This window comes from Uloborus diversus, chromosome 1 (assembly GCF_026930045.1).
Source record: "Uloborus diversus isolate 005 chromosome 1, Udiv.v.3.1, whole genome shotgun sequence".
Classification (NCBI taxonomy): Eukaryota; Metazoa; Arthropoda; class Arachnida; order Araneae; family Uloboridae; genus Uloborus; species Uloborus diversus.
Window position 1 is genome coordinate 17,665,044 of NC_072731.1, and position 72,089 is coordinate 17,737,132.

General features: G+C 31.6%; 2 protein-coding genes across 2 annotated transcripts in view; both read left to right on the forward strand.

Moving 5' to 3' along the window:
• The first annotated feature begins 4,255 nt into the window (after positions 1-4,255).
• On the forward strand, positions 4,256-50,849 carry LOC129234459 (probable ATP-dependent RNA helicase DDX10). Its single transcript, XM_054868461.1, has 19 exons — positions 4,256-4,425; positions 10,473-10,533; positions 12,198-12,328; positions 13,489-13,647; positions 20,874-20,994; positions 21,849-21,963; positions 23,027-23,123; positions 25,342-25,446; positions 29,160-29,322; positions 32,484-32,568; positions 36,611-36,712; positions 37,305-37,392; positions 38,996-39,084; positions 40,230-40,404; positions 41,245-41,370; positions 41,816-41,980; positions 44,889-44,963; positions 48,354-48,457; positions 49,622-50,849. Exons 1-19 carry the CDS (start codon positions 4,279-4,281, stop codon positions 49,731-49,733), a joined length of 2,220 nt encoding a protein of 739 aa, XP_054724436.1. The 5' UTR covers positions 4,256-4,278; the 3' UTR covers positions 49,734-50,849.
• A 16,089-nt stretch (positions 50,850-66,938) lies between these two features.
• The window catches only part of LOC129234460 (histone deacetylase complex subunit SAP18-like), a 15,531-nt gene continuing 10,380 nt past the window's right edge, over positions 66,939-72,089 (forward strand). The window contains exons 1-2 of the mRNA XM_054868462.1: positions 66,939-67,111; positions 71,502-71,608. Coding sequence (XP_054724437.1) covers positions 67,055-67,111; positions 71,502-71,608 — 164 coding nt within the window. The 5' untranslated portion in view covers positions 66,939-67,054. The remainder of the gene's footprint in view (positions 67,112-71,501; positions 71,609-72,089) is intronic.

Consider the following 72,089-nt stretch of genomic DNA (forward strand, 5'->3'; position numbering starts at 1 on the left):
TGGAAAATAAACAAAATCTGGAAAACTAAGAAATTACAACAGAGAAAGCGAAAAGGAGTGAGCTCTATTTACAATTCATGTATTGATTTAAAAAAGGGAAAAGCATATCCTCTAATATATATAAATAAACATGTCCTTGATGAACATTGCCTGACTGAGACAATTTCTCCCACTCATCAATTAGTCAGAAACTAATGCTTAGTTTCTCTAATTAATATTTCATTATACCTTTTATTAGTGTTCATTTTCAAAAGAGAAACATATCCTCTGTAATATATAAATATACAAACAATTGATGAACTGTATGTCTGAGACAATTTCTTCTACTCATATTTAATCAAACATAACTGAACTAATGCTTATCTGCTACATTAGCAACCAGACTTCACCTGATTAAAATGGTCCCTCCCCTTTCTGGCTTCTTTATGGCAAAAATAAAGTTTATAAATTGATGTAACTTTATCACACTTGTAAGATATCACACAGAAGTAGCAAATTTGAGGGTTTGCAAAAATATAACTATTTAGTCGAAAAAACTAAATATACAGACACATAGACTTGGATATAAGAATTTTATTTATAGCTACAAAAAATATAGGCACCATTTCAAAATATGTAATCTTTACTTTGTGATTAATGAAACAGAAATTTGATACATGGTTATAAACAAAACTCTTTTAATAAAGTTGATTTAATCTTGCTAAGCAGGTGGTGCAGTTGATGCCATTATTTTTTTCAAAAGCATCTTTACTTTTAACATGAAGCCTTAGGATAACCATAATATAGCAATACAAAAATCTTCGGTTTTCCCTTTGGCCCAGATCAGGGATTATGTGGGTTAATGACATCAGCTTTGATTACTAGACTACATGGAATGCAGTTGAGTCCCTTACCCTAGAGGCACCCTTGGGTAAGATATCAGGACATGAAAAAAATAGCAATGAGGTATCAAGGAAAAGGGATTACTTGTGATGATGACTCACTGAGCAAAGCATGGGATGTTCAAAGAAGCTCCCACACCTGGAGTAAAATTGCTTTATACATTTCTATAAAGGTTGTGTAAAGTGAGAGAGAGAGGTTTTTAAAGCAGTGATATGAGGAAAAAAAAAAACCTTTATTTATAAAAAACACACACACACACATACAAAAAAAGTTTAGTTGCGCCAGTTATTGGAAATTAAGGGGTTCAATGACACTAATTCCCCACACTTTTGGTTACACTTCATTATGTTTAGTGAAAATATATAATACATTCAAATCTCAGACTGGTTCAAACTTCAAGTTATGGGAAGTTACCACAGCCCCTCAAGGAATATTTGAGATATTGAGAGTTGATTGCATAACACAAATAAAAAAATGTGTTCCAGAATTTATTCCAGACGATTGAAGACCTCAGTTATCGTTAGTGGTGACCAGGGCTTGTTAAATATATCCATGGTTAAAGTACAAGTTCCCATGCCAAACTGATACTTTTGGGACTGCTGGATCAGGGGTTGCTTGGCTCCTGGTCTGAATCAAAAAACCAAAACTGTCTTCAAGGCCTCATCCAACTGGTTAATCTCCATGTTGTAGTAAGTATGGGGACCCTGGAATGTTGAGAGAGAGAGAGAATCCCATTCTTCAGTTGATTCAGTAGCTACTCTTCAGACTCGGAAAAAACCGAAAAGCACAAGCAGAGTTAATGGCAGCAAATCAAGCCAATTCCCTCTACAATGTGCCATTCAGTCGGGAATTTCCAGCCTCTGCAACTGGACACCTGAAATAGTTCTTGGACTCTGGGAAGAAAAAACAATTTAATTTAAAAGCAACAATATTATACAATGCTAATGGACACAATACTGTTTTTCATCCTGTTCAGAAAAATAATATATTTTATTTCTCAACATGTTTGTAATTAAAATATTTTGTCAATAGGTACAATAGTAAAATAGCTGTTATCAATAGCTTATTTGCTATTACTTTTTTTGTCATCTATTACACCAAGGTGTAACCATGTATTATATAAAAAATTTACTTAGCTATGATTGCTTCATAATAGAGATTATATCAAGAATAGAAGCAAGACACATTCATACGAAAGATTATTCAAGAATTAAATGCATTGCCTGTGTATTATAAGAAAATTCTCTAAATATAGTATGGCACAAAACCAATTCAAGTTGAGAATCAAGTTTCATAACAGTCTGGGAGTAACCCAAGTTTCCAATTACACAGATTAACAACAGAGAATAGCATTCATAAGAAAGTAACAATTTTAAAGATCAAACATACCCACACTTCCGTTGATTCAGTAATTACTCTTCAAGCTCAGAAAAAACCGAAAAGCATAAGCAGAGGAAACGGCAGCAAATGAAACCAATTCCCTCTACTATGTGCCATTCAGTCAGGAATTTTCAGCCTCTGCAACTGGACATCAGAAACAGTTTTTAGACTCTGGGGAGGAAAAACATAATTTAAAATTTGAATGTAACACTATAACAATGCTATTGGAATGGCATACAATAGTTCTAAATAGGTATCCATCCTATTCAGAAAATAATTAGTATATTTTGCTTCTCAACATGTTATTAATTAAAATATTCTTCAACAGGTACAATAGTAAACTAGCTGTTATCAATAGCTTATTCTCTTTAATTCTTTTTTTGTTGTATATTACACTAAGGTGTGACCATCTATTATAAAAAAAAATACTTCAACTATGATTGCTTCATAATATTACATCAAGAATAGAAGTAAGACAAATTCATAAAAAGTATTATTCAAGAATTGAATGCACGACCTGCTTATTACAGGAAAATTCTCAAATTATAGTATGATACAAAACCAATTCAAGTTGAGGATCAAGTTTCATAACAGCCTAGGAATAATTACACAGATAAACAATATAGAATAGTTTCAAAAAGTAGAACTGTAATAAATTAAAATAGATTGGATATCTTTCTGCGAATGGAGAAAAAATCTCAAGAATAAAAACAAATATCAAGCAGTAACAATCCTCAACATATAAGCACTTTAACCTGGAGCGTTTGTTGCTGCTCACAGCTACTGCACCCCACATGATACTTTGATTTAAATACTTCAGTATTTATCCTTAAGCATGTGACAATATCTGGAACTGGCAAGAAAATCAAATCTGCATGTTATTTTTCTGAAAGTCATGAAGCAATTCAGCAATAAAAGCATGATTGACAGATCTTTTAAAGGATGATGAGTGAATTATTTAATTTGAGATTTCCGTTACACAGAATTCTATTAAATAGCAGAAGCTAGAAGGAAAAAAATGATTGTTTGATAACTGTTTTATAATTCAAAAAGGTAAGAATCTGCATCAGATGAATATACTCCTGTTTAAAAACATAATTTGGTCAATAGGTACCTGCATTTTGAAAAAGAAAAATGCATAAATTATTTTTCTTCTAGAAAATACCATATTTTGCTCCTGTCTGTAACTTTGCAATTTTACTCAAATGAAACAGATACACTATATAGGAAGCTAAATATAATAACTATTGCAGAAATAGTTATTAGTTAACAGAGAAATCACATTTCGTCTAACGAGCAAAGTATTAAGTTCATAGCAAGAAATTATTGAAATCAAATCCTTATTACTTCATATCCATAATAACGACGTTCATCATTGAGCGAAACCGTTTTGTAAGATACTATTAAGATGCATTTCTTTAGAAATTAGTTGATTTAATATGAAATCTACACTGAATTACAAGCCGTTATCTAAGTTTACTTATGCTTTAATTAAAATATGAATAAAATTGTACCATTGTTTGTTTCCTTTATGAATCAAAGCAAAATCCTCTTTGTTCTCATGTTCACGAGCACCAAACCATTACGAGATCACTTTGAAGAAAGAGAAATACATAAATTAATCATTTCATCTCAATAGCTCAATATTAAATACATTGTAACATGTTATTGACATCAAATCACATTTATGACATTTAAGATCGAGCGAAACCATTTTGCAAGTCATTAGGCAGTTTTTGAATAAATATTCGTTGAAATAACAAATAAAACTTGCAACATTACTAATTTCAAGAGTTAATTTGTGTTTTTGTGAAATATAAATTCAAATTAATCATTAAAACGTACCTCACAATCACCTAAATCCTCAGGCCCCCTCGTGTATCTACCGTTTGTTCGCCAAACCATTGCGTCGCCAAACGTCAAGGTTGCCGTAAATTTCCCTGTAAAAATCGCCAGGATTTAGCTGTAATTAATGTCCGCCATGTTGTTTATGTTTATTTTCGTAAAAAATTGAAGATGGGTTCGACACAAATTCCGAGGCGGAGAAAATATGACAAAAAGTTTTTGAGCAAAAACAAATCTATCAAAATTTACAAGGAAAAGAAGAGTAAAATAGAATGCTTTCAAAAGGAAGTCGCAGAATTAAAGGCAAAATATGAAGAGGTGAGACGAAATTTTTTACCATGGTATAACCACGTGTGTACACAATTTTTCTGGGATAACTTATGTCTTCTAACTTTAGTTTTTATTTTCACAATTATTGTAATGAGAAATAATACCTGAAAATTCTTATTAGCTTATTGTTGGTGTGATCTTGTTTTGCAATAAAAATCTCTTTAATCTTCTGAATTGCTTTGATTTTAGTGATCTGTTATTTAAAGCTGTTCAGTGCACTTAAATTTGCGTTTACAATATCATCCCACAGGTTTAAAAAAAACTTTTAAACTGATGGAACATTTTTTTTTCTTGCAGCGCACTCATTTCCAGTTAATCAGTAAAATGAAAAAAAAAAAAAAAAAGAAAACATCCAGCATTCATTTGATTTTTGACGTCTTAAATTCAAATTATGTTTTTCGCAACCACGAATTGGGATAGGACCTGGATTGCTCGACTCATTGGAGCTCTTATTTCTTCAACTGGAATAGAAGGGAAATTGCCTAAAGAAATTTGCACCCCTCATATTATGACTGTTGATTGTCTAGGATAGGTTTGTGAAGCATATACATTTTTAAAAAAAATGTTGATTAAGATGCAGTAATAAAGCTAAAGATTTTAGGGCCAATATTCACCAGTATGCCTATCATAAAAATTATTTACAGTACATAACGTTGTGTAATTTTTTTTCTTATCAATCTTTAATGACGGGGAATTAGTAATCTGCAAATTTTGTATCAAGATGAAGTTTTTACTTTTTAAATTCAGCTATGTTGCAGGGTTTCCGCCAGGGTCGTGTATTTTTCAAAATGCAGAAATATTATCAAAATTACGAAAATGAAGCAAGGTTTTTTCGCTGAAAAAAGAGGGGGGGGGGGGGGGGAATAAAAACAATGATCTGAGAGCATGGGGATGGTGATATTTAACCTAACTGTACTATAAATCTTAGCTAACTTGTTTAAACTACTGTTAAGTTCAACAATACTTTGTCCTAGTGATAAGTACAATACTTCTAAATTTTTTTATTAAAAAAAAAATACTGTGTTTTTATTTCTTTAAAAATGTGGTGGCTGAATTTTGAATTTTGCTTTCAACTAAAAAGATGAAACACATTGAAGCAGTGACAATTACATATTCATTAACCAGGGTTCGAAAATATTATGACTTTTTCGAAAATATCCGATATTTTGATATATTTTGGATATTTTGATATCTATCCGATATTTTCAATTAGCACAAACTAAAGTCTTCAAAATGGTAAATGCATCCTCAAACCACTTTATTTTCTTATTTTATAATTACAATATGTAGATTTAAAATTAATGTTTCTTTCATTATTCATATCTAATATTTCAGTTTACATTTCTATCAATTTTAATGATGTTAATTTAGCCTTAGCTGTTTTACTCATTGTTCTTCTGTTAGCTACTCAGAAATAAATAATATGCATTAGTCGGTGACAGTCACAAGACATTTTCTTTTTTTTCTGAGCAATGTTTAAAATTTAATTAAGCACTTTTAATATGAATTAAGATTGTTAAATTACTAATAATTTTATCCATATAAAACACAAGTAAAAAAGGAATATTACATTACTTTGTTATATTAGTGATTTATTATACATTATAAAAATACAGTAAATAACTTTTTGGTTATTTTTAATAATAACTGAACAATATTACTATGATTAACATACTTTTTTTTGAAAATACCATAGTGATATATATCATGATATATATCAGCGAACCCTGTCATTAACCTTCAACGTTTTAGCATTTCGCTAAAGACCCTCCCCCCCCCCCCCCCCCAGTTTTAGCTTTTTTGCTAAAGAACATTTTAGCTCAGCTTAAACCCTGCTGTATTGAAGTTTTTTTCTGAAAAAGCCTAATTTTATACCTTCTAACTCTTTCCTTTTTTATTAAAAAGTAAAATTTGCTTGAACTGCTATTAAGCCTGGAATAAACGAAAACGATTTGTTACCATGATGACGAAAATTTGTCCAAGTATTTTTTAAAACAACAGTTTAACTTATTCTTGTTGTCATTCAGCTGAAAATCGAAGTCAACAACAATTTTAGTCAAATGAGTAAAATAAGCAGTTCATGGTTGTTCAATAGGAACAAAAAAAACTGAAAAAAGTACAATGGTTCTGCAGACAATTTGAGCTTTAATGTTATTTCAATTTAATAACTGCTATAAGTAATTTTATAAATAAAATTTGTATTTGACGTTTTTGACAAAGAGGTTTTTGATGTGAGAATCCAAAATCACGGTTTACACTGTCACCTTAGTTATGTTGTGTTCTCACAACCTCTTGTGTTGTGTTCTGAGTTATCTTACTTTCATTTACTCTCACAACATAAACAGTCACATGACAACACCAGGGTTCGAAAATATCCGATATTTTGATATATATAGGATATTTTGATATCTATCCAATACTTTCAATTAGCACAAACTATTATCTTCAAAATAGTAAACACTAAACACATCCTCAAATCCCTTTTTAATTATTATTGTAATACATAGACTTAAAATCAAGGTTTCTTTCATAGATATGAAAAATATGTAATATATCATTTTCTATTTGTGTCAACTTTAATAGAGTTAATTTAGCATTAGCTGTTTTACTCATTTGTCCTCTGTTAGTTACTTTTACACAGTTATATGATTCAAAAATAGAAAATATGCATTAGTCGGTGCACAATAAGTCATAAGACATTTTCTTTTTTTCAGACCAACCTTTAATATTTAAAAAAGCACTTTTAATATGAATTAAATTTCTAATAATTTTATGCATAAAAGATTTAAAAAAAAAAAAAAAAAAAGAGGACAGAGCTTTTTCAAAATGATTAAATTAGAAATTTGGCTTGAAAATTACAGCACAGGAAGAAAAACATTGTGTTTTATAATAAAAGTTTCATTGAAATAGCAGGGGTCTGTCCAGGATTTTTCACAGGGTCCGTTTTTTGTGAAAAATAAAATAATTTTGTGAAAAGTGAATTAATTTTGTAAAAAATCAAATAATTTCGCAAAAAAAAAAAAAAAACATTTGTTTAATCGAAATTTTAGAATTTAGAGCAGGAACAAACTGCATCATTTAAACTTAAAGTAGAGTATTTTCCTCTTCTATGTTGAGAATATCATTCTGGGATGTTTTTCTAGTATTTGGCGGGGGAGGGGGGGGGTCATCGCTCCCTCAAGTAGCAATATCTATCTGCCATTCTACATTATGTTGGATTATACTAGAAATATTTCTGTACAGCATTTACAATAATTGTAGCAAAATAAATAAGTAAATAAATAAATAAAATTCAGACGAGGGTTCTGCATTTAACTTTTTGACCCAAGACACTCTTAAACACAGAATTTTGTTTACAACTTATGAATTCCGTGATTTTAACAAAAATAAAAAGAGATTTTATTTGTTTACTTCTTAACAAAGCGTATTAAACATCGAAATTTCAAAAAATCGTGTTCCCGTAAAGGATGCAAAGAGATGGTAATTCTCAAAGTGAAGGCATCAAAGGTATAAAAACGGCTTGTAAAAGAAAAAATTTAGATAAAATTATTTTTAAATTGCATTTTAGAGTCCTATGATAAACATATCATTAATATCTGTGGACACAGTTGAAGCAAAAATAAAATTAAACCATCGATTCAGAATTTTAATTTTTGACTCATAAAAAAAATGGAATTTTGCTTTAAAAATTTGAAATGCGTGTTCTAACAAAAATAGACTTTTCATTTATTTGCATATTAATAAACCGAAATTAGCTTGAGAAAAAGAACAAAATATAATTCTTATATCGGATGTTTAAAAGATTGTATTTTTCAAAATGTAGACATCTAAAGAAAAAAAACGGCAAGTAAAACAGTTTATTTAAAGTTAATCATTCTTGTTAGCATCGAAAAATCAAACCCATATAATTTTCTCCCAAATCAACAGTTAAATATCGCGCAGTACCATAAAAACACAAATATTGGCAAGCTGGTAAAATGAGAATATTTTCTAATCAAGTCATTATAAAGGTTTAACCCCAGACACTAAATGGGGATAGTTTTGAAGTTGGTAACCCTATCTGAAGCAATCATATTTTTTCCCCACCCTTACTATCCCTTTGCAGTTCTAAGTTCATTTTGCTGATATATATTATTATTGTTTATTAAACCATCAGCGGGGAGAAAAGTGCTTACCAACATCCTTTCAGAAAAGTTTACAACAACACTGCTGCTAATTAGCTTTGATAAAACAAACAAAATTATTTAAAACCAAACTTTTTTCAGCTGTTAATTTCTTTCCAAGAAACAAACAAGCAGTATATTTATTTGACAGTAGCAATTTATTGTTTGCAGGAGCATCACAAGAGTGTCCATTTTTTTTTTCTTTGTAAAATTAGCAGATTTTGTATAGCTGATCCCTCTAATTTGACTTCAAAAAAGGTTTCAAAAATTATTGGTTTAATATGCTATGCGGTTTAATATGCTATGCGTTATTTTCTTTCAGATTTGCTCTTTCAATAAACAATTTGTGAAAGATCCGTTCTTGTTTATCAGAATTTTGTGAAGGGTCCGTTTTGGTTGATTGGGATTTTGTGAAAGGTCTGTTTTGTTTGTTCAGGATTTTGTGAAAGGTCCGTTTTGGTTGATCGGATTTTTGTGAAGGGTCCGTCAACAGACCCAAATATTCTCTGGCCAGACCCCTGAATAGTATTTTTTATTTTTGGTAGTAAATTTTTCTTTGCCTTAAAAAAAAAAAAAAAAAATGGAAAATTTTCACTTTTTGTTTTTATGGGGCAAAGAGAAAAATAAAATATTTTTATAGTTAAATTTTTTCTATTCAATTATTAAAGGTATTTTTGATTAAATGAATCATTAAATAAAAGGTTAATTAAAAAATAAAATTACACTAAAAAAATTAATGAATAATTAAGTAAATTAACTAATTAATGTATGAGGAACAAATAAGTGAGTAAGAGTGTGAATGCATAAAAAAATAAGTGAATGAATGAATAAATAAGTGAATTGCTAAATCAAGGCATGTTAATAAAGTAATTAATAAGAAATACGTAAGTGATTTATTTTAAATGACTGAACAATTAAACGAAATTAACTATTTCACTTTGCCCCATCCACTTTGCTTCGCATGTACTTGTCTAATTGTACAAAATATTTAAAATGCAAATAAGCTTAATATTAACTAAATAAATACTACACAAAATATTGAAAGATCTAAATTGATATTTTAACTGTTAATTATAAGAATTTTATCATTTAATAATGCCAAAAATAATTTTCGACTTAGGAGGAGTAGTAAGATAAAGTGTGACACTTCGTGACAAATGGAAAGGGGGTCAAACATGTTGAAAAAAAAGTGCAACATCATTTAAGGACAGCCCATTAGTATTCCTTCAAAATCTCATTTTACTCCTTCAAAAGTCTTCCAAAACTCCTTCATTTTATTTCTGAAATTGAGTACGAACCCTGAATGTGTATTGATTTGTAAAAATTGCTTGTATTATCATATTCTATAATTTCCAGAGGTAATTTTTTATTGTCTGGAATAGACTACATGTGTTACTTCATAATAGGTAAAATATTACCAGATAGGTTGAACTAAAAGCAAAGTAAATATTTCACTATTTCACTTTGCCCCATATTCCCCTTCATAACTGTTTGGTTATTTTTAATAAAATATGAGCAATATTACTATGATTAATATAATTTTTACATTGAAAATACTGTAGTAGAAAAAAAAATCTAAATATGATATTTTCAATCATGATATATATTGCGATATATATCGGTGAACCATGGGGGACACAGAAAGATTGCTGCATTTGATAGTAAGTTAATGATTTTTATGGTAAATTAATTTGAAGAGGAAAATATTTTCAAACTCATGGGAATTAATGTTAATGGTGCCAACATAGCAACTATTTGCTCTGTTTCTTCATAAATTAAAGCTTTTTTCTGTTGACAAGCAATTGAAAATTTATTTAAATGTATCCTATTCTATATAATTAATTCATGTATTTTTACTTTCTGATTTTATAGCTAAATTCTGAGAAGATAGAGAAGTTTGACGACTTTCCTTTAAGTTTTAGAACCAAAAAAGGTATATTATCGACTTAGGAGATAAGTTTTCCGGTATTTTAGTGCTTCAATATCTGCATTTTAATTTTTTTCTGATTAACAGCTTTCAAAATTTGCATCAATGCATTTTATGTTAATAGATGTTCTAGATTTATATCTTTCAGTTCTTTCATGTTTGAAATTTTAATATTAGAGTGTTAAAAAAATATGCATTATATTATTATATTATTACTTTTGAACCTGTAAAGTAATATAAATGTTACGCTGTGAGCTACCAAAACCAGGTAAATGTCGAACATTTTCCCGTTAATGGATTTCATTCAGTGTGTATTACCATTCTCCAGTTTCTGTATTTCACAGTAACACGCACACCACACGTATGAGGCTGTGAGAAGCAGTGCTGGATCTAGGAATTTTTCGAGGTGGAGCAAAGCCTCAAAATGCCCCCAGGAAAAAGGCCAAGTATTTATATTAGAGACATACCGAGTAGCACCTTGGCCGAGTACCGAGTACTTGACCTTTCACTACTCGGCCGAGTTACCAAGTTCCGATTATGTTTTAAGAAGAACCACCGACACACATGTGATGAATTTTGAACTTATTAGAATAGTAGTATAGACCTCCTTGTCCATATAATATTTTTTAAAACTAAATTCCTGCTGAAATTCAATTAAGCATTGTATAAACAATTTTGTGTCAAAAATTTTACAAAAAAATTATTTTAAAAATTAAAAATAAATAAATAAAAGGTATGATTAATCAAGTTGGAATTAAAACAAATTTATAACAATCATAGTTTTAGTCCGCCAAACATAAATAATTTTAATAGAACAAATGTGCAGGAACACTGCAGACACGTGTTCTCCCCCCCCCCCCCCATTTCAAGGAACGTCTTTTTTAGTGCATAACATGTGAGCTAAAGAATGTAAAGACATTCGACAAAAAAACCCGACTTTTGTCAGATGCCTTTAAATCTACGAGCTCCCATTTTGTACATTGAAAAAGGAATTCCCTGTAACGCCAAAACATGTGTCTGCAGTGTTCCTGCACTGTGCTTTTAACGTTGTTTTATTTCCTTTTATTTTTTTAAGCAAAGGTATTTTTATATTTTTTATTACTAATTTTTGTTTGTAGCAAAAATCCATTTTTAATATAAAAATTCCATATTTTCTATACTTACCTTTTTTGCATAATTTTTAATAAATAAGTTTTATTAACTTTGGGGACATTAAAATAAAGATTTATTCCATTGAAGCATTACAAACTTCATTATTCTCAAAATTTAAATTTGACTTATAAATTTTAATTGTAAATGATTGCAGAATATAATGCTTGCTCTTTTTTTATAAATTTTAGTATCTGCCTTGGACAATATTCAATTTTTTGCAACTACTCGGTATTGGCGGAGTATCTGATCAGAATACGGCCGAGTGCCGAGTACTTGGCAAATTGGCTGAGTACCGAGTAGTTATCGAGTACTCGGTACGTCTCTAATTTATATATTGATTGTATGTAAAACTTCAAGTATTTGTCATTGTCCACTGTTATGGATTGAATGAAATTATTGAATGAAACAGTTTATTCTTTCTTCATACCATCGTTTTGATGCCTCTTTGCAAGTAACTGCAAATTTTGTACATTTATCAATTTGAATATTTTTTAATTTTTTCACTTTTTGTTCCACAGGTTTAAAGGTGTGTGGATATGAATTACCTACTGAAATTCAGAAAGAATCCATAGTTCTTGGACTAAAGGGGCATGACGTACTTGGTGCTGCTAAGACCGGCTCAGGCAAAACACTTGCTTTCGTGATACCCGTAATTATAATATTCTTTTCTGTCTGTGACTAAGAGTTTTGTTATCCAAAATTTTTACTCAGATAATTTTTTGTTTACCAAATTCTCTAATGTTTGTGGGGTTTATTCCTCTCTTTAAAATTTTCACTTTTACTGGCCCCTTTTGGAACATTCATATTGCTTCTTTAAAAACTTATCTAGGCCTTGGTATTTAAAAAGGAAATTTCGCAAATATATGTTGTTTTGTAATTATAGTTTGCATCGAAGTCATAATATAAATTATTAGCCAACAAATAGCTGTTTAAAGTATGTAGAATGGTGATGCATTCAAAAGGCACATGCAAAAAAATAAATAAATAAATAAAACATAAATGCTATCAGCCAAAATTTTGGAATTATATTATTAATTAGGCTATACAATGTTAAATAATTAAAATAACTGTCATGACTGCCAAAAATTTCAAGCAAGTAATGAAAGAAATTTTTTTATTGTTCATTTTTTATTGTTTGATTTTTGAATTTGTTAGAGTTTTCTGATTTATTTATTCAATTGCTATTACTAAGCATCCTTAACCAACATTAATTTCTAAAATCATCAGGAAATTAAAATGAACATTGATAAAAATTTATATTATCTGCTATGAGTGGCTTGAACTTCGGGGCAACTGGATTAAAAAATTTTGAGTAGGTGTGGCAAAACGACAATCATACAAGCCCACTACTATAATATAAAATGTATTAAACATTGAAAAATATTGGTAAATATAAAATTAGTGATATCTAATTGATAGAATTATATTAAACAAAAGCAGGGGTCTTTTACATGAACGTATGCCAACAGATTTCAAAATGGGAAAAATCAGGACAAAATCGTAAAAAACAGCCAAAATGCATAAATTTTGCGTGTAATCCTTAAAAGTTGGCAAGTGTGCAAGCATATCGTTTTATTGGCAAGAAAAGTTTTTAATCACAGAGAATTGATTGTTAAGATCAAATCCACAAGATTTCCCCCCGATGGGATGAAATTTTCTTTGATCCCATATCTCCCGATTGAACATATTCTGCACCTGTGGTTCTCTATATTTGTGTGAATAAGATGTTATTTTTCAACAAACCCATAATGTTACCAATACAGATGTTCTTTTAACAATTGTAATCATATTTTTTCAAATTTCTTTCAGCTGCTGGAGTGTTTGTACACCTCAGGCTGGACAATCTTGGATGGGCTGGGTGCCCTGGTGATCACACCTACCAGAGAGTTGGCATACCAGATCTATGAAGTACTCAACAAGGTGGGACAGAATCATCAATTCTCCGTTGCTCTAGTCATTGGAGGCAAGGTGAGGTTTTTTATTTTCCCCTTAAAATCAGGTTGCAGCAGTGAAAGATCTGATACTTTTTCGGTTCTATTTTAATTTTTTTTTTCTTTCAACTTGCTAAGGTCTTATTCTTAAAGCTGTTGGCATAGTTTTGGGGCTTAAAAAGAAGATCATTTGTAAAATAAATGCAATATTCTGCCATCTATCAATTTTTTTTTTTTTTTGATAAGATTTTTTTTTTTGCTAAAAATGCATAAAAACCTATAAAATCCTGGCATATAATTGAAAGGAACCACATACAGTATCTTTACAACCTCCACTTTTTAAACAAATATAACTGTTTTTAGGATTATGGTGTTAAGTAGGTCATTTAACGAAGTAATTTGAAACCTATTTACACATAAGAAAAATTTTAAGTAAATAAATTGAAAGCACATTTTACGAACATGGGAGTAGATAGTTTTAAGAGGGCTATTGATCTTCACTGGAAAATGATAAATTGACTGGTTCCAAACTGGGGTGGGTCAAAAAGCTCTTTTTTTTTAAAGCCTGAGTTCAGGCCACCCCCTATGTTTTTTAGACTTACTAATAGTATTACCATTTTAAGGAGGTGCTCAACAACCCCCATAATTTAACCTTAGCCGTGTTCTAGGAAATAACACAGAGTTCAGAAACATTTCAAATTTTCTTCGCAGTTTGTTGTTTAAGTTTATTTTATTGTATTACATATGCCTATTATTAAAGTATTTTTTAAGATGTAGCTATTTATCTGATAATAGTTATAGATGTATTGAATAGCAATATAAACAACTAAATTAAAACAAGAATTCTCACTCTTCTGTCATCTTACTATCAATTTAAAATAATTTTGAAGGACAACATTTAATTTTGCATGATAATCTTGATTTTAAATACATTGAAACTTTGATATGTCAAAGTTTCAGGGAAAGTGAAAATACTTCGAGTTATCGAAAATTCAGGAAACAAAAACAAAATGATAGAATAAAATGAAATCATGCCAATGAGACTCATTAAATTTATAATATGAGCAAAAATTGATAGAATAATGTATAAAGTGGATGATATATCTATACTTGACATAATCAGCAACTGAATAAGAGTTTGTATAGGTTGGAAAACAAATTATTTTTTATGCTGAAGTATAAGTTTTCACTTATTAAATGAAAAAAAAAATAAATAAATAAATCTGCAGAGTTGGGAACATTCGGATGGCATTCCATGAAAATGCATAATACATCTGCTGGCCATCTAATATTTTGAACAGAAGGTAATTTCATTACTGTCTTAAGTTCTTACTTCTCTTGAACACCAGAAATGTTTTCTTTATTTTCACTTACACATGAAAAAATATTTTCACCAGTTGAGTACTCAGTGACTTAAATTCTGTCATCAATTTCAACAAAATCCATAAAATCTGTGCCTGATTGAAATTTAATTTTTCTTTTGTAACAAAATTCTACTCAATTTTTAAACTAAGCCATTATTTTTTTTCATCCTAAATGAAGGGGAAAACGACTTCGACTTATGGAGTTACGTTAACAAGGAAAATCTAATAGTCATGAAATGAAATTCGGCTTATCGAATATTTTGACTCAATGAAAGTGGGCTAATCGAAGCAAAATATCAAATTCCCAATTCAGTTAGACAGGAATCAAGATTCACTTCAGCTTATTTAAGTTTTTGGCTCATCGAAATTCGACTTATCGTAGTTTAACTAGTTATATTTTACATTTTCAAATTCTAGGTCTGGCAACAAACATCTCTTTGATACACCTTGGTTAATATTTTGCCAAATATTCATATGTCTGTTCCTAACCAACGTCAAGACCATGGGTATTAATTATTTTGTTGCAGGAGTTTTTACTTTGAAACAATTATCAAAATTCAAGCTAAAAATTGTGCATCTATGGTATTTATTTTAAACACTAAGTTAAGAAACTGCTTTTTACAGCTCATGTTACCAATGCCTTAGATAGATATAAAATATCTGATCATGAAGAAGTCCGACTAATCAGTGGCGGCAAATGGGAAGGGGGGGGGGCACTGTCCCCACACTTTTTTCATCATCAAAGATTGCCTCCATGTTAGGGTTTCAATTTCAAAACATTCTGGGTGAGGTTACCCGAACATTAACGTTATCAAATACTGTTTAAAAACTTCAGCTTTAAAACTTCAATTTTTAAATTTTTTTCGGGAGAAAATCCCTGAGCGCACTCCTTCCTTTTCAACTATTCTTCTGTTTTGGAAATTGTTTTTCTGCTCAAAAAGTTATGCTTTATCAACACGTGAAATTCTTTTTTCTCCATAACGAAAACAATATTGTCTGCAAATTTAACAGGTATTGCCAAATGTAACTAGAAAATATAATTTAACTGCATTTTGGTATTTATTTTGATTGTTTCATCTAAAAGTCACAGACTTATCAAACCACTCTCATATACCAGCTGCATTGCCTGGCTTTGCACGGTCTACCTCGAAAATAAAAGTTCTGTCAAGTGACGCATGTTCAACAATCAGGCTTCATAGAGAAAAAAAAAGTGCTGTAAAATTTCTTGCCAAAATAATCATACTTAAAGAAAGAAAACGGCATATCAAAAATTCCTGAATAAATTAAACACAACCTTCCAGATTATCTTCTGCTGGCAGTACAAAAAAAAGAAAGAAGATAAATCTCCAAATAATAATCAGAAGGGAATATTTTTACTTCAAAATAAAAACAAAATTTTATTTAGTCACAGTCAAAAAAAAAGTGGCAACTTTCTGAGTCGTTTTCACGCTAATTTAAAATGAAATCGGGTTGGATAGTTTTGGGTAGATGTCATTTTCAGTCCCTAAAATTAAAATTTGAACGTTTCGGTTCTGTTTTGGAGGTTGACCCCCCCCCCCCCCCACGTTCCTTCCTTTTCAGGTGCCCTAGTACCTTCCTGCAAAATTTGGTCGAGATCCGACATAAACTGGATTTGTATATGAAATTTGTATACACATCAATACTATTAAAATGTGTTTGCATCTGTCTGTCTGTAAGTCTGAAGCTTGATCTTCTCGAGAATCGTTGCGAGTCGAGAACAGAACAAACTAATGATTGTTTCGAAAATTTTGAAAGAAAAAACAATAAAAGCAATCTCTTAATTGTACGACTTTAATTAGCAGAGATATTAATTAAAATGTCAGTTAACATTACATTGTTGGGAATTTTTATTTCTTTCCTGTTGCCATTTAACATATGGGTTATAAAATAATATTCTAATAATTGTTTTAAGAGTGCAGTTTTGTGCCTGCAATCCAAATCTTAAAACTACCTCTTTTTAAAGCAATTGTTTCGTTTAGAATAATATTTTAAAAACTGGATGTCTCTTTAATTTTTTAGGTAGCATGTGCAAAGCTCAGCTACGCAGCTAGTATAAATATATTCTTTGTTTTATTTATATAGATTTTTTATGTAGGGATACATTTTAAATTTCAGAAAAAATACCAATAGCGTTATGGTAGTGTGGTTGCTTGCCGCATCAAGTGATGAACTATACAGTTGAAGGATTATTTCGAGTTTTAAAGCATGTTAAATTTTGTATATGTTTTGGCAAATAGTTTTAAATTCCAAAGAGACTTCAACATGTTTTTTGAAAAGACGTGTACACATTTTAGGTGAAGAAAAATTATAGTTTCACATTAGAAGGAGGTGAGGGGGGGGGTATTCAATGAACATCCTTTAAATACTTAGCACGGGCATCACTGTCTGGGTACTGCTAGTTATTAGGTATATGTTGCAGGGAAATTTTTAAAAACATATTTATGCATGCCTTGAATATTTAGTAGCGTTGAGTTTTTGTTTTTCAAATTTCTTTGTGTTTTGTTTTATTATTTTATTTTTAACTTCATTTTTTATTTATTTTATTGGTTTATTTACTTGTTTGTGAATTTGAGTTTTCATGTATATTTGTCCATTTCTATCTTGTGCCTGATTAGTGGAAAATTGCAAAATGTTTAATTTCTCTGCATCACAAGCCCTCAATGCTTTGGATTAACTATTCTACAGATTGTAAAACTTTGTAAATGATGGACTTTTTTTCTTTTTTTTTTTTTTTAACTCTTATTCAGGGTGGCGACATATCGGGGAAATCAGGGAGATCAGGGAAAAGTCAGGGAAATATCAGGGATTTTTTTTTTTTGCTTTACAAAATTAAATACTCTTAATTCCCTACGCATTTTTCGCCAATTATCTGTTCAAAAAAAAAAAGTAAAATTAATGAGGTGTGATTATACACTGCCGCATATTTGTGCATCTTTTTTCCTCAACATCAAAGTATTAAATCTTACTTATTAACCACAGGATGAACTTCCTAAGATTGCTTTGTGTCTGTTAGGTTGTTTATTTTACCTAGCTTGAAATTTCCTTTTACGCTTTCAATGCTACGTAAAATAAACATACAGGCAAAGAGGAAGCCTTCAATTATGCCTTTGCTCCTTTTCCTTTATCCCATTGTCTCGAAGTAATTAGCATACTATAATCATGATTTCAAGAAAGCTTAAAAGTTATTACTTCTTCACATTTTCAATTTAATTGCTAAAATTGAACTTTCAATTAAAAAAACTTTGTTTTTTTGCCGTTATACTATTTGTTGTCATCCCAGATTATAAAGATTTTCTTTTCTTCAGACTTGAGTGATTCTTTAATTTTATAACCAAGTTGTATTCTTTTATATATTTTAAAATTAACTAATTGCCTTTTTTTTCCCTTTTTTTCCCCTTGCATTTCAAAGTTGTTTGTTACAAAAGCAATCTAAGATTTTTTCTCGTTACATACTGAAATCATTTGAAATAGAGTTAACTTGTGTACTTAAGAAAATATCTGTATTTTTTTATTGTTAAAATGCTGTATTCATTCATTAAAACCTATGTTCTTGATTAGAGAAAGCTCCCTATGAATGGTTGTCAAACGGTTTCATCTGTTTTGCATAAATATGTCAATTAGTTATATAAGAATAACTACATTACTTCTATTCTTCCACTATTACTTGTTATTCTTGCAACAATTATTATTCTGTTTGAAAACTTAGAACTAAAAAGTAATTGAAATTATTTTGAACTATCATAAATACACATGTTTTTAAAAGTAATTTTAATAGTTTCTTAAATTCTTATGCTAAGTGGTTTCTAGAAGTAAAGTTTTTTTTTTTTTTAATATTCTATAATCTTTCCATTGTATAAAAATTTGATATACTGTTTTGTAGGTCATTCCCCCGCCCCCCCCCCCAAAAAAAATTGTCTTGTTTTTTTTAAAACATTTTATTGAAAAAAGTAGCATCTTTTTAAAATATATCTTTGCTTCAACAACTTTACATAACTTAAAACGTTTAAAATACTGCATTTTATACAAACATACAATGGATTTCAAGTAAAGCAAAGAAAGAAAACCATTATCATTGGTAACGTAAATCAGGGAAATTTGGTGAACTTAATCAGGGAAAAGTCAGGGAACTTTTTTTCACAGTTCCTGTCGCCACCCTGTTATTTCACTGATGGTAAATGGAAAATGTGAAACATTATTTTCAAAATTAACTCTTTAAAATAGTGCAAATATTAAAATTTAAAATAAGCCCCACCAAAAGTCAAATTTATTTAGTAATAAATAATTTCTTTTCATCAAAAATTATCATCAAGTCATTGCTACCCATCACTTTAACCCATTTTCATGTCCTTTTTTTTTCTTAATTTATTATAGCATTTAATCTCAAATTTAATTGTTTCAAAAAAAAAAAAAAAACTAGTATGTTGTGGCTATTACGAAACTTTCTTCTATATTTTTCCTTTTTCTAATCCCTCCCCATGCTTGACGAGGAAGCAATATTCCCAACAAAAACAAAATTACACATGCAAAAACTTGACGACTATCCCAATGTCTGAATTATTGCAAAAGCAAAGCAAAGAGCGAAAATTGAAAGTTATTTTAAAAACCTTGCTAGAATTAATTACAAATATTTAAATTTTTGTTAACAAACATAAGTTGGCAACAGTTAAAAATTTTAAATCATTGAGATAATATTTCCGATCATTTCCATACAATTAAAATCACGAGAAATACGCAGACGACAATCTATTACGATTTATCTTTCTTATTGTTGCATTAATAAAGCTATTTTTATTCACTAAAAAAATAATAATAATAAAAATAAATCAGCACCTCTTGGCGCGATTGGCGCTAAAGTTGAACCAAAGCCTGTTTACATATGGATTCACATATATTCCAAATTTCAACCAGAACGTAGCATTACTTCTTGAGATAGGGCACTCACAATGGAAAAAAAGAACGGACGATTGCGCTACCCCCTTTTTAGCTGTTGACACCAAAATAAAATCAGCTTTTATACCCACTAAGGGCTACTTGCCGATAAATTTTTCTTTCATTCCGTTCATTATTTCTTGAGATACAGCAGTCACAATTGACAACAAAAAACGTTCTATAGCTCAACCCCCGTTTCAGTTATTGACACCAAAATTGAATCAGCACCTGCTCCTCTTACTGGCAACAAATGGACCAAATTTTGTTTGATTCCGCCAGTTACTTCCTGAGGAATAGCAATCACGCGTAACTCAAAAAACGTCCCATTGCTCCACCCCCCTTGGATGAATTCGCGTCAAAAACCAATGGGCACAAGTTCACATAGGGGCACATATGTGTACCAAATTTCGTTCGATTTCATGCTCAGTTTTTGCTGTAGAGCGGCCACAAAAAACTGGTCACACACAGACGTGACACACATACACACACACATACACACACACACATACACACAGACAGACAGACATTTTCCAAAAATAGTCGAAATGGACTCAGCACACCTCAAAACGTTCGAATCCGTCAAAATTCGAAATTCGAAAATTTGCACGAATCCAATACTTTCTTCTATATATTAGATATAGAAGAAAGTAAAAAGGAACAAAATTCAACTGAAAAACTTTTTGTCAATTATTTTGAAGTTTTGTCTGTTATCTGTGATTATAAAATTTATTTTAAAAGTTCTTGACTAACTAAGTGCTTCTTTGCTGATTAGCACACAAAAACCATAAGAAAATTGCAAAAGATAGTGGGTGAAAGGTTTTTAGATTAAAGAGAATTAGTTGTTTGTAGCTAGTTTTTAATAAATATGCTTTTTCAAAACTTACATATGGAGCAGAAGCTTGAGCTGAAACTAATTCACACTAAAATTTAAGATAAATTTCTTTTCCAGGACTTGGCTCGAGAACGGAAATTGCTTGATAAGTGTAATATTTTGATTTGCACCCCAGGACGTTTGCTACAGCACATGGATGAAAATCCACTTTTAGATGCAATGAATCTTAAAATGCTGAGTAAGGAAGTTTTCCTAAATTTAATTTAGATATTATTATAATGAATGAAAAGCATTTGTTGATCAACATAACTTTGATGTCTATTCCTGATATTTCCTAAACTGGGTCTTTCTTCTTTTCTTCTTCTATCCCATCAACAAATATTTTCTCATCAATTTGCTAGCGACCAAGTTTCACATAGTTAAAATTAAACTGAATTTCCATTTATATATGTTGGTGAATGTTCAGATTTTCATGAAAAACCAGAAAATAACTTATTGTGTAATCTAATCATATTGTAAACTACAAACTAAAGGAAAGATTGATCCTTTTTCTTTCTGCATATAAAAATTAATCTTCTCCTTATTAATTGTTCTCCTTATAGAAGGAGAAAGGGCAAAATAAAGGGCAGAAAAACAAAGATCAAAATAGTGATAAAACTAACGTACTTTTAAGTAAATTAAAAAATATCCCAAAACCATAATTAGATTTTCATAATTTTAAGAATGTTATTGAAAGGGAACATTATTAAAATGCGGAATAATTTCAATTATTTTACAATTTAAACTTTATTTTATAAATTTAGTCTATACTTATTCAAGAAGTGTATCCAAATCCAGTTTTATATCCTTAGAGAACAATTTACTGAAACTATCTGAGAGATGCAACCCTCTTCCACTACATTCTGTCTGTCACTTTGTAGTATAAAGAATTGGTGTATGTAGCATCAAATCGTAAAATTTGTACAAGGTAATTTGGTAGAAATGTGAAGTGATTCGGTGGTAGGAACAATCTTCCAGAGGGAGTTTTTTTTACACTTTGTTGATTCTTAATCCCTGATTTTAAATTCATTTTTCTTTTGTATTATTTTTCAGTATTGGATGAGGCAGACCGTATTCTCGATCTGGGCTTTGCTAAAACTATGAATGCCATCTTAGAGAGTTTACCTCAAGAAAGACAGACCCTCCTTTTCTCTGCTACTCAGACCAAGTAAGAATGACCTCATGCTTATAAGGAAAGCACCCCCATTATCTCGAGAATGATTCTTCTGATTGCATCAACAAATCATTAGTCAGGAATATTTGATTCTATAATTTCATATGCATGAAGCACTTCCATGTTTCCTCAACAAGCAAATTCTAGTTTTAATAAAATTTCAATTAATAAATAAATAAAAAATGTGTTTTTTTACCCATTGAGCTCAAATGCCATGACCTTCCAATTCTAAATATATTTACAAAACATAATTTTTCACCAAAAACAAAACAGTTTTTGTTTCCTTTCAAAGGGCAATGTAACAACTTCTTTCCCTAACATTTTAAAATTTTTATCACATAATTCCACAGACCGTTTTAGTAAAGTATCTATTTTTCATTTTTTCTTAAGTTTAAGCAATTTTTTCATCATGAAAAACTACTAGAATCGGCCTATTTTTTCTGTACTTCTAATATTCATAACTATCTACAACAGGGGGAAAATAATCTCTTACTTTAAGTCCCTCATCGTTTTTTTGTGCTAGAAATGACGAAAACGGCACTTTTTGAATACAAAGTTTCTAATTAGGCTTACCTTAAATAGTTTATTTTTCTGCACAAATAAAAGTTCATTCTCTCAGCTTTACAATTTTCCTACTATTTTAAACAAATGAACTAGAGCTTTTTGAAAAAAGATCAAAAAAGCCAAACTTTACTCATTTGTGGATCAAAAAAAAAAAAATCTATATCTCAGTAATAATATTTTTCCAAGAAAAAATGTAACAGTTTGGGAGTACAGAATATTAATACCTATTACGTAACAAATTTCATCAAAATCAAAAATGGTGTGGCAAGGAAATTTCTGAAAATGTGTTGATTTTATATGTAATGACCTTATGACGAATATAATTTATAATAATGTGGAGTTTGTTTTAACAGGATTTCACTGTATTACACACCAAGGCGTTTGTGATGCAAGTATTGATTAACACAATTAAAATTTATTAATTTGTGTTTCCTTCTAATGTTTGTTAAGAGGACCAAGGAATGTTAATTTCTCAAATTTGTTATTTCTTCAGGTCAGTTAAAGATTTAGCCAGATTGAGTCTAAAGAACCCAGTGTATGTATCTGTCCATGAACATGCTAAGTTTAGCACGCCTGAAAACCTCACACAGGTAAGTGTTGTGCCAGGTAATAAAGCTTCTGTAATACAGCCAATTTTTCTGAAGCTGGCCCCTTCTAAAAGGGACCAAGTATTTCTCTTGCAGTTCTTTGGTATTTGTTTAAACGTAAAAAAAAAAAAAAAAATAAAATAAAATAAATCAACTACAACAGCTCCTTTTTTGTTGGTGAAAAAAAAATTTGAAAATAGATACACTTTGTTTCAGTAAACAATGCTAGATAATTTGTAAGATCTCTCCCAAAAAGAAAAAAAAAATGCTGTGTTCAGTTCAGTACAAAATAATAAAATTATTGTCAGTCCACTAGCAGTATTTTCACAGCTACACAGTTATCCATTTTCTTCCATAACTAGCTGCGTGCCCGGCGTTGCACGGGCTACTTAAAAAACGAAAGAGATGTCCAACTGATGTTTTTGTATTACTCTGACATCAGTTTCTAAAGCGCTAAGGAGTAAATAAATACGCGTAATGCAAGGTTTGCAAAACACCAGTAGAGCATATTTTTGGCAAAAATCTCTTTAAAGTTAATCATAGTTATCAATAATGCAAGTTATGAGTATTTTCAGTTAGCATAAAAGATGAAAATATATGCATTATCAATTATAATCTGTGCTCACTTTAAACTGAATGAAATCTGATAGACTATACCTGAAACATTTGTATGTACAATTAAGATCAGCTTTTTACACAAAATGACACATACTTTTTGGTTGCTTACGTAAAACTAAAGCACCAAGACTTTATAAATACCAATCAGCATTAATTTAATACCAAGTCATCAGATTCGAATTAAGCTTTAGTTAAAATCCTTTAAAACAATATTTTTGTTCAACTCTGTTTCACTTAAAGAAATCCAAACAATCTTAATTTAACATGTTCTTTTAACGATACAAACTGTATTTCAAAAATAGAAACAGGAAGGAAAAAGAGAGTTATTACAATTCGAAAACTCACCCATGTGACGGGAAAAGGTCCAACAAAATGAACATAATTAGTCACATCTCCTAAATGTACCAAAATATGAAGCCGGCGAATGATAAACTTACACTACAATCAATAAAGATAGCTAAAGAAACAACTTTCCTATGCTGAAAAAAGTTAAGAACGTTGAATGTAAAAATTTAAAAAAAGACAGACGATAAAATAAAGGCTATGTCCGAATAGTGCAACCAATTTTAAACTAATTTAAAATAAAATTCTAGATAGAAACGTTGTTTTAAGATTTGGACAGTAGCCAAAAAATCTCTTTTAAAAGAATTATTAGAATTTTACTTGCTCACCAATATGCAAAATGGCAACAGGAAAGAAATAAAAATTCCTGAATAACGTTATGTTAATTAACGTTTTAATTAATATCTCCGCTAATTAAAGTCGCACAATTACGAGATTGATCCTATTGTTTTCTTTGGAAAATTTCGAATTGATCGGTATCTCGTTTGACTCTCGATTCGCAGCGGTTCTCGAGAAGAAAGATCTTCAGACAGACAGACAGACAGACGCGAACAGATTTTAATATTATAGTGGATTTCCAAAGGTGACATAGTCTAGGAATGACTAGTACTCATTTCTCTTGTCTCTTATTTGTTTCTTGATGTATTTATGTAAATTTTTATCTATTCATGTACACCAAAACTAAAACTGCAGTTAGATGCTTGGTTCAAAAAATTTGCTTGTTTCTTGGCATGATCAACAGCACAGATGTGCAAAACTCATTGAAGATAACAGTTGTAAAACTGACAATTAGTGGTATACACTGTAACTATTGGCTTCTTATCTTTTTTTTTTTTTTTTGATTAGTGTGTAGAAATGCTTTGTAATAAATGCATAGAATCTCATAAATCAAGATATAGAAGTGCTGACCATGTACTTGCTGCTATTGTTCGCATAAAAAGCTGAAAGTGTTCATTTTCACTCTTTTTTTTCTAATTGAACTTCTCCGCATGAAGGTTATTGGCTCCTTTTGATTAAAATTATGTTTTTGTAAATTGCGTAAAATCATTTTCATTACTCCTCTCTGCTGTAAAATTATCATAACAAGACTTACGTTCCTCTGGCTCTGAGGTACAGAAATTACAAAGATGAAATCAGCAATTAATAACACAAATATAATTTGTATAGTCATCATAATTATTTTCATGTAATAAAATATTGTGTCACAAAAAGTGTAAAATGCATGCTGAATTGATCTATGTGTTATTGCATTTGTTTTTAGAGTTATATTGTTTGTGAAGCTCATTTAAAAGTGGATCTCATTTGGTCTTTCCTGAAAAGTCATAAAAAGCAAAAAATTCTCATTTTCATGGCAAGTTGTAAACAAGTAAGTTCTTAATTCTCTTCAAACATTATTAAATATCAGTGTAAAATATACATGTTTACTTAACCAATTGTGTAAATGCATTACGGAAAGCAGGATATTTCAGCAAAACATTTTTAGTGGTGGCCCTAGAATCTAACTACACAGGTACACAGGGCCCTTTAATGCTAAAGCACCAGCAGTTGAAATATTGATTATACTATGAGAAAGATGCATTAGTTGAAGAACTTAATTTTTTTTTCTTCTAAAAGAAAAACTTATTTTATTCTAACAATCCAAATGAACCCCTGAATCATATATTAAGTGACATCTTCTTTACAAAAAATATTTTCTTGTAAAAAAATGTTTATTTATTTATTTATTTTTTCTAAAAGAGGGGAGGTATCAAATATCTTTTAGTTTAAGGACAGAACTTTATCTCCCATTTTTTTTTAAATTATTTTTTTCTTTATTTTTTTTTAAGGCAGAATTCCATCCTCTGGTAGGAAAAGTGCACTTGAGTATAAGTCTCAAATTTTTGTCAGAAGTTTAATAATCCTCTAAAATAGATTTTTACATAATTTGGGGATTATATTAGAGAAAAACATCTACATTAAAACTATGTATAAAATCTGTTACCATATGAAAAAATAATATGTAAGCTGGTAAGAATTTTGAAAAGGGTTGAATCAACCATTCATTTAAACTATAAAATTGGGTAAATTAAAGAGCAACGTTTAATGTGCATTAGGGTGGATCGAAAAAAACGAAATTTTGAATCTTAATTTGGAATACCTGCCAAAAGCTGTGCATGTGTAAGTACAACACACGTGTAAAATATTATCAAGTTTAAACAACTCTTTGAGGGTCCTACCAAGGCTTAAATTTCTCCAAAAATAGAAAAAAAAAGGTCTATTTTCCAATTTTTTTATGAAAATACTAGTGTTTAAAATTTTTGTTATAATATGGCTAAAATGCTTCCTTTGAGCACTCTTTTCATGTATCTTCACAATTATTTAGTCTTTACACCATTAAGTTCTCACATAAGCCGTTGAGTTTCGCGAAATTAACTGAAAACTGACTTTTTTTAAGCTTTTTTGCACATTGCAATATTTCTTCTTTTAAAGTTTTCTTTTTACAACATCTATACAGAATGCAGTTTTAAATGGGAGTGAAGTTAAACTTTATTACATTAACAGTCCATCATCCACTAAAAACAGGTGGCTGCATTTCGAGTTCCATTCTACCTTTGCCATCTGCCGAGTCACATGTATTAAGTATAAATTTATTACTCATTTTACATTAGAAGAAAACTATCAAAATTATTTAGTTGCATTAACTAAAAAAAAAGATAGAGAAAAGTGCATTGGTTACAAAGAATGTATATTTACTCCCACACAGTCGCTCTGACACATAAGCATCAATATTTCACAAAATGAGGGACTTGTAAAGTATCAGTTAGTTAAAGCCACAGAAAATAGTCAGTACATCACATCCATTCATGAAACCTCTTTGAAATCATTTTTTTGATTCAAACGATGACATGATGCTTCGAGATTTGATTTTTGCTCTTAATGAAGCCATCTCTTGCCGATTGACTAATCACAAACAAAGAAGCTTCTGTCACCATATTAGCACAGCGTTCCACCACCTGAGTGTGATAGGAGAACTAAACGAACGCAAAATTGGCGTTGGTGTTTTCAATCTATTGTTGAAGACTTTCTTCAGATATGCCAGCTAAAATAGGAGAGGGGTGGCAGTTATTGCACATTCTTGCTGGTTGATAACATCAGAGTAATCTGATGCATTAAAGTTAATCCTTGAATTATCGAATTCTCTTATTTCTTCATGAACAGAAGCCACTTGTCTGGCCTTCAAAATCTTCGCAAAGCCAATTCTCTACTTCGATCATCAGTGATCACTGTTAGGAGAATATTTTCCGTGTGGCAAAAATAGGCATTTCGTTGAATGACAGGATCAATATTTTTTTCAGATTTTCACTTACGTAAAGAGATGCTGTAATAACACTGATGAGGAACAGCAAAGTTTTGTTTCAATTCCAGGAGAAGAAAAATTTGCAACGGCTATACTCCCGCCAACAGAGCCATCAACATTTTTTAGTGTTGATGTCACTTCAAAAAAGGAACAAATGAGGCTTTCTCTGCCAACGCTATCAAGAGTGTGCTACCAGTACGGCATTTCTGACAGATATGCGATGTGCTGCAGCAATTGCTTAAGAAACATTACAGGATTTTGGTAGTGTGTCAAATAATTATCGCTTTAAAGTCTTTGATAGGAATAAAATTTGAAGTCAGCAACAGAAGTGTCACAGGTGTCACAGACGAAGTACGTGCTTCTCTTCAAAACCAGCAAACTTGAAGTGAAAGGGTTTGAAAAGTACATTTTTCAATAGCCGAAAAGACAAAACTATGACAAAAAGAAATGGTTGAAGACATACCATAGAAGAACCATAAGCGAGGAATCCATGGTTGGAAAATCCAATTCTCTTTATTTGGGTTACGTAACGCCAACTTCTGGAACGGGAAAACATGTCGCGACAGCAATGTGATTGTTGAACTGAAAATTTGTTTAAGCCTTAAGGATCTTTTAGCTTTTGGCAGTGATGGCACGGCCACGAATACCAGGAAAAAAAACGGTGCAATTGCGGTCATAGAGAATAAAATTGGACATCCTGTCCCATGGTTAATCTGCGAACTGCATACGAGCAGCCTTTGCATCACCTGTTCACATTACTTGATGGTGAAACTGCTGGTCCATGTGAATTTTCGCAGGACCAATAGGAAAATTGCTAGACAGGTGCGACAATTTACCACTGGTCCAGTTTGAAGCTATTAAGCCATCCATGATCGTTGGAAAGAACAACAATCTCTGTAACAATTTTTGTGGTTTTAAAGATTTTTTTTTTTGTAATTTTTCAATTGCTGTCCTTTTTTGTGACCACCAAGCCAGAAAGGGTTAAAATTGGCATCAATGCTGTGATTTTAATATGATTTTTGGAATAGGTAGCTTGATGAAGCCTACAATGGACATGTTGGGTGAAAACTTCTCTATCTCAGCATAAAATCGGCAAGCAAGATGTAATCTCAAAGCAAAATTATTTCTGTGAGATATGTGATTTGATGCATTACTTGACTTGTTAACATAAAGTCAAAAGGCTCATACCCTATAGCTATTTTCCCATAACACATATGAAACAAAGTAGATACTCATGAAAAGCTGCCAAGGTTTTGGCCCAGAGTGCAGTTCATTAAATGACGAATGAACTTCTTAAAAACCAGCTATTTATTATTGATCACTAAACTCCAAAAATAGGGTAAAAAGGAAAACAAAAATAATATGATGTAATAAGGTAGAAGAGAAAGAAGAAAGCTTTAAGGAATAAAGAGCTTAGTCATATGCAGAGGCAGAATTAATTTCTTCCTTTACTCCTACTAAATACATTAGCATAACTAACAACAAAAAAATGGGAGAATGATTGACTGATTCAAACTGCTATATACTTAAAGCAACTCAATTTACGTAATACATTTCTTCATATGAAATTAAGATGCGTCCAATGATACCAATTGGTTAGCACACCTTTTATTTACGATGCAATTAGTTGATAGACTTGAAGCAATTTAAACAGTATAAGCATAGTTGTTACTTCACAGTGGAATAGAAATGCATATTTTTGACCCATTTAGCAATATCAAACTGAATTTTCTTCTCTCCAGGTGAAATTTGCTTACGAGAGTTTCTGTCGCCTAAAGCCTGGAGTGAGCGTTATGGCCTTGTATGGCTCTTTGCACCAGCTCAGGAGGATGAGCATTTACGACGAGTTCTGTCGGAAGAACCATGTGGTGATGTTCGCCACAGACGTTGCGGCCAGGGGACTGGGTGAGTAGAGGACTGACCTTTGTGAGAAATTATAGCATTTTTTGAAAATATTATCTGGGCTTTTTCATATTTTTGCTTTGTTAATCAAATATATATCAATACAACAAACTCAAATTTAACTTATGGTTTGTTGGTCAAAGATCACAAGAGCTTTCAACAAGTTAACAAACTCAAAAATGTAATGGTCCATGAGAAAGCAATGATATTTTTTCTCATTTTCCTTTCAAAAGTTATTAAAAGTGATTATTTTTCTAAATAGAATAGAGTGATCAAGACAGTACTTGATATGCAATTTTTCTAAAACAAGGCAAAACTTGAAACTGCCGCTATTGCCCGTTCTATAAATTTAAACAAAAAATCTAGTTTCAATGAAAAGCAAGCAGAATCGGGATGAATTTTCCACCTTCCACTTCCAAGTTGCCTCCTTGGGCTAGGACCCTGGCTTACTCCCTTCTAGATCCAGCCCTAGGTCAGGAACTGAGCACACCCCAGTGAATGAACAGTTTATGTATATTTTTTAAAGAATTGAGTTACAAAATTTTTAAATTAAATCTCAAAATTGTTAAACCCCACCTCAAAGCAACAAGAAAAATTTTAATTTTCTTACCAACATCCCCTGACCAGTATTGGTGTTTGATATTGTAAAAGATTCTTCTACTATTTGTTAAAAACTATCCTTTGATTTCTAGAGTTAAGCATACTACTGTGATGTCTAACTCTTCAAACAATTGCTTCCAGATGTATCCATGCCCTATTTGTTTCTTAAACTTGTAGAAAGGAAAAAAAATAAATAAAAATTTGGAAAAATCCACATGAAAGAACTATATATACAGTGGCTACCACTTGCATGAATCAAGTTTGTTCTAAACAGTTTTGGTTCAATAAAACGACTAATTCAATAAAACTGGATTTTATTCTGCTTCTGACGATTTGATTAATTAAATTGATTGATTCAATTAACCAACTAACCACTGATTCAATTAACTGGCACCCACTGTATATTTTTTTTTTTCGTGTGATTCTTGGCTTATGTTTGTTTGAGAGCACATAGGAGTTTTGTATTTACTTAAGCAATAAAGCAACAAATTTAGTTTGAATTTTGTTTTATGAATTTGCAAGTTTTTAAAAAAATCTGACAAGGATGATGAGGAGGATCATGAAAATTGGTTACAGACCAATGAAATTTTGCATTTACTTAACCTTAAACAAGTTACTTAATTTTAAATTTTTTTACTCTTGTAACATTTGTTTCAGACTGTGATTGTATTAAATGCTCTCTGGCACAACTGCCGAGAAAAAGTGCTCAAAACTTAAGATATTGTGTTGTTATTTTGAAAGTGTAAAATTAATTCTCTACTTAGGAGAACTTGTAGATTCGGAGAATGTTTGAAATGGAACCTCACTAAAATGACCGTATTATTCGTAAACTGCAAATTTGTACCATATACAATAGACTAAATTTTTTTTTTCTGACTTCAATGCTATCAATGCCACGAAATGAATGTGCGTGCACATAACAAAAGAATTCATACTAGGAGGTGGGGGTAACCTAAAAATAATGCACACTATTCTTCCTATTTTGTTAGCAACTTTGCTTTCTGGGGGCTCTACCTATGCTTGTAGGGAACATTTTTCATCCTCCTCATCCAAAATGTTCAAAGAGTTGCTTTATTTCTTTGTGCATAAATAAAACTCTGATCTTAAATTTTTTTTTCTCAAAACTCTAGGAAACTTATTTAGAGTAATAAGTCACATAGAGAACATAAAAAGAAAAGAGCAAAGAGTGAGTAGTCCAAAGAAACTTTAACTCATGAAAATTAAACAAAGTATTTTACATTAATTGTAATTAAGGGAGGGGGTAATAAATTTGAAGGCATGTTACGCCTCTGGAAGATGTACTTAAAAATTTAGTAAAAAAAGAAATTTACGCTAGTTATGTGACAATTTTGGTTAGAAATTGAAGGATCACTCCGTCTGCAGATTCTTCATTGGTTTTGTCAACACAAAGCAAAGTAAAAGCCAAATATGAATACATTGTAAGAAAAAAAATGTTTCGAGTTTGTTCTCAAGTCTTTTTTTTTAAACTTTGAATTTCGAAATCTTGAAACTTTACTTTAAAAAAACCCTTAGAAATAATGAAGATTAATACACATAAAAATCAATAAAACTTAAAATGCACATCCATCATAGCTTGTGTCATAGGCGGCTGGTACACCAAAAAAGTAGTGGGTCAAAAGAAGCGTGTTGTAAGGCGCCATGGCCCCTGGGACGTTTTTTTTTGTAAAATTTTACTAGATTAAGGGCTTTGAACATTACTGACTTTATGAACTCAAATAAAAATGTAGAATATGACCTCAAAATTCATTACGGATGACCACCATAGGCTTTCCCTTCCAATTCAAAGTTCCATTTTTATGAAATAAGGTGAGACAAGTCCATTCATTAGGAATTTTTAGTTTTTACTTTCGTGAAATAAATCAATACACCCTATGAAAAATCATTTTTCAATGGATCACTAATTTTTAACTCTGAAAAGTGAAAGGGCAAGGCATCTTTACTTTTTAAAGAGAAGGTCTTCCCTATGGCTTGTACTATAAATGGTGCCAAATTTTTAGAGTGCTTTTACCTATCTAATTTATAAAATTCTATTGTTCTATAGGGAAAAAAATCAGGAAAATTACATTCATGGAAAAATTTCAGAAATTTAAATTCATCAAAGATATTGGCCTGAAAAAGTATATTAACTCCTTTTCAACTTGTTATGCGTCACACAAAAAATTTATGTATTTTAAAAATCTTGAAAATGTTAAAATCTTTTGAAAATGTTAAAATACAAACTCAAACCAAGCGTCTTCAATGAGCATGTGAGAATAAACTCAAAACTTCAAAAATCATTTAAAGAAACAAGTTTAAAAAATGTAAGTTGCACAAATACAAGGTACCAAACAAGCAAAGTCTTGTGCGTGAATTTCCATTCATGACCTTAGATGCCATAAAATAAATAAGCAAATAAAAAGAACTGTTTATATATGTGTAACTGTCTATTTATTATGAGTGTGTATAACTGCAGTAAATGGGAGGTTTTGCTGCAGTTTCAGTCAGGTCATACTTTCTATGAGCTGAAATGATATTATTGGTCTAAATCTTTGACTTCATTTTAGATTTTCCGAACGTGAACTGGGTGGTGCAAATGGATTGTCCTGAAGATGTCAATACATACATCCATAGGGTGGGAAGGACAGCTAGGTGAGAAGAAATAAAATCTATGATATGCATTAATGATTTTGAAGAGTAGTGGAGATTTTCAGATTGCTTTGTTTTCTTCTGTTTCTTTTTCTTTGCTTCTGTTTTTTTAATTGCTTCCATTTCGTTTTCTTTTTTTCTAATTTCATTTTTTAACCCCAAGGTTTGGGGTTAGCTAAAAAATGAAAAGGCTCATTTATATTTGTATAGTAGTTTTTGAATATTTGTTTAAATTTAATTTTGTCATCTTTATTTGTTCTGGTTGTTAATTGCCTTAAATATCAGTATTTCTTGATCATATTTTAACATTCGCTATTCATTACCTTGTATGTATCAATAAAAACAAAACATAGATTCATCGTCATTGAGGCAAAAGTCATTTAGTCAAGAACTGCACTTTTGTGACTAGAAATTTGTGTGATAATACCTGAAATCATTTTACAGACCCCTAACTATTAGAGTATATTTTTCCATACAACATTTAAACTGTGTAATTGGTTTACATCATGAAATAATTAGTTGTAAAATCTTTGCAGTGGTTCATGATTGTTTAAGTTTATTTATTCATTTATTTTTGTAAATGCTGATGATGTGCTTTTTTTTCCCCCATCTTTAATACAATTTTAATATTTCAAATTTGTTTTAATGTCAAATACCGGTAACTACCAGTACAGGACAAGCCTACTTTTGATGGACTTATTTACTTTATAGGTTTAAAATGAATAAGTGGATTTCTACAGCATTTAGTGGTACATTATTTGAAACTCAGTCCAACTATGACTTTATGGTTGTAAGATTTTCCATATTAAATTACATTTCCCTCTTGATGAAAATGACTACAATGTCAATTTTGTTTTTCAATGAAGTGAAAAATTACGTAAGTTTTTTCCTGCCTCTTTCAAAAATATACCAAAAGTGCTTTAATATGTGCTTTGAAACATAGTTGAATTTTATGTTTCTCTGGATTAAATTTCTTATTATTGTCAATGTCAAATTTCAGTCGTTTTTTCCTGCCTCTTTCAAAAATTTACCAAGGGTACTTTAGTATGTGCTTTGAAACATAGGTGAATTTTATGTTTAATTTCTGTGGATTAAATTTCTTATTATTTTAATTTTGTTCCATTATGCTAATCACTTTCTATTTTATGTTTAATATATGTGTATCAAATTTATTATTACAGTACAACCTTGTTTATCCAGACAACTGGGACCAAAGGCAATCCTGATAAATGATAAATGAAGATCGGGATGACATGGGTAATAAGCAAAACATGTTCTTAAAAAAGCCGACTAATCTTTTATTGAAACAAAAGATGATGCTTTTTAACAAAACTGTGTACAATCGCGTCACGCAAAAGCTTTTATTGTTGATAGTTCAGCTGCAGACGCTCCAAGTACGCCATGTTGTTTGTTAGATTACTATAATTTTCTGTGCGATCTTTGCAGGAGCCGTACATTTAATCAGAATAAAAAGTGAGTATTTGGCACATTTATAGTTCCATTCTTGCTATCGTAATTTAGAATTATTATTTAAGTTAATGTAACTCTTTTTTATGCTCTGCAAGCTTGTATTGAATAAACTGGAGGTTTTGATAATTGGGGTCGGATAAACGAGGTTCTACTGTCTGTATGTTTAATTTGTTATTTGGATTAAAATTTTTGTTTTAATTTAATTTTGCTTTATAGTCAATATGTAAGTACGCTTTCTTTTCTAAGGAATGAAAGTGGTTAAAATATTTTTTGTCTTGTCCTTCTCTCAGTTTTTATGCACAACGTTTGAAATTAAACTGTACTTCATTTTACACGTACATTGTCTAACAACTAGTACTTTTGATAATAGGGTCTGTCCACCGTGACTGACGTTACAATTTGACTCTATTTTTAACTTATAGATTCAGCACTGTATTGAAATTAAATTTTGTTTCTTCTAAAATTAATCTGAAATATCATGATATGGTACATCACTGCCCCCACACTTGTTTTCAGACCTTGAGGGGAAAACTTTTGTATGAAATTAAGGGGAATAAAAAAACTTGACTGATGTTACGCAGAAGAGACATTGAGAAAAGTGACTTATATACAATTTGAAATTATCTTCAAACTAATAATGTAAAATCTAAACAGATTTCTTCCCTTTAAAATAGAGATTTTAGACTTGATGAAAAAACTTTGTTTTATTGAAATAACTTAAAAACTTAAAGTATAAAAATTATTTAACACCCGTGACTGATGATACAAAGATTTTGTGACTGATGTTACAGTCGCAATAAATTGCTGTAATTATAAATTATTTCCCCTTAAAAATAAAATTAGCGTAGAAAATTGTTAAATTAAATTCAAAATACAAGAAAAGTTCATTTATAAAGTTTTAAAAATTATATTTTTGATGTATTTTATAAAATAAAAAGTCCTCTTGCCTTTACTACATCTAGTACGCTAAATATTTTATTCATTTCTCATGTGAATAATAAATTTCAGCCATGTTGACAAGCTATTTCCAATGTTTTACTGCTTGAATCTTGACAGTTACTAAATACTCCTACTTTCAGTTTCAATGCATCTAACTTCTTGTGATACATTGTCATATTCTTCAAAAACCCGTTCTCCAGTTGCAGTCAACAATTTTGAAACATGTTCTGTTGGAAGTGATTCCCTCCTTTACTGTAAAAAAAAGGTTGTTACTTAACACCTGCTACAGCTTCTGAATTTAAAAAAAAAATGTATTACTCAAATATAACTCTTTATCCTGCAAGGGTCTTAGACTGCAAGTTGAATGGTGATAGCTTTGAAATTTGCATGAAGCTGTGATATTTAGAAATATTTCTGTATCAATAATGTAGCACTTTTTTTCAAATATGTAATACATGACGAACTAGGAATATCTGTTTATTAAATTTCATGCCAGATAAATTTTTACAGCAGCAGTTTTTTTTTTTTAGTGAAGATATAACAGTGAGCTCTTTGAAATGACTAACATTTTACCAAGATTCCATTATTTTAAATAGGGGCAACACAGCTGCTAGTTTAAACCTGGGACTTCAATACCTGAAATTTGTTCCATACTTGTTCTACTTCATCACCTAATTTCTCTTTTTAGTTTTATTCTAAACTAACTTTGGTAATTATACTAGGTTTTTTAAAATTATTTTATTTATTTTTTATCATCCGCTCTTTTCAACTTCTACTTTGTTTTACTTTTTGTAATTTTCATGTTTTCCTTTATTTCTTAATTTATATCGCCTCCTTTTTTGCCTTTCTGCAGCAGTCAATGCTATTTGTGCAATTTGTTTGAGGTTTATTAACGAAAAGAGAAATGTGACTGACGTTACATATTTGAAATAAATTTTAAAGAATTAAATTCAACTATTTTTGTTGAATATTTAAGGGATTAATATTAAAGATATCATCATAAATGAAGAGAATATGACTTTTTATAAACATGGGTTCGTTTTTGTTTAAGCAATGCAAACTTTTATAGAATTTTGCGACTGATGTTACATTAGTATAAGGCCTAGTTTAAAAACATTTGCTACAAGACAATATAACAGTTTAAAGTTTTTTTTGTTGGTCTAATCTCTTCCTAGCTAAACCACATTTCAATAAAAAAATAAGATTGTAGACAAAGCAATTAATTTCCTAAGTGAAAAAAATGATTAACTTTTAGAATTGCTAATGCAATGACACATGAGCACTGAGTAGTGTTGTCAAAATTTGCCTATAAAACTTACAAAAAATATGTTCATACCTTTTTTTACATAGTTTTATAAAAATAGTCTTTTTTACCTCATATGAAAGAAAAAAATTGCTGATACAACGAAGTTTTTTTTTTTCCTGTGATGTCCATAGTTTCATGGACATGCCCAATAATGTTTAAAGTTAAAGTGACGAAATGTTCCTTATTTTTTCAAAATCTTTTTGAAAACTAATCTTTATAAAACTTGTATTCTGAAATCAGCAAGTATGCTTTTCTCTTTACCACATCTTCTGAACTGGTAAGTTATTTTTTGTGTGAAATTACTTTTCTGAAGGAAGAAAATGTTATTAGGTTTGAGAAAGGAGGTGAAGCTTTGTTAGTACTCCTGCCATCTGAAAAGGAAGCTATGATCAAACATTTGCAGAGTAGAAAAATCCCCATTGAAGAAATTAAGTAAGAAATTTATTTCTAAACAGTGTACTTAACTGTTTTTTGTTATTTTTTATTATTGTGTTTTGACTTTTTGATATTAAAAGTGGTGAGCTTCATATGAATGATTTTGCATTTAAACCATATCAAATGAAATCATATTTCATTTGAAAACATCACATCAGATCTCCATCACCACAGGCTTTTCTAAATGTTTTAACATGATTAATTTTGGTGACTTGTTACAAAAGACCTTTTAAAGTGCTTAGTTTTGAATTAGAAATCTTATATCTTTTTTGCAAGTCCGTTCAAGATTTTTTTCCTCTCCTTTTTTTTCTAAATCCGTTCTCTGTTGTTAAATTTCAGATGATACTTTTTTTCTTTTGCTGCAACAATAAAATTTGAAATTTCAGTTTTCTTAAAAATTTATATCCACCAGCATGCCCCCCCCCCCTCTTTTCTCAATAATTTAAGAGTAACAGTTCAATTTCATTTTATTTGCAACATTTTCTTCTGATGAAGTTTCAATTAATTACTGAATGAAATTGCATATCTTTGTTAATGTTTTGATTCATACTATCAGTATTTTGTACAATTTTTGATTTTGCACTTTCAGAGTCAATCCAAGTAAGCTGCGCTCAGTACAGAGAAAACTGGAAGCCATTTGTGCTCGAGATGTGAATCTAAAAGACTCAGGTTCTAGAGTGAGTTTTTTTTTTCTTTGTGTCTTTTAATTTTTCTTTACTTTTAAGTTATTTACCTTTCAAATTTTGAGTTGATTCGATTAAAGTTTAGAAAATTCAATGCAATATAAGACATATATGTTTACAAAAAAAAATTCTAAGTGTGCTTTAAAAAGACAAGTACAGATGTTGGGGTGGGGAGAGGGGCTTCATAACCAATGTCTTCTTTAAATGTAATTTTTAATTCACTTTGTCAAAGGAAAAGCGCTGAAAAACATCGATCATCATAGTTTAATGAATATTGTGACTGCTGGAAGGTTGCACTGATAGATAAGAGTTAATCATCTGTGTAATACATCAGATAAAATTCCATCACTCCTATTTATTTTCTTTTGCAGCCTTTTCAAATTTTTTCTGTGGTAGTTTTTTATATGCAAAGCATGCATAAAGCGTATATATCATAACGTAGTATCATATCGTAACGTATATATCATAGGTGTAAATATCAAAATTATTTGCATGGCCTTTTTAGAAGTAAGGGATATGACTGATAAATGAAATTCAGAAAATTTTTTGCTTCTTAAAAAATGTGCAGAGTCTCTTTTCTATGCATTCTTTTATCAATCCATGTAATAATTGTACAAATAAAAATGAGTGATGACATTTTAATGAATAATTACAAAAACATTGTTTCATTACAATAATAGCATTCACCAAAGTATCTATATTAATCTTAATTAGTCATTTATGTATGTATGAACCACTCCTAGAAAAATTTCTGTATGAAGAACCACTTCTTAAGTGAAGGTATAAAATAGTTTGAAGAGAAAGATTTGTTTGCATATTTTTAAGGATTTTTTTTATGAATTTTTAAATTGCAGTTTTTTTATTGGTTTTTGAAATTTATACTTATGATTTCTGAAAAAGGAAAGAGGATTCTTGTAACTCCATATGCTTTAATAATTTTCATTACAAGTTTGCATATAGCATTGTAATTCATTAAATGCAAGCAGTACAAAGATGTCAACAACAGAATCAAGTTTGTTTTCTCAATCCATGTGGTTTTTGCTTTTTTTTTTTATAAAGTTTTTTAAGTTAATATGTTCTTGGTATTGAAGAACTTAATGTGATAATTGAGATAATAATGTATTTAATATTTTTAAAAAAAGTAAAAAATGTTTAACATGAAACTGAGAGAGCATGAAATAATTTTTCTTGTCAGAAGACCTTTATGCTAAAAGTTTTGTATTAAACTTCACAGTATACTGTCCATACCACTGCATCACTTCATGATTTTTCATGTAAAGGGTTTTCGTGTTATTTCCGTATATTTTAACATTTTAAAAATATTCTATTGTTGATTCTTAGTATTTAAGCTACAATAGAGCAAATATTCTAGACTTCTACCTTGGGTTCTAAAATTCTAACAAGGCGTACAAATGCCACTTAATCATGAATCATTTAAAAATGACAAAACACGTCTTCAAATTCACAATTGCATCCCCTTTGATTTGTTAATTCATTGTTTGTAACCAATCAAATTATTCTTTTCCAGTCATGTAATTCCACTGAGTATCTTTTCTTACTAATGAAATGTTTTCACCGGATTTTAACATTTTTGTAGGCTTTCAAGGCATATTTGAAAAATATCTTCCTCATGAAGGATAAATCTGTTTTCAATGTAGCAGAAATAAATGTTGAACTTTATGCGAAGTAAGTAGCTTGCATTGAATTATTTTTTCTGTATTAATATAGTAGAACTTCAGTTTTCAACACCTTCCACATTTATAGTTTTTTATTGGTTTCGATTTTTCTCGATACTGTTAAGTGTTATTTCTTCGTGTGTTGTCTATTCGCCGAATTCAAGGTTTTTACCCAAATAATGGCAATTTTATTTTTCTCATTTTTCTGTGATAAATTACACATTATATTTCTTTTGAAACCAGAAATATCATTAAAACCATTTTCATAACCTCTTACCATTCAGCCTACAAAAAAAAAAAAAAAAGAGAGAAAAAAATATTGATTTTTTTACAGGCTTTGCATTTTATATCCTCTGCCTGAGAAAATGTATCTCCAATTTACTTTAGTCATTGCTTCATTAAGTGTAGATTTTCATCAATATTGGATGAGAATTCAGATCAAAGTGGTAAAATACGCTGCATATTTATGATTTTCAAATAATGATTTATATTTGGAAGAATTCACAAATTATGATGCAAATCTTATGACGTCAGCCATTCCAGAAATAGTCAGTGGAGTCTTCACATACCAAAAGTGAAGGCTCGAAAGTTACATTCAAAACTGCAAATAAGCTTGATGCTGCTATTGAAAGAATTAAATGTTTCAAAAATCCTTTCTGGTGATTAAGAGGGCTCTTTCTGAGATTTAAGCGAAAACTTATATCAGTCAGGCAAAGATTATCAAAATTTTTAAACCCAGCAATGTTTCACGTATTCTTTTCAGATGGTGTAGGAAATCAATTTTATATAATAAATATGTTGTAAATTATTTTTTCATTGCGCGAATCTACATCAATTCAACTTCTTCTGGAGTGTTTAATGAAAATTTGGTTGACCTCCCTGTATAATGTTTTTCTGCCTATTATGTTTTTTTCTCAACAGTCCCGCTAGAATTACTGAATCAGGGTTCTACTGTATTTAATTTTGTTGTCATCCAACTTGGTGCCTTTTTTTCATATGATGTCAACCACATCTTTTAGTCTTTGTCACTTTTTTAGTTATTGAGTTGAAAACTTTCTCCTGATTTTTTGATCATTCTGTACATAAGCTGTTTATAAGTAAAGTGATTTCAATTTTTGCAAGTTTTTGTTTTTAAGCTTTGAACTTATTTTTCAGATCCCTTGGTCTTGCCTTTGCTCCCAGGATACGTTACTTGGAGAAACGCTTGGCAAATTTCAAGCAACTTCCTCGTCAGCGTGGTGGGGATCAGTTGACAAACAGCATCTATTCCAGTGACGAATCAGAAGATGACTTGCTGAGACCCAAAGGAGAAACTCTAATCTTTGAGGATGTATGTTTCTTTCATTCTGGAATATGTTATGAATCTTCATTACTCTTGATTTTTTGTCTTGAATTTAGATACCTTTAGTTTCTTTGATAAATGGAAGTAACTTAAGAATTTAATGACTTCAGTGAAGTCATTAGTAAGCAGAACTTTAGTATATATATTTTTTAAGCATATCAAATGTTTGAAAATTATATCCCTTAAAACTGATTTCTTGAGTTCACCTTCGTTGAAAACATGGTTAAAAAAATTAGTTTTTAACTAAAACTAATTTAAAGGCGTAGAAAAAAGGTGATGTATTTTTAACTGAATTTCGGATGACATTCTTTGAGTCTGCTACAAATAATCGCTATGTACAATAATTGTGAAATGAGACAGAAGATCTCTATCTAACTGGTTTTGAAAGTTTTTCTGTATTGTTACTATATTTTGGCTTAGCTAATTTTTTTTGAATAACTTGCCACAGTTTAAAGTGGACTTCTAAACTCGTCATTGTTTTGGGTATTATTATTTATTGAAAGTAATAGGGCAACAGGTTTACTTAGATTTCTTTTGACTACACACCTATTTAAAAATAAATATTTTATTTTACGCACCTGTTCTTCATGCCTGTAGCAATTTTCAGAGCTTAGATCAAGGTCCATTTCACCACTGCTTAAACAGGTGATGCTACTGCCCCATGTGCTAATGAAGAGAAACTGAATTACTTGTTCTTTAGGTGCAGCTGGTTGATAAACCTTTGGCTGTGCTTTTTCAGGAGAATTGAACCTAATGTGATGTCTTGAAAATGTAGATGTGAATCTGTCTGTCTAACCTTTTCATTTTTCTTATTTCTGTCTTTCTAAGGACCCCTTGAAAAAGGATGAGGATGAAAAACCAAAGAAGCCTATTACAAAAGCAGCTTTGGCTAAAAGAATGCAGAAGAAGAAAATAAAGCCAAACACACTCATCAGATATGACGAAGATGGAGAAGTAAGTTTCTTGAATTGTTTCCTTTGTGTGTGTATTGTAGACCGGCTATGTGTAGGTATGTGTATGTATAGATATATCCAGTGGTACTCAACCTTTTCTTACCGATAAGAACATAATAATTTATGTCCTTATAATAATGTCCTTTCTGCCAATTTAAAATAGTTTTTTGTTTCTTGCAAAAGTCTGAATAAATGTTGAAGATGTCTTTTTAACTATTTTTCTCCTTGAATGTTTCGAATTGATTCAACCTCAATTTCACAGAAATTTCAAAGTCCTTAACAATTTTCAAGGAAAAGTATTTTATTTTTCAAAAAACTCTTGCTTCCCAAAAAATGTCACAGAATTCCTTAATTTTAGTCTAGATTATCTGCATATTGCACATTTTATAATGTCAAAAAAATGAATTTATTTATTCAATAACTCATGCTTTGTTTTTCCATGTTAGCCAATACGTGAAGTATGTGGCAAGGTGGTTCCGGTGGTCGCTGCAGAGTTGCAGAAGGAGCTGTATGAAGAAGGCTATTCAATAGAAAAGGCAAAATTGCTGAAGGAGAAGGAAGATGAAGTTGATAAGATGCTTTTCAAGGAGCGCATTAAATCCAAACACAGGGTAAAATTTTATGCTCTCATTAATCTCGTTATGTCCTGTTTTATCATGCAAGAATTAATTTCATTTTGGTCACTTTTGATGAATGGAATTGGACATTAATGAATTTGGGGTTTCGTAAGTTGGTGCTTTCTGTCCAGGATCCTTCAAGCAACTAATTATCTTGATGTAGGGAATGCTGAATTGTTTAAATTATGAAAAAGTTGTTTAAAAATGAAAGTACGAGAAAAAAAATTGACATGAGCATGTTCATGAGATGGTTCTGAGGAGGATCGTTATTTTTTCCTTTCTATTATTTATTTGGATTAACTTGCTCAAAAATATTGGTATCAACCTTGTGACAACAATGATCCCATGACATTGGCTAAATCCATGCCATGCAGTAGTGTTTTTTAGTAAAGTTAAATGAAACGAAATGGAAGCTATTATTCCTTATATGTATGCATATTAGTATATGAGGTTTGGCTATATGGTTTAAAACACAGAATTCTAGAGGTGTTTTACTACCAAATATAATAGAGATTTTCCGGAAATTTTGAAGCGTTGAGAAAAAATAAGTTTTTCCTGTTTTTAATCTGGAAAAATTGGTATTTTACTAATTTAAATGTATTCAATAGCTTTCTTTTCATAGTAACTCCAAAAAATATTAAATATTTAAAGATATATGCAATCCTTGTTGTTTTTCTTTTTAACAAAATATGTATGAAACTATTAGTTAAAAAAAATTATCTAGTAGCAAAACACCAAACATTATCTAACTACTAAAATCAATAGTCAATTATTAATTTTGAGTACGATGTGATTTTCGTAAATTACTGAATCAAATTTTTTGACGAAGTGGCTTTTCTCCCCCCCCCCTTTTTAAATTGTAAGATTTATATCAGAAAGTTGCTTTTTTTAAAAAAATATGTTTGTTATGTGAATTTATATATGTGTGTATGTTGTACATTAACAGAAAATATGTTAAAGTGTTTACATGAAGATTTTTATTTCTTGAAATTATTGATACCAATGAATAATACCTTGATGTACAGGGAGATCAATTTATCAAAGTTTGTGTTTTCATGTGGGATATTGAACATAAAATAAATCAATAAATAAATAAACAAAAAAAAGTATGGAATTGGATATCAGTGAATACATTATTTTATTTTACATCTAGTTTTATTAAACATCAGAAAATCTCAGAAGGTTTCAACTGTTTTAGTCTAATGAACATTTAAAATGTTAGCTCAAAAAACAGGCTTATGCAAAATCATAAAAGGTTAAGAATATTCTGCAGGATTTTGCATAAAAGTTTGAATAATTAAGTTCACTGTAATTCTTTAATAAGTCTTAGTGAGACCTAAGCCTGCTGCTCAGTTGAGTAAGTTTCTCCAATTTTATTTGCATACCGCAAAAACCTCACATTTTTCTTTTTCTTTTCTTTTTTTTCAAGAAAAATCCAATTATTTTAGGAAGTTTTTAATTTTTTTAAAATTCAGTCTCAAATTTAGTGCACTGAAAGAATTGACTTATTTAAAACTTCTACTTTCACAGTTAATAACCCATTTAATAATCTTTTTTGAAACTTACCTACATTAATCTTGTGCTTTGCCAAAAATTGCGCACAGAGGTTGAGATTTCAATCTTTCCTTTCAATTGAGATTTCAATCTTTCGATTCCTTTTGCATCTTATAAATTTTAATTGTTTTTAAAGTTGAAGTTATTTTAACATATAATACTTCAAATTTGCCTATTTTATTTTAATAGTTTATTTATTTATTTATTTGATTTAAAATATGAAATAATTGACCGCAGCAATCAGCACCTTTATTTGCCAAATTTGTAGGTTCAAATATTAGCACTACTGAATCGCATGTGACTAAAAACTGAATTTGATTTGCATATAAGATGCAAAATTTATACGCACATGAAAAATCATGACTTGTATAAAGCAAACAAAGATTGGGAAAATATTTCTTTATATATTTTCTGATTTCAATCACAGCAAAATTTTTAAACTACTTCTGGATTTTTTAAAATTGGACAGTAAACTCCTGGTTATTTGCTTTTCAGATTATCCGCGAGTCAAATAGCAATCAGGAACATGTATTTTCACAGTAAAAAGCAAATACCTATGGCGCTTTTTTTTTTGTTGAAAAGTTGTAAATTTCATCTCAGTTGTTTTTGTTTTATTTATTTTTTTGTGCTTCATCGTATATACACTTGTTCTTGACGTTAAGTCCTGCTCAAAAATACAAAACATTTTTACTGTATACTGTAAATATTTTACTGTATACTGTAAATATATCACTGTTTGAAGAAATACATATATACAGCTAAGTTTTTAAGGAAGGACAATTTTTACCTTATTTCTTCCTCATTTTAGTCTTTTGCTGTTTATCCGAGATTTTTATTATCTACTGCACTTGTGCCACCCAATTCTGCGGATAATCGGGAGCTTACTGTATTACATTAGTCTTTAGAGGATTACATTTTTATTGTTATTTTTAAGTCTGTGGTAGTCAATCTGATCCTTACAGCCTACACAATTAAAGATTGTTTACGTTAAGCTTTAATGGTATGTTGTAAAAGGTTTTGCCTAATGCTGAAATTTTTATGTGAACTGGAACCAAATCAACTTATTTATTTATTAATGTAGAAATACTCAAGCTTTCAAATAGTTCTAACTTATCTTTGAAAAAAATCATTTTGTCCTAAAAAAAATCCTTATTTATTTTATTATTTATTTTTTAAATTTTGTATTCAAACTATGGTATCCTTTATTTGGAGGTTCTACTGTGTTTGCATTTATAGTTGAAAATGTATTAAGTTTCTGTTAGAAACTTGTGAGTAATTATAGATTATGTAATAATTTTTTCTATAATATCTGAATGCAAGTTAATATGTGTATTATATTTCTTTGCAGGAAGAAAGATTAAAATTAAAAGAAAAAAGGCGTAAGACAATTGAAAGTGCTCCAGCTGCATTAAAAGAATCGGAGGTTGGTCATTATTTCTGTTTTTTTTAGCAGAGTCCCCTATGGTTTCAGAAAGCATCCCCCCTCACTCCCTTATCTTCCATTTCTTGAAACTTTTACATTAAGAAATGAATAAATACCTTTGTGCTGAAATGTAAAACATAACGTTAATTGCCTGTTTATTGATATTTTGATAGTTGAAATTTTGACCTTAACTCCAGTGGATTAACCCTGAAGTTCAGTAGATAGCGTTCATTGTTGATCACTTTTTCGTTTCTCCATTTTCTTATAGTTACAGTTTTACCAGTAAAACTGTTAAGATACCTGATCCAGTTCAGCCTTGTCAAAATAAAGCATTTCCCTGAATGTCAAACACCGAAAAATATTATCAAATTATCATGCTATTGCGAGTTTCATTGTGACGACGTCAGAGGAGTGTTACTTGATCATTTGCTATTATATATATGAGGATTAGAAAATAGGAACAACTGAAGAGTAAAAAGAATGAATGAATGAATAGTTAATGTTATAATAATAAAGACATTTCATATTATTTTGGAATAAGAAAGCAGTGGTTTATAATTTTGTTTATTTTATCAGAAATACTTGGTTTTTATTAAAGTGCTCATTTTTTTAGCCTACTTTCCCAGTATAAGTCAGAAAAAGAAGAAAAAAGCATGAAAGAAGGCTTAATGCATCTTAAAAATATCACGAAAAAAAAATATCAAAAATAAATAAAATAATTAAATAAATATCGAAAAATTAAAAATTGGAAAGTAGGGTATTGAGATGGGGAAAAATGTCTGTCGGTCTGTCTGTCCCCCCCCCCCCCCTAATAACTTTTGAATGAATTGTCCGATTCGAACAAACTTTTTTTGTTCGAAAGATCTCGGCGAGGACACCTTATTCCCATATTTCACTTTTTGATTTGAACTATTTTTTGTTCAATTTTGAACAGTTCAAAAAAATTTAACATTTACGCCTACGGGGAAATTCAAGGCAATTCCGAACTGTGAGGCGAATTTGCTTCAAACAAACTTTGTAGGAAAAAGCTTTTGATGGAAAACTTGTATATAAAATATCTTTTTGATTTGAACAATTTTCTGTTCAATTTTGAACAGTTCAAATCCCTTAACATTAGCCCCTACGGGGAAACTGAAAGTCAATGTAGATTCCGTACTTGAAGGCGAATTTACTTCAAACAAATTTTGTTGGAAATAGCTCTTGACGCCAAATTTCAGACTCCGACTCCGAGAATTTAGAGGCACCTTACTCCAACTCCTGTGCCCGTCAATTAATCGGACTCCGACTCCCCGACTTCTACTCTGACTTCGTTGATTTGGCAAAACTTTATTCACGGAGGACAAATGACTAACTAGGATTCTTGGATATTCGACTCCGACTCCGCAACTATGGTTTTAACTTTGAAATACCTATTGTTGATATGACTTGTTTTTATTTTCACGCTAAAGTTTAAATTTAGGTATTCAGTTATCGGCAAATAAGCTCGAAGTCATGTATGTTTCTACATAAAGATATGCGCAGACGATTTTTTTTGAGCAATCACGATTGCTTATTGTTCTCATTTGACAGTCCTTGACGCTGGGATTATTTTTCAGCTTGGACCAGCAGCACCACCGCCTACCGGCGCGGCGGCGGCACGGCTGCTCTGTTCCTGAGCACTGTCCCCTGGAATCCACTTCTGCTGGGTGGTGGCGTCCATGTCCTTCACACGCATGCTCATACACACTCGCCAACGCGTGAGCGCCTTTACACACATACAGAGGCCTACGTGCACACACTTAAGCCTGCACACACACAACTATACACACATAACTACCCAGAAGGAGGGACATGCTTGGGGGGGGGGAGCCATTTCTAGAAACAATAACTCTAATCAGTAGGGTCTTGTCGCAACTCGTGATTGCGAAAAACATAATTTGAATTCAAAGATTCAGAATTCAAATTAGATTTTTTTTTAAATTTTTTTTTTTGACAAAGAAAATTATTTCTTTAGGTTGACATTTTATTGTTTTTTTTTTAGTAAGTGCATTAATTCATTTAAAAAATGTTTTTGGCAACAGGGGAAAAAGAAACGATTTTTTTTTGAGCAATCACGATTGCTCATTGCTTTCATTTGACTGTTTTGAGGTCCTATCATTTTATTTACCCACCAGCACCCTCTGCAGCACCACTGTCGCGTCGACCAGCCGGCCTCACGATGCTGCTCCTCTAGCGAAAACCGTCTCCAGGTTGCGTCAATATCCTACACTTACACACATACACGCACGTACACACACACATACATACACACACCTACCTACACAACCTACATACCTACATACACACATGCCTACACACATACACATACTCCTCACACACATAAACACACACACTCGTGATTGCGAAAAACATAATTTGAATTCAAGATGTCAAAATTAAAATTAATTTTTTTTATTGATATGATGTATTTATTTTAATGAGCTTATTAATTTTAATTATTAATTTTTCGTTTTTAAAGCTGTTAAAGTTTTTTTTTAATTTAAAAACTGTATTAGCTGCTTTGTTTAAAAGTTGCTGCTATTTTTTTTTTTTACGCATCTAATTTTTTTAGATGAGTGAGGAATATTTTATTCCTAGAAATCAGCTTAAAGTATTTTAAAAATATGTTTGAAAAAATTTGTGATTTTAGCTATTTTTGAGAATATTGATCAGGTACTAGAAAGTAGTATGGGTATACGGGAAAGTAGGCTCGTCTAGTTCTAGACAGAACTTCTTGTTTGAGAATTGTATTTGTATAGACGGAAAAGTTATTAAATCCGATTTTGATGATTCTTTTTTAGCCTACTTTCCCAGTAAAAGTCAGAAAAAGAAGAAAAAAGCATGAATGTTTCATGACTTACATACTCAATGGCATATCCAGCTAAGGAGCTATAGCTCCCCCCTTTGGGTTCAAAGTTACATTTAATTTTTAGCTGCGTAGAAATTCTTTTCCAAAATATCCCAAATTTGCTATTTATCCTTCAGATCCAGCTTAAAATATACCTACTCTCATAAATCCCCTCATTTTTTTTTCTCCCACATCATTTCAGACACTGCAATAGTTTGCTTTCTGGGTACAATGTGGAATTAGTCTTCTTTGTGGTGTTAGCTTTTGTAAATTTTGATTTAATTTTTTTATTGGTAGAGAGTCTGTATTTACTTTTCATTTCAACATAAAATGATTTTCTTTGTTTTAGAAATATATGGGGTAAAGGATGTTTTTAAATTTTCGATTCTAGCTCCCCCCTTGGAAAGGGTCTAGATCCGTCACTGTACATACTTTATTTTAGAAAAATATTTATATCTAGGGTGCAAATCGAAAGAAAAATTGATCTTTCCATGGTATCATTTTTTTTTTAAATTGTTTTCCAGGGAGAAGAATCCGATGAAGAAATTGATAACAATTTAGAAGATCTGTCCGAATCAGAAGAAGAGGCAGAGAGCAGCGGATCAGAGGATATGCAATCTGAGATTGGGTATGTGAAAATGCAATTCTGTCTAAATGCTGCTCTTAAAATTTTAACTTCCTCAAGCATTTTTTAAAGATGGTGACCCTCCATTCACATCAAAGTTTATTTAAACCAACTAATTTTACAGTTTTGGCACATCTTCATTGTTTTGCCACTTTAAAACCATCTTTAGCATCTTCTCTAAATAAATATTGTTTCAAAATGACTTCTTGTTAACATTTAAGTTCTAGTTCTTTGCTAGTTAGAAATATGTCATTGGTAGCCATTTACACTTTCTAGGTTCAGTTTCAATTGCATTACTTTTTAAATAATGTCATTGTATTCAGGACAATTGGATTATCCAATTCACTCTATTTATTTGTACACATTTGAAGGCTAAAAATGGAAAATGCAGTAAGTGCCAAATAATATTTTTTACAAGGCATCAGAAATAAGATTCCAGGAAGATTGTGACACTTACTGCATTTTCTATTTTTTTGCATTATGGACTTGAACCGATCAAGATAAGTAACCTTCAAAAACTTTCAATTGCTCTTATTGCGCTCTCCACCACATGGGCGCTAACTCTTGCTCCCCTGATGTACCCTAACAACATTATTTTAACAACTTTTAGGAAGAATAGGCACATAAATCATTTACCACAGTGAAATGCTTGGCATTTAATTCATCATCTGCCTCCAGCTAGTTTATCAACTATTCCAAACTGATGAATCCATAATAAGGACAAAACTGCAGTCTCTGGATGTCATAATCACACTGTTAGTACGTTGCATGTAGTTTTGTCTAAGTCCTGGTTTAAGGGTGGTAACTTACTACTTATTACATTTTATCATATCGGGATGTTCACATCTTCTGCACAAATCAATTTTTTTTTAAACCTACACCAAACCACCTAGAGAGGCAGCCCAAAGCATTTCAGAAGTAATGCATTGTATGCAGAGTAGTTCAAATTTCTATGAATTTATTTGATAATAGCGGTCTGGGATTGATATTCGAAAAATAAATTGGTATCCAACATTTTGTTTTCTTCCATTAAGAATCAAACCCATTCGAAATGCAGTAAGTTTATATCAGAGACAATAATCATTTTATAAAGTGTTTAATGAACTCTGCAATGTTTTATTTGCTATAAAATCAAAATTTTCCTTAGTGAGGTTTTTTTCTTTTCAGAGTGAAGAGGAAAAGAGAATTCCTTGAAACTGAAGTCAAGAAACCAAGACGTTCTTCCCAACGTACATTAGAAGATGATGAACAGTTAGCTCTCCTGTGCTTGAACAGTTGAGCCGAAACTTGCACCCCCCTGTATATGTATAATTTGTAAATAAATGGATACTTTAACAGCAAAAGAAATTTTACTGAAACCTTTATATCAACTAATGGGTCCCAACAAGAAGGATTGTATACAATTTGAAACTAGCAAATAGTTTATATCGTTACAATGGCTAATTGTTCTGACTCGGAATGCACCATTTGATCAACATAAGTTTTTATGCTGTGCAACACTTTCTATCCGAGCCCTCTCTTACAATGATGATGGAATTGGCCAGGTCACCTGACCTTACAATTCATGACTACTAATTTCTCTGGCACATTTAAAATTAATAGGTTGCAGGAACTTAGTTCAAGAACTCTGTTGAAAATTGTGTTATCTACCATGTTGATAAGAAAATCTAAACAGGTAGTTCAAAATGATATGAAGAGCTGCAGGTTGTGGGAAGTGTATCTCAAAAGTTGTTTCATATGCAAATCGGAGCATTTACCGAGTACAGTTTTGTAAAACTTAGTCATTTCATATTATAATTTTTTAAGCTTACAGAGTGCACTATTCTATTTGCAATTACTGAATATGCCACCAAGTGTGCATCTTTGAGTGAATTACAAGATTCTACTAATGCCAAATAAATAAGTTAAGGATTTATGCTTTATGCATTCTCCCATCTAAGCATACATATCATAAAACTAAAAAAGAAATGAAATTCATTTAGTGCATATTATTTTATTAACTATGAACATTAATTCAGAAATAAGTTTCTTTTATTTTCATAATCAAGTTTATGCCAGAAAAAGTTAAAAGTCTTAGAAGGTCTTCTTATTTGAACACCTTTTAGTTCTTGTATATTTTTTCCCCCAGTTACAAAGTACAGTCGAGCCCATTTATTGGAATATTGGTTAAAAGAATATTTCCCTTAATGTAATAAATTTTCAGTGTACCTAACTGTTGTAATTTGTCATTTTGATCCCGAGTAATGGAATATCCCACTGTTAAGAATAACTTTTCATGGAAAATTGACTATTGTATTAAACTGGCTTGACTGTAACTTTAAATTTTCCAGCGTTTTTTTTTTTTTTCAACATCATTGAACATATTTTTAAAGACTGGATTTTTACAATACATTACTACTGTATTTTATGCCTTAAATTTATGAATAAATCATATACTTTAACTAGTGAGCTTTATTGTTTTCTCGGGGTTGAGAGTTCTCTAGTCAAAAAGACCCCTCCCCAACTACAACACTGGGTGTATCCCAAGTAAGGAAATAAGATAAGATTCAGAAGTAATCAGAAATAAGAGAATATGTCATAAAATATTTTTAAAAATGTTTAAAATCAAAATATTAAGTGAAAAAAAAGCTTTTCATTGCTGCTTAATCACGTACATTTTCATTAAACTGAAAGTATAGTGTGTTTTTCAATCATGATAAATATTGTGATATTTTATAAGTTGTGTGTGTGGGTGGTTATATTCTAATGCCAGATTTACATTTTTTTAATATAAGCCTCTTGATATTTATTTTACTAGTCTCTTATTGACTGACTTTTGCATTAATAAAATAATGACAGATTATAATTATAATGAGGAACTTTATTCATGAAAAATTTTGGTGTTGTTAAAAAGTAAAAATGTTAAATTTAATGTTTTGAGTAAGATATCAAAGTTTCTTTTTTCTGGAATGGCAAAACATTATTTTAAAGATAAGAGTCCAGTTGCAAGCAAGCGTGTTGCCTTTCGGCATCAAATTTGAAGCTCTGATTCGCATTAAAAAATTGACTGGATTTTTTAAAGTCAAGTTTATAGGGAAACCTAAACTTTATTGTTTTTATATTATAAGATCCAAGATACGTCCTAATAATTATACGAACACACACAAAAACCTTCTTTTTTGTGTCCCGCACAAAAGCCATTTATTTTGTGTGCTTGTTATTTCTAAAGCTAATTATTGCAGTACTCTTATGTTATGACAGTTTTAGAACTTTAAATAAATTTTATTTGGAGAAAATTTTGAAAACAAAACTGTCCCACACGTGATGCGTTATACAAACAAGCATTGGCGTCGTCAGCTGAAATTTATTGGGGGGGACCATTCTGACTCTGTCATTTTCAAGTTGCATTAAGAAATATTCGTGTATATATATATATATATATATATATATATATATATATATATATAAAGGGTGTCCCAAAATTAACGCAAGATTTGAATTTGCCACAATTTTTGCTGTGAATTGTTGGCAGCCACGGAAAAAGAACAATTTGACAGCTGGGAGTTTAGGGTTAGTAAAAATGGAGTGTTATGCTATTATACAGCCAGCGAAACAATTCAATCACTGCATAAGGAACTTCCTATTCGTGTACTCTCTCGTTTCGGTGATATGAATTGTACCCTAGATCGTGTGATTTTACATCATTAGACTTCTCCCTATGGGGTTATTTGAAGTCAAACGTCTACGTCAGCAATCCCACGACCATCTGCGCATTACCTAATTGCGATATCGAGCGCCAATAACAGTAAACTGCTTGACCCGCCCAAACTTCATTATTTTTCAAATAATTGTTCGATAATGAAAACGCATTATAGAATCGAAAACGCTCCATTTGTAATAACCCTAGACCCTCAGCTGCCAAATTGTCCTTTTTTCAAGATTGCCCACAATTTATTGCAAAAATGGCGGCAAATTCAAATTTTGCGTTAATTTTGGGACACCCTTTATATATATGAGACAAAAACGACATCAAATAGAAATGGGTAATACAATACTTTTAAACGGGTACATCTTGATTTACATATTACACAATAAGAAAAAAAAATTAAACACAACAAATACATTTTTTCTAGACTGCACATGGGATACGAATATCCGTGCCTTTTTTTTTTGTGATCAATTTCGTCCAAGATGTTTTTGTGAACGTAACATAAAGCAGCATGATTCAACTGCTTTTGTGTCATAGTCGACCTCAGATACAATTTCAGCTTTCTCAGCGCACTGAAGCTTCTTTCAGCTTTACACGACGAAGGGCGGCACACCAAGAGTTAGCACCAAATTTTCAACATTTTGAAGCCGTGGACCGTTAAATTAACCGTACTTGGGGTGGCATTTCAGCATTTCGTTTGGGGGGTCGAGTTTCTTGAACATGAATTTCTTCTGTACGGTATAAAATAAATATTGATTCACAGGAAGGAATAATAAAACGGTTTTAATGTTAAGAATAATTAGGCTTGTTAAGAACAATTAAAATTTTAGCAACCAAAGCTTCAAATTTATTTTGTAACAAGTTATCTCAAAAAATATCTCGGTACTAGTTTTTATTTTTTGGTAAAGTTTTAGTCTGCTATTCTTGGGGTCAGGAAGAACAGAAAATTTTGTAACTATATTTACTCAATGTCCAGTGTTTTGCTTTATTTCCAGTACAGCTAAAGATGAAGTTCTTGCTTGCCACATTTCGCTTCGAAAGTAATTCTCTAACCTCCTGAGACACAAAAGTCATCTTTAAAATGACTGACTAGATTGAAATAGACCAAAAACAATTAAAGCAAGAAAGTTATGTTAAAAAACACACTTCTTTCAGATTTCTCTTTAAAATAACCAAGAAAACTTTTTAAATTGGGCTAGTATTTATTTTGCGTTATTAAAAAGTATAGTCGTAATTCACAAAACAGTTTCTCTTCCCTCATGCTATAAATTTTTCTTGTAAGTGCAGTGGCGCAGCGAAGGGGGGGGGGGGTTTAAACATCCCCCAGAGCCATTGGTTTTAACATAAACGCAAATTCTAATGCAGTAGTTTATGCATATGAAAGGGCTGTTTTGATCAAAAAATTCCCTTCAGAACGTATTTTTCATCCAAAAAAGAAAAAAAAACTTTCCAGAAGGTACTTTTGATCAAAAGAACCACTCTAAAAGGTGTTTTTCACCAAAAAAAAAAAGGTATTTTTGATCAAAAAAACCCTCCAGAAGGAATTTCAGACTGCGCTAGTGTATAAGTGTAATATTTTCTTTTTCGTTTTCTATAACCAACCTACATAATATTGAGACATAATATTACTTAATTTGAGACATAATATTAATTAAGACCAAAGAGAAATGTATCTCATCAAATCCTGCCTCAATTTCTTGAGAAACTGAATTAGTTATTTTATTCAAAATATTAATTTAATAATTTGACTACAACTTCATGTGGGTTTTGTCACCTCTTCTACATTGGCATACAGTAAAAACTGTTATAAAAAGTTCTGTCACAAAGTTACACACTTGGTTCAAGTATGCATTAGTGCAAAAATTACTAAGAGTTTCAATTGTCTATCCAAGAATTAAGATTAGCGGATTGAAAGTTTTGTGATAGAGTGTAGCATTGTTCAAAAAACGCTCCACAGTATAAGTACAGTAAACGAAAATTCAAACTAAGTCATACCTATTAAAATGACATCAGATTTCCTATCATTTGAAAGGTCGATTTCCGGTAATTTTTCCAGGGAGCTTTTATAGGTTTAGCACTTGAATACCATTTGTTTCACTCAGAGATTGTTAAGTAAAGATCCTGAAGATATATTTGTTGATGTGAAAATATCTTTTGATGTGGGAAGTTTTTCAAAAAGAGCATATCTTTACAAAAAAATTCTGTGAAAACATATAATATATCGAGTTGCTAAAATGTGTTTCAAGTATAGGGGAACAATAAACACTTACTAGCTAAACATTAAGTTATAATGTGAGCATTAAATTTATGTAAAACGAAATCGAGTTTACGTGTAAAAATTGCGCAGTTTCAACACCGTACGAGCATGTGATACAAGATGCACCATCATAACATAGATTACACATTTTTTAAATATTTAATCCATATGAAGAGATTACTTTAGTTAAGGCAAACCATTATTCTCCATCAGCTTTTTGTTCTGAAAATGCAGGCAAATGATTTTCTAAGTTATCTAAATTGAATTTACCCTTTTTTTTTAATTATTCTTAGTGAAAAATTTGGGGGTGCGACTGCCCCCTCTTGACCCCCCCTATTTGCCGCCCCTGACCGTACTTAATGAATGAAATCATCAACAACCAAATCCAGCTTTATCGAATCAGCCACTTTATGGAATCAAACCTGTTTAGAACAAAATGTGACTCATATTTAAGCCGCGACAACTGTATAATTATATTTTTATATTACATAGTGATAAACCCTGCAGCTCTAAGTTCTTGGCACAAGTTGGATACGAAGGAGTTTAATTTGATGTTTCTTAATTAAAAAATTAAAGTATATAATTCACCGTTATGACATTCACGAACCTACGAAAAACACAGCTACAAAAATAAAATAAGACAAATAATTAAGCTCTCATGATATCATATTTTAATAATACAACCTTTTAAAGTATTTTCTTAATTTTTCAGGTTTTTTGTAACAAATGCACCAAAACTTTGCTTTTTTGTTAAATCCTCCATACACTCAATGCATATGAAACCAAAAAACAGCAAAAACAATGCCCATGTAAATACATTAATTTCTGATTTCTCAAAGTCAGCAGAGAAAGTGCCCCTCCTGATCCTCTTTAAGTGACAGGCCTGCCTTAAGAGGCACCACCCCACAGATTGAAAAGTACTGGCCTACACAGAGAACAAACAGCATTTGGTGTATAATTGAATTCTGATCAGCGGACGATAGGAAAGAGATAGAGAAATGAACTGCTTTTTTCTGACACGTGACAATAAGTTTTAAAATGGGTTATTTCAATAAAATTTGTTCAGTAAGCAGGATTATTAATGGATAATTTTCTGTTAAGCTTTAATAATTAAAAGGAGTATTATTCATTCCATTAAAATTCATAAAAGATGAAACATTTCACAAAAAAAGGAGAAAGTTGAATGCATTAGCTCCGATAGGACTCATAATGTCAAAATATTGACTGTAAAGCATACCTGATTAGCAGACATTCGGGGGCTACTCGATAGGAGGTCACTGTGAACTTTCATAAACTTTCCTTTATCAGAAAATTTTGTCTGACGAGTCTTCAAATTTCGAGTAGTTTTTTGTGAAATATTACATTTAAAAGATATTCTCATTAGATGTAGTGATGTGGGTAATTAGGAATTTCATTTGGAAAATCGAAAAGTAACCTCATCTGAATAGTATAAAATCGGGGAGCCCCTGCATGTATTACACTTAACAGAATGGTATTTACCTATCACGGTCTTTTGACTTTTTGAAGATGGTTCGGTGGATGTTGATGATGATTCAGTAGTTAAAAATTGCTCAGGTTCGTTTGATGTAGGTGGTTTGCTGCATTTTCCCGTTTCAAGCCACCTCTCCGTAGCCGTAATCGAATACGTAAAAAAAAAAGTATTTTTACCAAAATAGGAGCGCTCTTCAGGTCACCTACTCTCAAGGAGACCAAAAGACCACATGAAATTATCTTTATTTTTGTCGGAACGTTTCACAATAGGAAAGCTCCTTTTATTTCTGTTTTTTTTTTTTTTTTCCTGGTCATCTTGCGCTTCTTTTTTCGTTGGTCTTACGGAAAGTGACATCACAGTATCCATCGTTATGCTGGCTTATGATTTGCTTTTGAAATGGCACGTTAATTTTTAGACTCCTCCTCTTTTTTCTTCTGTAATGTAACGCTTTTTTGGTCAAATTTGAGATGCCGCAAACACATTTGAGAAACCGCGCTTCGGTAAGGTACTTTGAAGTCACGTGTTGAATAACGTCAAAACACATGACACGTCCTTTCCCTTCCTACCCCAAACTTAATCTTTGACCAGCATGGGCGGATTTATGGGGGGGCAGAGGGGGGCAATGCCCCCCCAGGTTTTGGGAGGACTTTATGTAGTAACAACACATCTTCCAAAAGTTAAAAAAAAAATATTTTTTTTTCTTTTTTGAATATTTCAAAAGGGTATGGGTGGATTTATAAGGGGGGCATAGGGGGCAATGCCCCTCAGTTTTGGGGGAACTTTATATAGTAACAACATATCTTCCAAAATCTTAAAACAAAAAAATCATGACTTTTTCTTTTTTGAATAGTCTAATGAAAATGAAGAGAAAAGCGAATGTCCTTTTCTGATGGGAGAAAAGAAAGGAAAAAAAAAAAAAAGAACATTAAATACAAATAAAACAGCTGTCGCTGGAGTGCTAAAAACGTGTCTAAATTCACTATTTTGGACTGAAAACCATTTGGGCAAGTATATGAATGAAAATATAGGCTAAACGAGCTTTACATTAAGCTTCAACACTTATAATAATTGACGATTATTTTGACAAATTAGAACCTAAAGCAAAGGGGGGAAAACTCCCCCCGCCCCCATTCTCGCTAACAGAACGATCTACTCGTTATGATTTGTGTCCACATTTCAAGTATATTTGTGCATAATATTTATGTTCTTAGTAGATTAATTGGCCCTTTAAGAAATTCTAAAAAGCATAGTTTTTTTTCCTTCTCTCTCTCTTTTGTGAGAGAGAGAGAATAAATAGTATCCCAAACTGAATAAATTTCAGTTTTCTGAGTATTCTGATTAAATGAATCTTTTTACTTGGAAGGAGAGTACAATTTTACTTACTTTATAAATACTGTTTAAAAAGTAAGGTTAGTCATCCAAGTCTAAGTGAGTCAGTCCTTGCCATTATTGAAATCTGAATAATTGAGTCATCAAAAGTTTGGGAAAATTTTACTGAAATTTTATAAAAGTCTATAAAAACCTAATAAAGATTGGTAAAATCGTAAAAATCCTTTAACCGTAAAAACTGACGAATTTTCGTAAAAATTACAAAAAATCAAGCAAAATTTGGCAGGTAAGAGTGAATTACAAACAGGGCCAAATTTGCCTATAAGATAAAAAAGCTATTGCTTAGGGCCCCTGCTTTGAAGTGGGTCCCTAACTCTCAAAAAAAATTCATGATTCGTTCCTTTAAAAATAGAAATTGCTTGAAAAAACTAATTTCATTTTTAAGTGCTTGAAAACCTTGAATATTTCAAAACGTGACTACAAACCTCAAATTTTAAAATGTCTAACAAATGGTAGAGGGGGAGGAATGTCAAATATGTCAAATTCAGCTCCTTGCCACATCCTGTATTAAAAATGTAAAAATTATGGTTCTCACGTTTGTAACATTATTTGAAATAAATTTTTGTGACTCATATGTTTCATACTTGCTAGTTATTCAATCTCGAATGCAGTAATTTGGAAATTCTTTTGTATTGATTGCTTTTATCTCACTTCTTCTGCATATTGTCTATCTGTTTAGCATGGGAAAAAATACACAATACACTACTTCTATTTCTTTTCGTTTTCTGCCCCACTTGCAACTGAAGAAAAGTTGCTGTCATGAGAAATCTATGGTTACTTTTCTCTTTTAAATTTAAAATGGCTATTTCTCAAAGTTAGAACAGGACTGTAAAAATTTACAATCAAGTACTAAAATATCAGAGACTGGAAAGTACAAAAGAAGTGCTTTAAATAATTTTATTTATTTTATTTATTCTAGAGTCCTTGAAAATAATTAGATAAGACTCTGAAAATCCTAAGCAAAATGGGCTCCAATTACTTCTACCGCAGATTGTTAATCTTTTTAGCCAGGAAAAAAAATGATACACTACCTCTATTCCATTTCGTTTTCTGCACTCTACTTATAATTAAAAAGGTTGTTATAATGAGAAACCTATAGTTTATTTTTTCTTTCAAACTTAAAATGGTTGGAATTTAACGTCTTTAATTTCTACTCCAATTAGACCACGGCCAATAAGCCCGGAAATGTTATCTCCCCATATTGATGCCGGCCGTGAAAGCCTTAAACAGTATTTAAAATGGCTGTTTCTTACAAAGTTTGAACTAAACTGTACAACTGTTTAATCTAGTTATGAATTTCTATGTCTATCCAATTAACCTCTAAAAGGCTTCAAAATGCAGAATTTTATATCCATTTTACGAAATTTCCTGCGGAGGAGAAACCCCTGGTCCCCTAAAATTGGAGATATTCAACTTCCCACTTAAAAGGGAGCCCTGCATCACTCTCTTGATACCGGCTCCCTCTCTTAAGGTCAATTCAAAAAGGACAGCATGAAAACACACACGAAAAAGTAAAGCATGGACTTATGCATCACAGGAAAAAGAAAAAACATGAGAGTGGGTGGGGGGGGGGGGCAATAAAAATGTTGCTAAAAAAAGAAAAAAATCCTGCCCCCCCCCCCAGGAACTCAGTCCTAAATCCGCCTATGTTGACCAGCTAAGTGGTCTTCTAAATTTTTGTGCATCCTTAGGCCAGGGTGTTGTTGCCAACTGCAAAAAACCGCCAAAGAGGTCTGGTGTCTCATTTTGTTTGGGTAACATCGGGGTCGCTATAAATTGAATCGAATCGGAGAAACAAACACTGCAAAACTCGAAACAGAAACCTGGAAGCGCCGAGAAAGGAGATAAGAAAGAAAGGGGCAAAAATTTAGATCCCAGTCTGGCTTCTGTTGACTTATACAAATACAAATGTGACGACCAGCAACAGGCTCTGGGCCCAGCTAGGCTGATTAGCACGAGAGTCGTAAAAAAAAGGAGGGGGGGGGGAGTTGTCCATCTAGTTTCAGTATCTCAAAGTTGTCCCGTTGTTTCCCCCTAAATAACAACAAATACGCTGGAATGACTTTCAAGCTCTGGGGACACGACTATGGATGGTTAACATTGCAATAGGGAGAAGGTGTTCCCTAGCATCCTCCACTGAAGCTAATGTGCGCATAGAGCATAGCAATGGTTTGTCATTGGAGTTCACTTTCTGACTTTCCGTTCACTATACATCACCTATTTTGCTTTTTTTTTTTAGTTCATTTTTTTTTGTTGTCCATTTCGTTTTATTTGATATGAATTAAACATGGTAAATTATGTATTATGCAACTGTTTAAAGACTTCAAAGCAAAAATAATTTCCCCAAAATAATGAATTTCATCTTGACAATTATCGAAGGGGTCCGATTTTCAAATATTGAGGGGGTCCGGTCCTCAAATATTGGGGGGGTCCGGACCCCTTGGACCCCCCCGGCCGCGACGCCCATGCAAACAAGCGCAAGATAAACAGTTACAACGTAACATCTTGAATGAAACTTTTTTCCGCATAGTTAAGGATTCTAAAATATATTATTCTGGAGTAAGAACTCATTTTTTTTTACAAAAGTACGACTATTTTTATGCACTAATCAATCATTCATAAGGAACATATTTTTAATCTTGAAAACTTCATTACGGAATACTTGAAGTACTACAATAGTTATATTTGTTTTAAGAATTGATTATTTAAAACACAAATACTTGTAACGTTGCATGAATATAATAGTAACAAATTAAAACTATTTTTATATTTTCTTCCTACGAACTTCTTGTGGAACAAATATAGTTTTATAGTATGAGTTTTCCCTTTTCATTCTTTTTTTTTCACTACTTAATATTTGTTTCTGTAGAAGGCAGAAGATAATTACATTATTTACTAGCTCCGTCGCCCAGCTTGGCATGGTTGGTCTCGAAAATAAAAGTTGGATAACTGACGCATTGTTCAACAATCACAGGCTTGAAAAGAAAAAAAAAAAACCTGCAAAATTTCCCCAACGGATTGCAGGAAAAGAACCCAAAACAGAAGATTTTTAATCCCTAGATTATAGGAAAAGCCTCCAACGCATGGCATACGTAAAGCTTTCTGGGGATTTTGAGGAATTGTTTTCATTATCCCAATGGAGTTTTTCTTCAAAATATGGCTTCATTATTATTTTTATGAAGTTAGGACTAAATATTTAAATATTAACAAAGTTTTTACTTGTTTGACCGAGATGGAAGGATTTAAATTTACTAGTGCAAAGAGAATGAAAAAGACGAGAAAACAAGCAGTGTTAGAAAAACAAAATTTCCAGAAGGAAGAAAATAAAAGTATTAATGAAATAAAAAGGAGGAAGAAAGACTACATGACTGAGGCTGAAAACAAAAGTACTTATGAGTGGGACAGGAAGCGGTTGAAAAAAAAACTAAATTCTGTTTCAACTTCAGAATCCTCACAGTCGGAAGCCATCTACGAATTACTCAAATTCTTCTGTACGGCCCCATATCGCTAAAAACAGTCTTTTAGCAATGTTATACACTAAACAATTAGAGCATTGCCCCAGTCACCACGAAAACGGTGTGCTGTGATACAAGGCTTACAGAAAAGAGTCGGTCCTACTATGACAAATTCCTGAACAAATGAACTGTTATTATAAGACTGAAATTATAAGAGCAAATCTTCAGAATAAATTCCATTTCATGTTCAAAATAGTTCATTAGTAGTTGATCTAATAGCTTATTAATTGGTTCACTAAAATACTTTTTCGAATAAAGTGTTAAGAAAATACTTTATTTTGTGTTATGACTCAGTTTATGACATTCAAAAAATATGGTCTTGCATAAAATCGGCAAATGTCCCACACATGACAACTCTCTCCCGCATGGGATGCTATACATCATAATTTTTTTCAACAGTTAAAATTCTCATTTCTTAGTAAATTATATGTGTTTAATTTACATATTGGAGCCTTGACTTTTAATACCTTTAGTTTGTTTTGCCATCAAATTTTTATTAGAGCAGAAATGTTAACTAAATCCCGTAACAAATGATAAGAGGTTGACTTTGGATGTCCCGCGTGTGACGCTTGCAAATTAATTTTTTTTCATGCAACAAAAATATGTAATAAAAATATAACTACGCCTGACGTATCTTTGTACCAAAGATAAAGATAAGAAAATGTGATATCTTGAGTTTGTTAAAGATATTAAGCTTTATTACAAATTTTTGGTAAAATAATGGAGTCCGATTGTCCCACACGTGACGGTGGAATGGCCCGTAATGATAAAATTTAGTGTTAGTAATTTTTCTGTTGAATCTGCACTGAAATCATAGCGAACTGGATCATTTTTCATAATTTTTTCATTTTTAATCGAAGACATGACACTAAACAATAGCAGTACAATACTTTTATTCTACAGTTATATATTACTGAACTTAATCTTTATTGTTAAAATTAAACCATATAAACTAATCAATCATGAAGTAATATGTAGCTGAATTTTCTCATAATTATAAACACATCTACTCACTAGTGCAGCCAGAAATACCGCTTGAAGGAGGGGTTTTTGATGAAAAATACCTTCTGAAAGGGATTTTTTGATCAAAAATAGCTTCTGAAGTTCGTTTTTTTTCCATCAAAACAGCCAGTTCATATGCATAAACTACTGTATTAGAATTTGCACTTATGTTAAAACCAATGGCTCTGGGGGGTGTTTTCACTCCCACCCACCCCCCCACCCCTTTGCTGCCATACTGCATCTACTTTGACTAGATTAAATCAGATTGTTAAAAATATATATCATAAATAATATGAGGGATCACACGTTTTTTTTTTATATTAGTTTGTGTAAACGGAATTGTTCACCAGCTTTGCTAAGTTAATCAAAAATCATGAAACAGTAAAAAAAACATATACAGTCAAACCTTGATATCTCGAACCTCCTTACCTTATCTCGAAGCCTTTGATATCTCAAAAAAAAGTTTTTCTCCTGCATTTTGCATAAAAGTCTTGAGTGTTTTCTATAGTTATCTCAAAACTTATTTTTGGGAATCCTTGCTATGCCGAAATTTTTGCCACAGAACCTAGAGATGAGATTTTTCTGGCTTTTGCTGTAATTCCAGCTTTTTCTGTTGGCATTTAAAACCCTGCCTTCTTTTTTTTTTAGCTCTTTCAAGCCTATTTTTCTCAAAAATCGGAATAAAAAAGATTTTTTTAAATTTTCGGTCCCCAATTATTTATTCTATTTTTTCCCCTCAAATCTTCATCCTCTGCGATACCTGCCAAAAACCTATGTTTTGCAATCATGCCAATGACGTCAAACACATGATGCACCAAAAGTTGCATGCCTCGTTTGAGATTTTCATCTTTTTGCATCCTGCAAGTATTTCAATTATTTTTAATGTTGGGGGTGGTTTTTCACTATATGTTACCTTATATCTGCTTATTTTATTCTTCATTTCAATAATAATTTTATTTCTTTAATTTATTTTAGAAAAAATGCATTAGTCACCCAGTCTCGAATTTTATTGAAACTTTGCATAGTCACGTTTTTTGTGTATTTAAGAAAGTGTAAAAAGTATTTATGGTGAATCTCAAATGGTTTAGGCTTTACAGCCTGTTAAAAGTTTTGACATTTCATGATTAAATGAGGCTGCTGCAAGTTGTTCTTTTGATTCCGAAATCATATTAAGAAGTTTTTAAAAACAAATTTTGGGCTCCAATGCAAGGAAAAAGATAATCAATTGATTTTTACACATATATTTTATTTATTTATTTATTTTTTCAATTTTTACTATGAAAAGTATGTTCTACCACATAAAGAAATTTTAGATTTTTCTCTCTGCTGCAAATTTTTACTTTACAAACAGACCTAATTTTAAAATGTATGTTCTCACTTGTTTAACATTATGAACTCAAATGTTTTTAATGAAGAAAATGTATTTTTCTCTTAAAAAAAATATCAAAAGTTGACTCTATTGTGTGATGCAACCAAGATTGACCTCTGGCTCCCGCAACGCTTTGTTCAAGAACTCGGGGGGTTAGAAATTGTTGCCTCTTTTTCAAAATTTAGAGTTATTTAGGAATAAACACTTGCAAGAAATGCTACAATGCAGCAAGTTGTACAAAATTATTACTTATACTCTCCTTCAAAACTCGTAAATTAGCCATTCTTAGTTGAATTTTTGAATATCATGGCTTCCAGGTTCTATTTTGATGGAGATTTGGATCTCGCCCTTTTCTTGAAATTTTTTTGTATTTCCTCCTTTTTGCTCTCTGACCACTCTCATCCCTGAGAAGCAAGATTTAATTGATGCTTCTCCATTGGAAAATTTTGTAGCAGAACCAATTATGGAGACATCTGCATGTAGTGCTTCACTCTTTTTTCCCGGAAAGTATGAGAATAGAGGATTGGGGGGTAAGAGAATAGGGAAGCATTGGTATGAGGGGGGTGCTGAGATCTTTTGTCTGTTTTCTCTAAAGGTTAAATTCTTTCTATTTTCTTCTGGTTTGGAACCCACTTTGACAACAGAGGGTCGAGTTTTTGTAGTTGACCAGTTTTCCAGTGAAAACACATACTTCTTCAGTCTGATTTGTAACTCCTGCAACATGGCTGGTGAAAAACATGTTATCAATTAAGGATAAAATTAAAATTTTGAAGTTTATTGATGAAAACATGCTTATGAAGGAAATTGAAATTGCTGTTAATTTTAAAATCCCTACCAGTACATTTTCAACAATAAAAAACCGTCAAGATATCGAAAAAATCTATGATCAAAGAAACTGTGAAAAAGTGAAAATTCGAAAATCTGCTTATCCTGAAGTAGAAGAATGTGTGTGGTCAAAACTTAGTAAATTGCTAAAAGGAATTATAAGTTCTTGTTGTTTATGCAATGTCATTGTGAGAGTTACAATGACTTTTTTTTCTTCTTATTTATCTCTCATATATCTTCTTTTTCTTATTTTTAAAACTTTTTTTTTAAACCTCGATAACTCAAAACCTCTATATCTCGATTTTTTGAGCAATCACGATTGCTTATTGCTTACATTTAACTGTTTTTGATGTCCTATCATTTTATTTTCCCACCGCCACCCTCCGCACCATCACCGTCGACGGGCTCCTCACGATGCTGCTCCTACAGCGAAAGCCGTCTCCAGGTTGCATCCATGTCCTACACACACGCGCATACATACACAACAACACACACAAATACATACACAAACACATACATACACACAACTACCCACACATTCATGCCTGCCCACAGACACAAACACACATGCCTACATACACATACCCCATACACAAACCCCCCCACACAAACACACACGCCTACATACACACACTCGTAATTGCAAAAAACATAATTTGAATTCAAGATGTCGAAATTCAAATTAATTTTTTTTTTCCTTTCCAAGAGGTTAGAGATATTGAGGTTGTACTATATAATCAAAATTTTCTGTGGAAAAGAGATGGAGGTGGCTCTTTCCAAATAGAAAAATCAAGAATCATGTAATAACATGTTATTTGTTCGTGTAAGTCAAGGTAGCATAGTAATTTTTTAATTAACTCAAAAAAAAAAAGAAAGAAAAGGGGTTAAGACTAAAATTAGTTCTGAACTCGACAAATAGCCGACCGACATCTCTCCAACTTTGCAAAACACTCGGCCAATAATTCTAGCAGCTCTTTGAGCTTTGTCTTCGGAAACTCTGCACGGGAGAGTAACATCTCTTCCACACTCTCAAAGGGAAAGTCTCTCATCTCGAATCCATTCTCCCGACACATCTGCAAGACAGAAAATAGCAGAGCATCGCTCTGTATGACTTCGGGAATCCCTTTCAACTTCGGGACATCACACGATCTGAACTCATGGTACTGGAGGTCTCTCAGGATGGAAAACATGTGAAAGTATTCTTGACTGGTGACAGCCGCTGTTTGCACAGTGCATGGAATGTCACACATGAGAGTATTCAAGGATTTGGGCTTCAGCTTGTAGATGGTCTTTCTGGAACAGAAACCTATTGAAGGCATGCAGGAAGAGTCTGTCCAAGGGTCGCCCAATATTTCATGAGATGAGAGGTCGAAGTGCTGCAATTCGTCACCACTTTTGATATCGTGAATATGGAGAAACATATCATTACTAAAGGAACAAATGTAGCTATGCATGATATAGCATTTTTTATAATTTTCGGCAGAAATATTGAGTTTTATCTTAGTATGAATTTCCCCATTTGGAGCAATGGAGAGAAGGGTGTCGTTGTGCAAAACATAAGCATAGTTTTTAGCAACATTCAGGATTTCGCACACTCTGATGTGTCCCGATGGATGCCACAGTCCTGACGTTTTGGCACAGAGAGAGACGAAATCTAATGGATGGTCCCCTACGATACCCCGCCACAATAATTTGCCGTCAATGTGGTAGAGCCATGCATGTGACCTGGCAGATAGGATCAGATACAGGCATATAGAGTTAGGGAGGGTCGGTATGACGCAGAGGTTGTCTCGGAGTTCCGACAGTTCAAAATGAGTACAATTTCTCAACAGCTTCTGAGGCATGCCAATGGCACTCTGGGTTATTTCTCGCACAGCTTGCAAAGGAATTTCCCTTTTGTGCAAATCAAAACACGAGCTGCCATTGCCAGTTTTTTCAGACCAGTATATCGTGTTTTGCGAGAACGAAATCAATACTTTATCAACAACAATGTGGTTGTTGTTACTGTTAGGGGACACAATATTTACATTAAAATAGCCAATCCTTGCCCATTCATACAGTAAAATCCTGTACTCAAATATCTGTACGTCGCCATTGAGCAATACGATGAACATTCGAGTTGATGAGCTTTGAGTGTCAAACACAATGTCTAGAACTGGGGAAACAGCAGTTAGCAGTTCATCTGTGTCAACTTCGCTCGGTGATATGCTGAAATCATAGGGTCTGGCATCACAAGTTCGTATCTCATTGTTGTTGGTGAAAATTATATGGCCTGGTGTTATCCATACACGAGAGTTATTTTGTGGAATGAAACTGTCTTCAAATTTTTTTATTAGTGCATCACTAAAGATGCCACTACACTCGAAGTAGTTGTGAATTTTAAACATTTTCAAAAAGTAATTTCAATCAAAAAACATTTAACTAACTATATCTTTTATTGAAAAGAAGTGAATGAGTTATATTAAACTTCTTTTGAAAACCGTAAAAACGAGTGCGTTAGAAATACTTATAAGGGCCTCATAAACAAACCACTCTTGTTTGCGAAGTTCCCGAGTGTAACGAACTCATGTTCGTTAAGAAAAATTTTTCTTGCACTTTTTAGAAACGAAACATTATTTTGGAATTCACAATCATTTTTGGTTTCGTTTCATTCACTGATATAAAATCTATATAATTACCAGTTTCACTATAATTTTGACAAGAGATTATGTTGTTTTGTTATGCATGTGACCATGGGAATGACATACCGTTGCCACGCGGAGCGACAAACATGTTCAAGTTATATGTTAATTTTGAAAGATATTTTGTTGCAAAGGGCTTTAGCTTCACTTTTGAAATAGAATTGAAATTCACTAGCCAATTTTAGTCCACCATTATTATTTAAAAGGACAAAATGTAGGTTTTAAATGGGAAATATACTAGTTTTCGACAACTCCCGCAAGCAACTTCGACTTGCACTGTTCGTCGCCCGCTGTTTACATTTTAGAAAATGCTGTAAAACTTTTTTGTTATTGTTTCTTCTTTTTTATAGAATTTTCCTCTCCCTTCGTTAATTTTTAGATAATGGAGTCCGTAGTTGAGAATAAACCAGATTCAGAAAAGCCAATTGACAGAGAGAAGGTACGTGTAGCCCTGCATTTCGTTATGAGTCTTAGTATAATAATATTTGCCGGTAATTCAATGGGTAATGAAATTATTTAATGGAGCAGAAACATTCAGAAAATGTTTTGTAGAATTAACTTATTTAAATTTAAAATGCATAACTATAACAGGTATTTTGAGAGAAAAAAAAAAGAAAACACAACAGTTAAGTATCAAACTAAAAATTTTTCGTTACCTCTGTTTAAGAATATTATGGCAACATAATATTATGCTTCAGACATTCAAAATTGCCTTGTTTAGTTACAATTAATCAAGTTCATCAAACGTTTGCAAAGCAAGAAAGCATTTTAGCATTAGGTGTTTTCCACTGCTAAGTATATTATTGCTTTTCAACATGAAAATAGTATTTACTAATTAAAATGAGCCAGGTTTGATGAAATGAAATTGTATCCAATATAATCCAATAACAAAGTTTTTTTTCTTTTCATAAACAGCTTAAACTATCTGCCAAGGTTCTTGCAGTGTCTGAAATAATTTAAATCCAGGTGTAAAAATGAGCTACTGGGAACCATTTTTAGTGGAACAAGTGTGTGTGTGTATATATATATATATATATATATCCGATTGTTGAAAAAATGTTTCCAAAAATGCTACTTATTGTGGAAAACATGGGGTGATTTGATTTATGATAACACACATTTTGGCTATATGGCTATTCTCAGTGGAGAAGCTTTTACAGGGGTCTGTCCATGATTTTTCACAAGGTCCGTTTTTTGTGAAAAATCAAATAATTTTCTGAAAAATGAATTAATTTTGTGAAAATCAAATAAATTTGCAAAAAAAAATTTTTTTTTTCCTGGATTTTAGGTTGTCATAAAATATGAACAAAAATAATTCAAAAGCTCGTATTTCGTGATTACAATGTAAAAATACTTGTTTATAATGGGTTATAGTTTCAGAGCTTAAATATCTACTTTCTAAAAGATATTGTCATCCAAAGTTGCTATCAAAACCGTTAAAGTGGAAAATAGCTGATGTATTTCCAAAGTGCTGTAGCTCAAGTTTGTCACCTCACATTTCTTTTCATTAATACCGTGAGACAGAACAGATTTTTTCTTTCAAAATAAGTTTTATCTTCGATGGTGTTCTTTCGAATAAGGATAGAAAAATGAGTTTGAAATTCCGTATGTCGTAAGAATTGCCATGTCGTAAGAATTGCCATGCAACAACACATAAGTTTGGATTGTTTAGTTAGCTCTAAGCCCCCGTCCACTATACACCAAGGACCCTTTACATTATAGGAGCTCAGAAGCATGCGCTTCACCAGGATTTGCATTAGGAACCGGCAAGTCAAAGTGGGAGGCAGATTAACGGGAGAGCCTAATGATTTAATTAATGTAAACAGTTAGTTATAAAATTAGCAGTATTTTTTCTTTTTGAAGTAAGATATCTTATACAAATACAAATAGGGCAAATGTGACGACCAGCAACCAGTTGGTCTAGGCCCAACTAGGCTGGTCCTAGTTCGTTTATTGGTTCCCACTGAAGAACAATGGCTCTCTTAAAGCTGCCCCCCCCCCTTGCTAATTACAGCCATTTCCAATAAGTTGTTCCAAGTGCCCACAACCCTTAGTAATTTTTCCTAATTTCCAGGTTAGCCTGAAATTAAAAATAGCTTAAAACAATTAGTGTTCCCGCTAGGCCATTTTTGAAGGGCGCAGCGCCCTGCCCTTTTCCATATCAGCAGAATGCGCCCTGCCCTTCTTTTAGATAGCGAAATGCGCCCCGCCCTTCTCAAAAATAAGAAATTGCACCTTGTGTTTTTAAAAAGATGCCTCAACCATTGTTTCGACCTGCCGCGATATCGGGGCAATTTTATTTGTCCAGCGATCATCTGTAAAAACGCCCATGTTTCTCCAAAAACGTCCTTGTTCCCAGAATTTCACCCTGAAAATGGCCCCATAAACAAAAGGGGAAGCAAACACCTAGGCAAAGAGGGGATGAGATTCTCAGAATTCAAACAGGCTTATCAGTAGGAAACAAAGGCATATTCTTCCCTTCTACTGAGGGCGGTTTTTTGAAAGGTTGTGGGAAGGAGTAGTGTCTTCTGGGAAGGGAGAGAGCTTTGTTTCATTCCTCCCCATCCTTGATCTTCTGAGAATCGACAATGAGAGAGGGAATAGGACATTTTCCTAACATTTCAGCCCTTTGTGTCCGTTTTTCGTCTGCACATGGAAATTAGGCTTAGCTAATTTTAGCGCATTGCTAGTGATTCTGTAGCATTCTTTTCACATCTGTTTCTGGAAAGTTAACTTTCTGATTGTTTCCTAAGAAGAACATAGTACAAAGCTTACTGGGCTAAAATGCAAGGGTATTTTTTAAACATCTTTGATTTTTAGCCCCCATCCCCAGCCCCCCTAAAAAGCCGTTTGAAATGGAAACATCGCACTGACAGGGCGCTCATTCAATTCTTTCCTTTTTGCTAAGTATTTTTATTATCTTTGTATGTGTGTGTGTGTGTGTGTGTGTGTGTGTGTGTGTGTGTGTGTGTGTGTGGTGTGTGTGTGTGTGTGGTGTGTGTGTGATTCATATAACAGATTATTTAAAACACTTATTGACATAATAAAAAGCATACTTTTGACATACTTGTGCTTTTTTCTAACAAAAATAATCTTGCACTGTTTCTTTTTCTTTTATAAATATTATACAATTGATTTTTTAATGAATCACACAATTAAAATGCTGAAATATTAAATTTTCACAAAAATTGTCTGAGATAAAAAATTTTAGCTAGGCCCAAGCTGCTTATGCATTGCATTTAGGAGCGCATACATCTGCCAACACATTTGTGTTATGAATTTGAACTCCAAGACTAGGAAACAAAGCTGAAATAAAGTCTTTTTAGTTTTGCAACTTGCTATCACTGCATTTTTGAAGCACTGGCACACAGTATTTTAAGTTAATTTTTTATTTGAAGTGTAATAAAAAAGGAGAATTTACACTCATCCAAATTTTGATGTCTACTAAAATACTTAATGGCACAATGCAGATTACTAGGCAGTTTGTTAGGAAGGGAAGATCAGTAATTAAATACTGTTCTTCTTAAATTGAAATTCAAAGGCTTTTGAAATGCCTAGAATTTTTTTCACTCTTATAGGTAGTTAAAATTATGGCCTGAAAAGTGTTGAAAAACACCCAAAGCCAAGTTTCAGCATTAGCAAATGTTCCTATGGAGTGTGGAAAATGTGCTTAGCTTAGTTGGCATTTGTCTGTGTGTGTATGGGGGGGGGGGGGGTGAGCTAACCCTATTTTGAAGACAAGTGCGTTTTCTGGATGAAATCATATTTAATACTAAAGTCAGTGGTGACGGCGATCAAGGGGGGGGGGGGGGTCATGGTGCAGACTAGACTGTTTGAATTTTTGCAAGGTGTTTTAAGTGTTATTTCTCTTAATTTTTTTTGTAGGGGGGGGGGCACTCAGTACTTTTTGAGTAGTGCATCATTGGTCTTGGGTGGGGGGAGGGGACAGTGCGTTGAAATAGTGCCCTTTTTAAAAAAGATGCCCCTTTCAAAGGCCAGCACCCTGCCCTTTTTTTTTCCTAGAGTGAACACTAAAAACAATGACCCCTTGCAAAAATTTAACCCATCAATGTCTTTCATTTCGATAAATTTAAATAACTGAATCATGTTCCCTGTGACTCTCCTTTGCTCCAGGCTATACATATTAAGCCTTTTAAATCTGGGATCATAATCAAAATCTGAAAGTCCCCTTACTAGTCTAGTAGCCCTTCTTTGAACCCTTTCCAACACAGAAAAATCTTCAACAGATAACATTTAAAAGAAATTTAAATGTTACTCTTTTCCATTCTTTTGAAGAAATTCAGCAAATTAAAGCACTTCTTGTCTGAAAAAATGTATCTGCAATTAATCTCTTCAAGTTTGTTCACAAAAACAAGTTAAAAAATGTTTTTCCAAACCTATGATTAAGTTTAAGATCTTTTTAAACACTATCTGAGTATCTGTTGCAAGAGTTAATTAATGTCGCAATGGAAGTTTAAAAAAAAAAAAAATGTGAGTTGTTGATTACATCAAAGAAGAATTAATGGACGAGTCATGCTATTACGAGTTCAGTACTAGTGAGTTGAATGTATTTTTCCACTCTATCTCTGACTCCAGTGTTACTTCTTTAGCAAACAAAAATGCTTTTATTCAAATATGCCTTCTGTGCCATTCTTTTTATATAACTAATAAAAAGAAGTCAATTAAAAATAATAAATGAATAATATTAATTTTATTTATCCCTTTGGTAGGGGCCTCGGCCCCTTCTAAAATCCACTGCTGACCAGAGAGGGCTCTTACAAGCCCATCATATATTAGATTACTGCTTGCTCTTATTATTTTTTTTCCAGACTTGTCCCTTATTACTGCGTGTGTTTGTGAGTCCCAACAAGCACCATGGGTTGAGTGAGTTTTCAAGAGGGAAAGTGCCTGTGGATGAACTTCAAATCTACACCTGGTAAGAATTTTGTTCTTGAATGTTACTTTTGAACTGTCCAGTGTAGTGCAAATTCTACGCCTAGGTAATTCCCAAATTATTGATTATGAATAAGTCTAATGACATAGAAGTACTTTATTTCAAGCACAGAATAGTTAAATTTCAATAAGTGTTTCAGATAAATTTTGAAAAGAATAAAGTTGACCACAAAAATAATTTTAGAAAGCCCTGTTTTTTAAATCAGACTTTTTGTGTTTTGGGCAATTCCATCGTTACGGACGTAACAATCACAGACTTTAAACACACATAATTTCAATTTGGTTTCATAAAGAGCTACAAATTTTTTTTCTGTTGTATAGTTTGGTGTTATTAATGCTATCAAAAATTTGGGTGCAGATTGCTTTATTAGAAAAAGTGACAAAAATTAAAAACTGCCTGTTACGGACGTAACTCAGAAAACAGCAAAATGTATACATTGTCATACAATTGCCAATATTCCTGT

Excerpts from the sequence above, each read along its gene's own strand:
- LOC129234459 (XM_054868461.1), top strand. The coding sequence starts at position 4,279 with ATGGGTTCGACACAAATTCCGAGGCGGAGAAAATATGACAAAAAGTTT. Across the intron at positions 21,964-23,026 it reads TTCTCTGCTACTCAGACCAA|GTCAGTTAAAGATTTAGCCA; the intron begins GTAAGAATGACC and ends TTATTTCTTCAG. Across the intron at positions 36,713-37,304 it reads ATCCCCATTGAAGAAATTAA|AGTCAATCCAAGTAAGCTGC; the intron begins GTAAGAAATTTA and ends TTGCACTTTCAG.